The sequence below is a fragment of the Phragmites australis genome, chromosome 1, assembly GCF_958298935.1.
Source record: "Phragmites australis chromosome 1, lpPhrAust1.1, whole genome shotgun sequence".
Taxonomy (NCBI): domain Eukaryota; kingdom Viridiplantae; phylum Streptophyta; class Magnoliopsida; order Poales; family Poaceae; genus Phragmites; species Phragmites australis.
This window is the reverse complement of record NC_084921.1, coordinates 6,596,996-6,669,084: the sequence shown is the minus strand read 5'-3', so window position 1 is coordinate 6,669,084 and position 72,089 is coordinate 6,596,996. Positions and strand designations below refer to the sequence as shown.

Below are 72,089 nucleotides of genomic sequence, written 5' to 3'. Positions count from 1 at the left end.
ATCTTCTTGCCGTCACTCCACATCAATTCAAAGGGTCAACAAGTTACTGACAAGTCCCAAAGACTCCAAGACGCTGGCTTACTGCTCGGTACACGATTGAATCACTCCTTGATCCACTTTCTAGGTTGCAGCACCTAATAACACTTATTTGTAGGCCTATAAGTACTAATTACTCTCTAATGGTGTACTTAATTGCCTCGGACGAACACTTTAAGCATTTTGGTGGCTTGGATACCTTCTCAAGTGTATATGGGATTCTCTGGACTCCAGCACCTTCAAATGGCCGAGTGGGTGGGTATTTATAGCTTCAAACTCGCTAACTAGCCGTTGCTCTAATAGCTCAACTTTACTGTGAACACCGTATGATCTAATGACAACAGTAGTACAAGCACTGGATCATCCGATGTGTACAATCTCAGAAACTAGCCGTTAGAGCCCACTCAACCACTTTTGAACACCGGATTGTCCGGTGTATACTTCATCTACATTACCAGACTATCCAGTGTGTATACTTGAGCCTAACCGAGCCAACTTCTTCATAGTTCAACTGTCCGGTGTATTGATCTTTTGATCACCGGACCTTCAGGTGTGTATAGCTTCATCTTCTCAAGATTTTTCACACACTCTGTTAAATGCTCCGGTGTGAGCCTCTGATGCTCACAACATTGATCACCAAACCATACGGTGAGGTATTTTTCGATCTTTAACTCTTGGAAACGCTTTTGCAAGAAATACTCCGGTGTGAAGCATTCGGCGTGTTCAACACAGGCACCGGACCTTCCGATGTGTTGATCTTCGTTCTTCTGTGCTTGGATTCTTCTCTGCAAGAATTAGTCTGGCGTAATCCTCCGGTGATCACCAGACCATCCGGTGAAGCCATCTGCATTCTCCTCTTTGTCAATAATGCTCTGTTGCTTCTGCCCATTTGACACTGGACCACCCAGTGAGGTAAAGTTGCCTTTGGACACAAATCTCCAGTGCGTACAATTATTCTAACACTAGACCATCCGATGATGTACATTTTTTCTGCGACTTCTTTAATTCAACCAAATTTTGTCCCGGCTACGGTGATGTACTGCATTCATGAGACCTACTAACATATATTCTTGACAAAATGTTAGTCTCATGATTATGTTGTTATTAATCACCAAAATCACAATCATGGCCTAATAGAGCTATTTTTGCTACAATCTCTCCTTTTTTAGTGATTGATGACAATACAACCAAAGCAAGTGATAAATAATAAATGATATCAATTGTAGAGAGCACAAAATCTTACCATGTTGCTTGGATGCATGTTCTTACCACCTAATCCCCTTTTTGTTGTAGCTCCATTATCACTATCTCCCTTGATCGACCCATACAAGAGCTTCTCCATTACATGCTTTTGATACTAAATATAGATAAGTCCCCCTTTGTCAACATTGGCATCTTGCTTGTTCTCCACTAGGCATACCTCTTGCTTTGGTCGTCAAACTTCTCCCCCTTTGTTAACAATCTCGAAAAGGACTGCAAATACATGTTGAACTCGAGGAAGAGCGTTAGAGTATATGGGAGAGAGCTTCATAAATGTTAGTCTCGAAATCACACCGAGCTTCATACACAAATTTTATGTAAGAGTGTGGATGAATTTTTGCATATTTGAATTTGTTTGAAGTCAAATTGAATTAAAAAGAGCATATCACATGAAATGATAAAAATATATGAGCATATCACATGAAATGATAAAAATATATATAAATGGAGCATTGCAAAGGAACATACTATTTCACCAACTAACATAGGGTTGTAAATAATTTTAGAAATTATTACGCCACATCAGAGAAATATTAGTGATTTTTTCTAGATTTTTTATAATTTCTTTGAGGCCTTAAAATTGCTATAACTTCTAAAAGTATCCCTCTTTGGAGCTTTTTATTTTGCGAACCTACATGGGGTATTGAGGCGAATCCTTTTAAATGGATTCATTAAGAATTATAGGAATTACATAATTTTTTTTTATAAATTTTGGAGCACGACAACCCTACTGTCCAAATAGAGAAAAGGGAACGTGAAAAATTCAGAAAACAGGCGAGCACTGTTTATCCGAAGGGTTTTCGCCATACGATTTGGCAAAAACTCTAGTTACTGTGGAAAAATTGTTAAAAATCCAGTCTCTACTTTTTTGCCAAACCGTAGGGTGAAAGTAGAGTTTTCGCCGTACCATACGATTGGACGAATTATTAATATTTTTGGAATTTATTTATTTATTTATTATTTTTGTAATATCTGTAAAAAAACTAATATTAAAAAAGGTCCGAGGGGCGGTAGCTAGGAACATGGTCGTTTTGCGATGTGCTTATAATGTATATGGGGGCAAGCCAGTAGATATGGTGCCTAGATCTCCATCTAACGGTTAAACAAGGATGGAGAAAACCAAAAGTTTTGGGCAACTATCAATTACATGGACACAATAAGCAACGGCATGAGAAAGAGACAATAGATCTTAGTTTAATAGCTCGAAACGGTTAAGTCACAACTATACTAGAATAATGTTGATACCAGCTTCAAAACAACAAACATTATCCGAAGTTCTTCGACTACAATGTGGTAGGGTTAGATGCTGCATCGTGGTCATTGCCACCAAATTGCGTCACATTGACCGACTTTGTCATACGACAACCATATATGTTCCATGCAAAAAAAAAGAAAAGAAAGAGAACCATATATGTTAAGCTACAATTGAGTCAAGCATGTAAAATATCTTAGAGAAAAATGAAAAACTACGATATACATCCTACTATTCTAAATGCAAGTTAGCAAATAAAGGGGCCCAACAGCGAATTAGATTGCATGCCGTTACATTACATTTTTGAAGTTCTGTAGCTATTATATAGGTGGATTGGAGATATAGATAGACGAAACCAGCCCAAAATTCGCAAGATGGCTGAAGGTGTTGGCAGCTTAATCCTAGAAAGAAATTTGTAGACTTCTGAAGGTGGCTTCTTTCCCTCTTTTATGCCTAGTGGATCTTACAAGAGAAATGAGTTTGCCACTTCCTGATGAAAGTATGCAATGTTACAAAATTCACCAGCACGATGGCCTAGAGTTTCGGCTCTTGTCGATGCTTGTGTCAACGATCAGTAAACTGTTGCTCTGACGAATATGTGACAAAAATAGGGATACTCACTTTGGCTGTATTAAACGTTGAAGGTAGAGATTTATACATGTTTAATCCTTCTAGAGGATAATAACATTACGTTATGTGTTCTTGTATTAATTTTTGAGACAAATTATAAGGAGGGTTATGGCTAATCTAGATAGGATCTACTGTAGTTGAAGGCTCCTTGTGCGTTGTCTGGAGAGTTATCGATGTAGATCGTGATTGTGGTTCTAGATATCTATTGTGCTTGCTAGATGGCGATGCCTCCTCCGCAGGGTCCCCTGACTCCATATACAGGGTTTGTCATATAGCATGTGGATTCCTTTTCGAGTAGGATTCTATCATCCTTAAACTTAGAAATAAACTTCATTGCTTAAGAGATATCTTGACACATGCAGAAGGTTTCATACGTTCGGAGATTCCCTTCCTAAAAACGATCGTATACTCCGGGTATCTATGGTACCCTAGGGATTCATATACATATTGTATATAGTAGATTTATCCTTCTCATGATCAAATTGGTAAATCTAATTATACAAATATTTGTATAAAGTAGGGATACTTGCTGGTCTCAACGTACATATTGAAGAGATAGATATACTTTTTTATACAGGTTCATGCCTCCCTTAAGATAATAACTATATGTTATATTTCACCTTGATTGATTTTGGGAAAAGATAATTACAACTGAGATGCATCTAGATCTATTCCTATGGCTTTCTACGAGTTCTCACATGTTCTAAATCCTGAAATCATTGTTGAATGAATTTATCATAGTATGACGTTGTCGTGGATATCAACGGATGTCTCTAGTTCTACCTAAGTAGGCTTGATTTGAATTGTTGGTCCATACTTCTTGTTGGGATTTCAGTCTAGCTCTTTACTCTGGGATCCAATAAGCTCTAATTGGGCTTCGATCTGGTGGATGTTGTCCAAACTACCCTAGAAGTACTCTACTAGTCTCATAGGGTGTTTTGGTACCCTTCATAGTCGAATGCGTCACTGGAGCCTTCGCCGACGGTCTCACCAAGGCGCTGCCGGGAGGCCTCAGCGGTCTGATTGCCATCTTAGCCGATTTGGCGCTGGGATGAAATTTAGCCAATCAACTTTATGTTAAGATCCACAATCAGGTGTTAGACCGTCATTGGGCCGGTCTGACCACCATGCCCTACGATCTGACTGCCCTAGGATTTGGTTTGACCGTCAGGCGCAAAACCTCTCAGCAACCCGGCTGTCTGACAGCCCGACCGTGTAGAAAACCTACCGGCCTGACCGCCAACCCTTCCTCGGTCTGATCACCACTTATTCCCCGATCTGACCGCCATCTTCACAGATCACAATGACCCTAGGTTCTCTTATCCAATGTTTAAACCTTTTATTGCCCAATAGTTCGAGCGCTCCTTTACAAATGTTTTCATAATCGTGCATTATACAAATTGTTTTGTAGCATTTCATCGTGCTTATTGTGATGCATTCTTCTCTTTTAGCGATCATCGAGCCGGAGTATAACGTATTTTCACGGAAAAGGGTTTGACGTTAATCTCGAAAATAAGAAAACAGCAAGACAAGCATCTAAGTATATTGCACCCTTTCATTGAATTGTGGAGTCTAAATTGATAAGTTATGCTTTATGTAAGTTTGCATGTACAGTGAGTTGTTGTCAGGCGTCTATGGATAGAACCTATATTGATGCATTACCCCTACATTGAGTTGTTGATCATCTATATCCTTGTAACCTTGATAACATTATCGATGTCTAACTTAAGAGTCGTTTGAAATGCTTAGCAATGCATAGATCCTCGGTAGAAGTCAAGCAATGGTTCATCTGTTGTTCGTGAGCTTAGAGATTACTTATTGTTCACAAATATTGATTATGATATTGATGGTTGGATGAGTGGTGAGGTTGAGGCGAGATGTGGGCGGTGCTAGGGGTGTCTTCTGCTCCGGAGGAGTTCCTCGGGGTAGTTCAGGAGAGAAGCCTGGGCACTATAGACCGCTTTTATCATTTAAATACCGTTCGTCAGTGCAGTTGGCTTTAGCACTTTTTGTACTAACCACATGCTGATCTAATGGTAAGGTAAGCCGAATATCATACGACGTGCTGACATCTGCCTTGCAGCCCTATGACGCGTAAGAGAAAAAGAAAAGGATAAGCAATGTCGCGGGGAGCCAGAGGTGTCTGGAACACGCTCGCGGTAACCCCGGTGCCATAGGGGTATTGCAAGTGAGTGGTTTCGGGTATGAGAAAGGTTGACACGGGTACCCCTTGGGTGGGCTTGTGTGGTCACTCAAGCCGTATGATCCTTGTGTTGTGTGGGTAAAGTTGTAACCCTGCAGGGTGTAAAAACAATTCGAAATGCCATGCTCTCGGTCATGAGCATGTTTCTGTCTATTTGTATCGGTCGTAGAGTCACGAATATGGGATGATTGGTATAGTTTTGTTAGGCATAGTTGTCGATGGCCGTTGATTACATGAGATAGTTCCATTTATATTTACGTTCATGTGGTTTATCGGTTTGGAAAGATTTGTTTGGTTAAGTATAGGTGCTCACACATATGTCTGTATGTGGCTTACGCATATGAATTTACTTAACTTTAATGGTCTTCTTCTTGCTAATGGCTCAATGCATAATCCTTGGAGTCGGGTTATCTACATATACCTTATATGGATTAAGTCTTGCAAGTAACTTTGTACTCACACTGCTCTTCAGGTACTTCTGGTGAGGAGGAGCTTATTTTTGGCTACTTCACGTCCGCCGATGTTGATGGCGGGCCTGGGTAAGCAACTACTATCGAGTGGCGAAGCTTTTAGGGTGGAGTTTAAGGACATGTGACTCAACTCTTTATTTTTGTCTATAGTTTGTTTTTGCTGCATAATTGATCTAAAATTTTGTGTAAATTGTTGTAAATAGTTGAATACTTAAGAACTCGAAATATAATGTTAATTACTCACTTGTTCTTAAGTTTAATTGTGATGTTATATATTGAAAAAGTATATATCCGATCTTAAACACAAAATACATGTTAGGATTACCGAGTGATATTCTGATTAATCATTGTAGTTATGATTATATAAATAATTAACTTAATAATTAATTAAAATATTATTTAAATGATTCTAAAAAATCCTCTTATCCAGCATCTAAAAGAATATTTTCTTATAAAAACTATCCTACCCTTTCTCCAATTAAATGCCGAAGAAAATAGAATAAGATCATCTTATAAAGACATCTCAACAACCAAATATCATTGAGAACCATCAGAGCCGGAATTCGTTTTTCTTGTTTTTTTTAAGCTCGTCGGATTACTAAATCTGTTTGCGCCGGCTTGAAACATCAAATCAACAAGGTTCACTGCATTTGACGCCGAGCAGAATCGTACTGTCATAATTATTTTTTCCTTTCTTTCCATCAACGGGCCAATGGAAACCTGCCCACAATGCCAGAGAATACAATTGCTAGCTCCAAGATTTGTGACTGGTGCTGGACAAGCAGACGCGTTTAACCGTCTCGGGACTTGAACCACTGGGCTCGCGGACTAATCAAATCAGATCCGTAAAAAAGGGCGTCTTTTATCGTATTGACGTGGTCGCGTTCGGTTGCAAACTGGAGTGAACCAGAGTTGAACCAGAGTTTAGGGAAGGCTTGAAGGGAAGGGAAGGGACGTGTGGTGCAGGCCAGCTTAATTGTGCTAGTACAACAGTATTATACTAGCCTTTTTTTTTTCGGATTACAAGTGATATACACTTACACATCACTATAGAGGCACATCATACTCTACATCTGCAAGTGTATTCTACTCTCTTCGATTATAAATATATGTTGTTTTAGATTTATGCACAGAGATTAAAAAATAGATCAAATGATCTTATTATCTTTTATTTATTCTACATTTGAAAAGATAACTTATTTATTTATGAGAGTGATAGCATTTATTAAACAAAGATAAGAAAGGAACAAAAGAGAAAAAAGTGCATAAAAGTTCGAGAATAACGTATATTTTGAAAATAATTAAGAAGGCTAAAACGACCTATATTTACCATCAAAGTGAGTACCATATACCTACTAATAATATAGTAGAAAATACTTATATATGCGTAAATAGCAAATACTTGAATTTGAACTCTAGTTAGAGTTATACCCTTACCCACCACCACACCAAACAGGAGATTCTCCGGTATTAGAATAGCTTAATGATATGACGTGGCATAAGTTAGGTAGGGCGCACAGAATAATATAGTGACCAGCTGGAGAAAAAGCGAGTCATTCTTGCGTGGCAAAAGCGTACGAGAAGCTGAACTAATTTATCGCGTACGCGCACGACAAGCTATGAGTTCATGCTCCCTTTTTTCAAAGGTGTTTAGGTTTAGGAAATATATGGTTCTATTTGCTAATAAACGCTACTGCTTCTAATTAATCAATTGGTCAACTTATTGGGCGATGCCCGTATTCGAAGGCAGAACGGGAAAAACAAGGGAAAACTGCAAAAACCCCCCCAAAAGTCACTTGGATTTTGACTTTCCCCCCCAAAAGTTGTTTTGTTGCAAAAAAACCCCCCAAAAGTTTGACTTTGTTGAAAAAACCCCTTAAAAATTCAAACAAATAAAAAAATCATTAAAAAAATTCTAAAAAAAACTAGAGACAATTCTAAGACCTTATGTGAAATTTGTTTTCAAAAATAATATCCTTTGCATCATATTTCATGGAGAGGAAGTTTGGAAAAAAAAGAAAAATGTGCAGCTTATTTATTAACTCATGTTATTTTAACTTTGTCATGTCTACCATTATTTTTTCTACACAAATAATTGTTTAAGTAAACTAATAAAAGTGGTTTCACTAATTTTGGGGGTGTTATGGATTAGTTATGAATTAATCTATCTGCAACACATTTACTCAATCCTGCACGTTACAATAACTATTTCAAGATTTCATGTATTTTTACAAGATAGAGGATCATGTAAGAAGACTAAAAAATTTTATTTCATAATTTTTGGATTAGTAAATAATTAACTATGCATTTAACTCGAATTAATAAATGAGTTGCACGTTTTTCTTTTTTTTCAAACTTACTCTCCATGAAATATGATGCAAAGGATATTATTTTTGAAAACAAATTTCACAAAAGGTCTTATAATTGTCTCTAGTTTTCTTTAGAATTTTTTGTGATTTTTTAATAAAAATTTTGAATTTTTGAGGGTGTTTTTGCAACAAAATCAAACCTTTGGGGGGTTTTTTGCAACAAAACAACTTTTGGGGGGGAAAGTCAAAATCCAAGTGACTTTTGGGGGGGGGGGGTTTGCATTTATCCCGAAAAACAATGACATATTGAGCAGACTGACGGAAGTCAATTAAGAAAAAACGTGGGGGGGGGGGGGTAAAGCTAAGGTTCAATGATAGAGCAGATAGTGTATATGTTTCTTGTGCGATTGAATTCTCCGTGAACTCATCTGATGTCGCATTCTAGTTGATGCATGCTTGCACGCATGCACTTACGGATGGTTTCATGTTTTCTATCGATCCGTCGCGTACCCTACGAAGCATTTCTCACGGCAACACAAGGATTCGGAAATGGAATTGGAATTAACCTAAGATGAAAGACAAGTATTTCGAAGAGTAACGCATCGATCGGGCGAGGCATCCGCGCACTGAACGGGCAGGTGAGGTGAGGTCGCGTCCAGCCGGGCCACTGGATGGCGAGCTGCATCGACCCATCAATCCACTCACTTGCACGCACCTGCGTGCGCATTGATCGGTCTCCTTTCCGTTACAGGCGAACACGATCGATCCATCGCCGCCTTTTGCTTCAAGCAAACGCCTCGATCAATCGATCGATCATCCTCTCGCTAGCCGATCGATGCAGCATGACAGATATGCTACTTCCTGGTCATCCAAGATCGCCATCACCTGAAGCCCTTTTCCCGGGTACATCACGACGCTACACGTGCGAGCGGTATAACAACCGGTGCCGTCGAGGGCCGGGCACAGTGACCGGAAGCGCCAGCAGCCATCCAACTGGGCGCCGCGCCCGTGTCCGCGTCCGCGTCCACCTCCAGGGGGAACGTCGCGTTCAGTGAGCGCGCCCGAACCCCCCGCGCCGCCTCGGCGTGACCGCGACGCCCGGTTCTGATCCGCGCGATTACTTGCGTTTCAGAAATCCCCCGTGGCGGTGGCCCGTGCGGCTGGTGGGCGCGGCCGCCGGGTTCTCCTGTGCGCGTCCGCGTGAGCGGGGGCGCGCGACGGCCGCCGTGCCGCGGGTGTGGTTGCGTGGCTGGCGATACGTGTTCTTTCGCGCTGTCCAGATCGCGCCGTCGGAACCGCCGCGGCAATCACGTGACCTGCGCGTGATTCCAGCTCGGTGTCACTCACGCCTCGCTTGCAGTATTGGAAGTAATAGTAGAGAGATAAAGAATTAGAGATTGAAAATTTTGTATTTTTTAGTGAGAATATTTATATGTTTATATATGGTGAATGGATATTAGGAGAAACATGTCTATTGAGAAGATATTTTTTTCTCAATAGACACAACTCTTATAGTTGACACCTAATTGATCATATGTTGTTTATTCTTAACACTTCCCTTTATCTATTATTTTAGTTGTGAACTTCCTGTTAAAAACTCATCTAAAACACTCTAAAAAAATATGAATAGAAAATAATATATTAATATACTATTAAAACTTATTTGAAACTTAATAGGAAATTGCAAGGAGAAAATAATATGACATATATTGATTATTACCTCATTGCAAGATCATACGAGAAACCTAAGTAAGAAACTCATTAGTGAGCTTATAGAATAATAATTATGATCTATACATCATATTAAAACCTCCAAAAATTTCTCGAAGAAATCGGAGAAATAGAGTAGATATTGTCTTATTAAAAATCTTATATGAGAAATTATGGCACGACCTGAGCCAATAATTATTGATCGTGTTTAGCGATTGTTAAAATATTGTCAAAATATTTTCTTGTCTCTTAGCAAGAGTTTGAAAATATTTTGGTTCTCTATAGTATAGAGTTTATGGTACTACTATCCACAAAGCATATTTTCTCTTCCACAGGATTGACTCCCGTAAAAATCTATATATAAAATTGAAGAATTTGGTATGAAATTCTTTATCAGATATATAGAATACATACAAATTTTATTTAATATCATAAGTGCTGATATAATTGTACCCCAACACTTAATGGGGCATAGATAACATGGTCTCTAAGGAATTAGTAGACTAGTTAAGATCTTCAAACATGTCGTGCGAAGCAAATTTGACAAACATGTTTTTCGTGTTTATTGGATCTTCTGGCTGCAGAAGAGTCTGGTTATTACTTGATTCTTGTAGAACTTGTTGTGAACAATTAGCCTCCTTGGTGGAGTTAGTTTGAGGATTAAAGTGTACTTCATATCTTGTTTCTTGAGCAGATTAGTTATGTCACACAGATTGTAAGTATAGATCAATTAAATGTCTCGGGGTGTGGTATTTCTTAGTAGTGTGTTTGTAGCATCCATACTTTCGATAAATAATAGATTTGTTTTTGGGTTTATAAATGTCTTTTTCATGATCTGGTGCATATGACTTCTGCCTTTTGTTGTGTTTGCGTTTACCATTGAAGTTCTTTGGATAGCATCTAAGAGAGCCATCGAACTTGTTGTTATTCTGGACATTAGCATTTACTTCAGATAAAGGAGTTGTGCCAATTGAATGTTGATGATGATTCCTTGGAAGGAGTTCATCATACTTTTCAACTTGAATTATGGATTAAGTTAGAATAAACTCGATATTCTCTTTTTTTTAGAAACGCAACTTGGAACATATTTGATGAATAACATGATTGTAATCTCCGACGGATTTGAAATCCTGGAGTCGGAGATATGACCATTCATGACTTGCATCAGGCATAATGGTTGTCTTCTGCTGTTTAAATATGATTTTAAAAGCTAGTCATAGAATTCTTGGATTTTCTTCCATCAAATACTTATATTTGAGATCCGGATGTATATGATGTCTTATTATGTATAAAGCTCCGTATTTAACTTGATGTGGTAGCAGTGGATCTCCCTGTTGAGGAGGTTGATATGTCGCTACTATTCCATGAGATGCAAGACTGAACTTGACGTCCATTGCCCATGTTGGATAAATGTGACCATCAAGCGTGAGTTTATCGAACTCTTGGCCGGTTATTGTATCCTACATGGATTTGATCATATATTTGATTAATTTACTGTTGATAAATTAAAAATCATCATGGTAATATTGTAATAATGATGCAAAATTTGTAAAGACAAGTTGAGACTTAAATTACATAGTGTAGACCTCAAATTATGTAGCTAATACATTAAAGATAATCACCAAATGTGGTATAGATCTCGCAGTAGTATGAGGTATAATATGATATTTGTCAGTAGATGCCTATATTCCTATTATCTTGTGTTATGCTCAGTAAAATATTTGAAAGAACACGTTGAAGGTAATCATTAAGTAAAAATGACGAAATGTAGACATCGCAGTAATGGTGGATAATCTGCAAATATGTAGAAAATATTATTGTTCCATTACCTTGTATTTCATAAATATTAAATTGAGGTAATTACTTAAAATTTTGGATTAAATTCTACTTTCGATTAAGCGCTTTGTGTGAGCACATTAGGCTTAATTAAATTGAGTGCAAAATGTAAACTTTGCAAGAAAGAAAATTAATTGCAAAATAAACAAAAATTGCTAAGTAAGTTGCATGTTACAGGGATTGCATGAAGCAAATATATGGAATAATGCACAATTCTAGAGAAAAACAAGGTATAGAATGCAAGTTTACAAATGTGTTTTACCACCAAAAATTGCTTGGCGGCGATTACCACACAATAATTTGGTAGAATTCGATAGAAACCGCTCGAATTTCGTCAAATGTTTAACTTTTTTTGAATTTTAAATTTGAGTTTGGTTGGTAACTGCTAAGTTTGTGAATGCGGTTCAAACTGAATCATCCGGTAACCGCGATAACTAAGCGGTTACCGATGATATTTCGAACCCTGCTTGCGACTTGTGAAGGCTGGTCGTGGGATTTCCTTATGTGGTAAGGATCTTGGTCGTGAAAGCGCAGACTGGTCGCGCGGTGGGACCCTGATTCGGGAAAAAAAAATCTTCTGCCAACTGGTATTGGCTGGTATGAGCCCTTAGAACAGGGACCGTCCTATTCTATACTCCGACAGTATCCCTCAAGCTCCCTCGTAGATGTGGTGGTCTGAGAGGTTTGTCGTGTGGTCGCGGGTGGACCTGGTTGTACCACCTGGACCCCAGGCGAACATGATTTTGCACCTGGAGTGGCCATCGACGTAGTCCACTTTCGTGGTGGGCTCATAAAACCACATCCCAAGGGGAGGTTTTAAACTTCGAGACAGAGAGAGAGAGAGAGACATCGTGAGAGATAGAGACATTGATTTCTGTCGAACCTGAGGAAATTTTAGATTCCCCAAGCACGGTCTTTCGAATCACGAGACGGCTAGGGTCCTCACGATGGTTGGGACATCACGTCAACCTTATAAATTGGAAAGCCAAATCTTGCTCACAAATCATTTCGCCACCCCCACAGCTGCTAACCGTTGCGTTCAGAGCCCATCGTCTCCATCTCCACCCGTGCTCCTGCCATAGCTCCTATGACACCGTGCACCGGAAAAGAGCATGACTTCCCCAAGTCCAGGTGCACCACTACAAAGCTGAAGCTGATGTACAAGAGTTGCCTGCTCCCGCACCACCTATCCACTAGGTAGCGCCCTAAGGGGGACATCCCTGCCCCTCGGTAGGGGAGATTGTAATGTCCTCCTCGTTCTTCCTAGCCGGTATTGTTCCTTCCCTCTCCGAATTCTTCACTACCGTCATCTCGTTCTAGGAAATCTGCCACCTCCACCTCAATCCCAATTCCATCATCATACTGAGTGTCTTCGCTCATTTGTGCGAGAATTTCATCAGGGTAGAGCCATGCCTCGACCTTTTTTACGTACTTTTACACAACCTGGTTACATACTGGGCCGGCTACCGGAAGCTGTGGCTTTCATCTCCGCAACGGTGTTGCAGGCTCATACATTGAGATGGGCCTCAAGTAGTCATGGTTGAGCTGGAGGGAGGAACAATTCTACCTCTTGACCGAAGATTTCTTGGACAACCTCTGCATGCCTGACGCATCGGCACGCCTCAATGAGAACTGGGGAACTCCCCTATGTTGACTTCGGAACTGCTAACCCTCACCGCTTGGGTCAAATAGCTTGCGAACGCTGGGCTATCAGGATCAGATGTCATTAGTGACTTCATTAAGCGCCGACTGTGTCCCTTGCGGAGGAGTGCACATCCGGCCTATCAGTACACAGAGAGTGACGATGCCACCTGTGATAACCCCACAGGTAACACCGCAACCATCCTCATGGTGCTCATTGCTGGTCATGCGGTGTCTTAATATTCCTCTCATCTAGATCTCCCTGACTATGTCGTTGATTTGCAGTTCAAATTACTAACGACGGCAACCGCGAGGAAAGGTGGCCTCTACGCGATGCTCCTTTGTTGCGCGATCTCCCTCCGTTAGAGAGGGCTCAGATGAGACTGGTATGCCTGGCAATTTCTTAGGATTTCTATCTCTAAATCTTTCCCTAGGTCAGGGTTTCATAGTTTGTGTCGTTACAGAATCTTGCCAAGGTTGATATCTTACGTTCGGTAATTGACAAAATTACAGAAGTTGCCCGCGATATTGATCTTGCGGCTCGCATGCCCTCTCCGCCACCCAGCGCCACCATGGTCGGCCACCACTCTGTCCGTGACGTTAGCCTGTCTGGTTGCGGATGTGACCAGACTGCACAGAGTAGGGTAGAGACCGCGAGAGGCACCGGTCAACGTTGGTCGGCCAACATTGTCTCGGTCAGACTCCTTCTGACCAGGAGCGCCTTGACCAGAGTCACACCGACTAGACTCGCTCCGACTCGGTGCGCTCCGACCATGCATGCCCCAACCAGACTTAGAGCAGTTAGGCTATCGCTGGCCAAGCGTTCACAGAGAAGAGACCGACGGAGGACATGTCCACCGCAGAGGCGTCCAAAAGTGCTCGTGGGACATCGAGCAACGGAGGCTCAATGACAGGACTATCTTCCTCGACTAGCGGGTCCAACGACTTTGCAAGGTACAGACTCGTGCTCTGGACTCCACTGTCGCAGAAAGTTCTCTAGTTAGGTGTAGGCGCTTCGAGTTTTCTTTTCCTTCCAGATTCCATAATTCTATTGTTGATAAAGTTCCTCGACCACACCTATGGCCCCCGTTGTAACTCCCCCTCGGTGCCTCAGCACGGTGTTCTAGTTCCCCCACCTGCAACAGCATTGACACCGGGAGCATTGGTCATGACTCTCGTGCCTGCGGAGCCAGTCATGGAGCCCTTTCCAACCTCTGACCTGCTCTCGCTGGTTGCCCACTTCCCAGCCTTTGTCCGTAAGCAGATCGAGGACAAGGAAGAGGCGATCAGCCAATGCACCGAACTAGAGGTAGCATCTGGCCAAAGAAAAGGAGGCAGGGCTCCTGCTTCAACAGAAGTATGGCGAGCTCCAACGGAAAAAAAAATTGTGCTTGCCACTAAGCAGTCCCGGTTTAAGGAGCATGAGCGCTCCAACCACGACTTTCTCCAAGAGGCCTTTAAGACGACGAAGGATCCCTTGGAGAGCCTTGGGTTGGGGGCTATCGAGCTGAAGGACCAGCGCACAGCCTAAGCTTAGGCCTATGCTATTAAGGTTCTCTCGAAGAAGTTTTCCAAGCTCCTTGGTATTCTGGCGGCAAGGGGCGCGGTGGATGTGGCGTAAGCGGTGAGGGATGCGGCGAGGTACGTTCTCCGGTGCTACCGCAGTCGCAATCCCAACTTCAACCTTGACCTCATTCGGGAGGGGGCCATGGTCACCAGACCTGAAGCGGAGGAGAGGCTATAGGAGGAGGGCCAAGGGGCAATGGATTACGTGGAGTCTGTCTTTCAGGTGGAGGCCACTGAGGAGTAAAGACTGGACTGTAACTTAGGTTTTGTAATATATCTAAATGATGCTGTTAAGTTCTCTAATGAGACTGTGTCGGTCTTGTGGTCATAGAATCCATGAGTTGACCAAGCCTCCTCCTCGCTTCGAGCCCCCAACCACGCCTGTAGATGGAGTGCAACTAGGACCGACTAGCCCACCTACCCACAGAGAGCCCCCGACCACGTCGACTGATGACTTTATTGACCAGCGTTGGAAGCTGTAGCCGAGTGCGAGCTTGGGTTTATGGTCGAGTGAGAGATCTTGCCGAGTGATCTTAGAGGTGCACCGATCCTACCACTCTTTAGTCATGTGTAATCCTCAGTTGGCCAAGTGAGGCTCGATTAGCTGACTCCTGCATGGCTTGCGACTTGTTTCCTTGACCTGCTTGTTGGGAGGAGCTGTTCGTGGCACAGAGAGACATGGAGTGAATAACTCGAGACAAGGACCAGTGATAGGTACATTTCTACGATCGCCTTAGTCGTGCTTTTGCACCCTTTGACTCACTGCCATGGATCGCCGGTGTTCAGGTTCGCCCCACTCCCGGAGACACCGTGACTGGTCACATCGATTGGTTCTTGGCGGCCTTTGAGGAGACAAGTGGCCTTGAGGACAGGCTACGTGTGACAGTGGACGACCACTTGCTGGATGTTAGAACCACCAACGTCTGTCTTGCCATAGCCTGCGTCTACGAGCACTTTCTGGATATTGACCTTATCCCGACTGTCTCTAAGGATTTTGGTGGATCTATGAAGCCCACAGAGAAGCTTCACGACCACGCTGATTCATATCTGCTCGCAACCTGCTTCCATCTTTTGTTTGTTCGGTTCGAACCATTGCCCCTTATGTTTTTGGATCCCGTGTGTATTGAATAGACTATTTAGAAATAGCCCCAGGGAACTGTCCAGGTGGTAGCTTTGTAATGAAAGGACCAGTCTTCATGTAAATTTCTCCTGTGTTTGAGTGACGAGCAAGTTCGGGGTGCTCATTAGGAAGGTTCCTAATGCTTAGGATGACCCTTAGCACGACAAGCCCTTCGGGGGCAACAACCTCTCAACCTGATCTAGGAGTTGTGGCCTTGTGGTCGTCATCCCTTGGACGCCCATACATTCGACACTGTGCAAGCAACAATTTTGAGTCCCACTCAATTGATATGATCGATCGGGTAGAACAAAACCCGTACGCTGTATAAAAACAAATTACAGATCCTAAAAGCCTATGAATCAGAAAAACTTACAATTTGGTGAAACCGTTCATACCTAGGTTATCCAGCAAAATAGAGTCTGTTTTTGAATTTCAAAAAACTTACAAGCCATGTTCCACGCTCGTTCGAAAGATCCTGCAAAATAGAAAAACAAGCTCGTCTTCGATAGCCTTACACATAGAAATCGTGTTCCGCGAGTTTGTGTAATTTGTGGTCGGCCTCTGCGGCTAAGTCGATCGTGTTATGTCAGGAAATGCATACCACTTTGCAGGACCCCTCCCTCTTGAGGAAGAGTTTGTTACGACCTGCCTTATTCTTAGACTCGTCTGAGGTCGAGGTCACTTACGACCAGTGTCCACTCCCGCACCTTGTCATCGCGGTAGTGCCAGAGGCTCTATTGGTATCGGGCTGCGCAAATTTTGAGCACGCTTATGGGACTCTTCGCTCGGGTTTGTAATGTCCTCTTGTCGCGCCTCCTGGTCATCGCACGAGTAGTTGGTCATTCCAGGCGACTGTCGTGTGTTATCAGATTGGCAAATTGAGTCTCGTTTGTTCGTAATTATGCTGTTTGGATGGCCAAATCGCACTACCACCACTTGTGTGAACTTAATCGCTATTTTGGCAGCGGATTTCCTGACAGGCTTGGCCTTGATCCTCTTAGTGAATTTGTCGAATGCCACGAACATGAATTCAAAACCGCACAAGGCTTTGAGGGAACGGTCCCACGATAATGAGCCCCCAGATAGTGAAAGTACAAGAGAGTGGTATGGTTTGGTGTGCTTGGGCCGATAGTTTGGTATGCCGGCCATGGTTCTGACATGACCCGCACCGTTTCACTAGCTCGCAAATATCCTGCAGGTTTGTGATCAAATAGAATCCTAACCGGAATGCTTCCCTGACCAGAGTGTGGTATGAAACGTGGCTACCACATATATTGTAACACCCTAAATTTCAATTTTCGCAATCGTTCAAATTTGCTAGAATTAAATAGGAGTTGTAGGTTTTGTTCAATTTAGATGGAAATTAATTTCTAAATTTAATTTGCCATAGGTTATATTTATGTTTGATGCATTCATGCTGTAGTAGTTGCAATAGGATTTTATGCGTGAAAAATGGTTGCAAAAGTTTGTTAGAAGGCGCTTGTTTAAAACTCTTTGCAAAAATGGTTTAAAAATAAAATAAAAAGAAATTTCCTAACTTTCTAAAACCTTCGCGGGCCTAATCCTTCCTTTTTTCGGCCCAAAACCCCATCTCCCTCTCTCCTTTTTTTTCCACGCCCCCTCCCTCTCCCGCTTGGGGCCCGACCCGACCACTTTTTCGCACCCCCTCGTTCTTTCCACTAGGCCCGACCCGTTTGCCAGCCAGCCGGCCACTTCTGCCCGCGCCCGAGCCGCCCCCACCCGGTCCTCTTACCGATGTGTGGGACTGACTCAAGCCCAGTCGAGCCGCCTAAGCCACCCCACCTGAGCTCGGCTCCCCTTCTTCCTCCTCCACCCGACTCCGTTCCCCTCCGTCGTCTGCCGAAAATCCCGCGTCTCCCCGCGCCCTCTCTCCCACCCGAAACGGTGGGATTCAATGCATTAACGCACAATCAAGCGCCTCCACCCGTTTCCCCCTCCTTTACCCCTCTCTATCACTGAACCAAAGCGGGAAACCACCAGCCTTAATGGCCATGGCCGTCGGTCGTTCCTCTCTGAGCATTGGCCACTCCACTCCATCTCGTGCCCATATAAGCTACCCTTGTCCTTCTCGGTGAGGTTCCGCACCCTTCACACCCTCTCACACCCCTTTCCTAGCTTGGATTCAACGTCAGCATCACCTTCTTCCCTGTCACCGGTGAGTTGCTCCGCCGTGTCTTTTCTCCGCCGTTGAGCTCTCACATACCAGGCCGATCCCCTCACCGTGTGCGTAGGTTCTTGAGGATCCTGTAGCGCCGGACTTCGGCCTCTCTCCGCCGTCGTAACACTGTCCTCACCAAGCCTGAGCTCCATCGGCCGCCTTTTCTCCATCGACGCCCGCCCACCATACCTCTCCCATCAATACTCCTCGGTATAGACTCCCCGTGTTCACCTCTTCATTTTGCACTTCTCACCGTCGAGTTCCGAGGCTGGACACGCATTTTCGCGTGATTTCGGCGATGCCCTGGCTGTGCGCCGCCATCGGTCGACCGCCATTTCTGTCTAGAGCCACCAGCCTGAGTCCTTTTCCCTCATCAATTTTTGGCCATCCGATCAAGATCTAGCGGCCCAGATCGCATACCCCTTCACCCATTTGTAACCAGTCCACCGTGGACCCTGGACCGGCCTTCAGGCCGTGTCCATGGGTGGATGGACCTATTCCGTTGGTTTTTCAATAGAAAAACAATTCCTTTTCACTTTTTGACATCATAAAAAGGATTTTCAGTATACAAAATTAATTGGTTTATACTCTGAAACTAAGTGAAATTTGCAGAAAAGCCCCTAGAACTTTAAAAGCTCATAACTTTTTGCTTGAAGCTCTGATTTGGGCGATTTTGACGTTCAAATTCTCATAGCGTCGTGTAGAATATTTTTGTAGGGTTTTTACTTTGTTTTAGTACTGTTTGGTGTACTGTTCTTAGTAGTTTCTTTTGTGTGCTTTCTCCGGTATGTCATTTAGGAGGTGAGCAATTCGGGAATATTCAAGATCAAGCTTTCGAGGACTTTGAGCAATCCGCCGCTGAAGGCAAGTGTCCTTGAACATTTTCCCCCTATTATAGGAATCATGTGTAGCTATTTTATTTCTTCTATGCATGCTTGTCTAAATTGGAATTCTATGTTAGGGTTTACTAGCTTTGTATGATCATTCCTTGTCGTCGTTGTTTAACCATGGGTTAAAATAGGTAGTATATGCTAGTGCAGTCATAGTTGGGGAGAATGTTAATCTTGACTAATGCCTATGCAACATAAATCAGGAGTGATAATCTTTTGTAGAAACATGATATAGGAATCCTAATAGGATGGTTGGTTTGAGGTGGTGCTATAGAGCAGGCTTGAGTTTGTTCCTGTGTGGGGTCATAAGGATCGGTTCTTGAACATGTAACCAAGTGAACCCGCACAATCATGAGACCTATATGGGTACGGCCTGACCAACTAATTAGCCACCTCTCTAACTCTGTGGGCACCATTGGACGGTTGAGTGGCACAAGAGGGGGCTTCTACAACGATGTAATCGTCTGTTAGTGGTGAAACCTCAGTGGGAGCCTGCAAATTGGTGGAAGCTTTGTAAAGGCCTTGTAGTGAGACCCCGACTCCACACCCCGGAAGTGTGAAGCAGCACGAGAATTATGACTCGTGGGGAAAGATGTGCAAACTCTACAGAGTATCAATCTGGTCGATCAGCTGTGCTCACGGACAAGAGCGGACTTGGACTTCTTCAGGATTAGGTGGGATCGGGGTTAGTATGGTTGGTTAGGTAACCGGGTAATAAAATTACCTGGTGAGTCTTAGTAGTCGGATGGAATCCGATGAGGCAATCTTTTGGTTACAGTGGTGTCTTTATACTTAGCAAATAGGATGCATGTTGTTGGAGTCATTAGGTTAAAGTTTGCTCAGTGCAGTTAACTGTGTCTAACGTTTCCTTGACTTAAGCCCCATAGCATGTTTTTCCTTCACTTGCGAAATACATTTTTGTTCTCACACCTGTTGTCCCTTCTCTTGCATTCTACCGTTGTTCAGAAGCTGTCAATGAAGCTGCAACCTTTGATGAAGATGACTTCGACCCGGAGTTGTTGTTTTAGGCTGGAGTGCCCCCGGTTGACGCCTGTGGAAGATGGAAGCCCCACTGGCACTGAATATCTTTAGTTTCGCTGTGTTTTCTTTTCAACTCTCAGGTCCTTTTGTATTAAGTTAATTATGTTATTGTAATAATGGCACTGTGATGATACACTGATGATGTAAATGCATGTATAAAGCTTGATCCTAGCATACATATGTTGTGCCCGGTTTTGTTTCTTTAAAACTTGGTGTTACATATGCCTTCGAGGATGTCGGGGAACGCTGTGCTCACCCCTTTTAAGTGATGTATTTAAGTAAAAATTTGTTGCTCCTTTGGCGGTAGAGGCATCCCTCTACCCAGGAGTATTTGTGGTCGTGCCATGTGACCCTTTCTACTGACACATCATTGTCAGGGCTGCTTGATTCTAAAGATAGTCCATGATCTGATCCATCCAGGTTGTACTCGAATTGAGCAGGGCGACCACATGATGGCCACCCGAGGTAGACGGAACAGAAGGAGGTGTTGCCTCCAAAGATGTTGTCTCTGGTGCTCCATTTCCAATCGAAGCATCCCTTCCATGTTGGCCCGACACCATGGTAGGTGGTCATGTGAATCTTTTTTCAAAGACTCTGACCGGAACATGTGTGTAAGAAGAGGCTAGATAGGATAGCTCATCGGCTAGGAAGTTGTCCTTGGGAGGGACATAGTTGACTTCAAAACCGATGAATCGTCGCTCTAGCTTTCTCACTTCAAAGAGGTAAGTCGCCATCATCTCGTCCGAGCACAGAAAACTCTTCGCACTCGGTTTACAGCTAGTAGCGAGTCCCTCAATGCTAGTGGGTACTTTACCCCTCGTGTGGATGCTGCTCGTATTCCAAATAAGAGGCCCTCATACCCCGTAACATTATTTAGTGTTCTAAAAACTTAATTGAAATGTGTACCTGAAAGTGTCGCTAGCTTGTGGGGTTGAGATCTCCTCTAGCCTTCAGTCCATTCAACGTGAATGACCTATCAATATGTGTGGTCCTATTCCTAGTCATCTCTTGTCGTAGAAACCCTCACCGCTCGACGACCAGTACCGCTCCCGTGACCTATGGGGGTAGCTGCAAAAAAGAGTCACTTGTTGGGATCCTGGAAGGCCGCCCCCGTTCCTGGTATCCGCTGGAAGTGGTCGTTTTTTCTATTAGAAACTTGAGGAGGGGAAGACCCTATTTTTTGTCCTCGAGATGACCTTGCCCAAGAGCCACACACCCGATTAGTTTTAGGGTATCCTCTTACCTATTTGGGGATCTTGCCTGGCCGATGGCTCTGGATCATGCTTCCGATGTAGCGTTGGTGAGGAGAAAAAAAAAGACGCAAAGGTCTATGGACGGTCTACCGGACGACACTGTAGTAATTAGGGCAGGCTTCCCCAGGGCACACGGCCTGAAGCCTACCACCAGTACTATGAACATGGGGACCTTCGGCACCCCATACTGCATGGTCGGGCTCTTCTGGGTCATGCTTAACGGCGAATACCTTGTGACAGCCATGGTCCTTGGAGTGGGGTTTAGCGGTTGCCGCGGATCTAGCCACGAGTAGCCCAAACAAACTACCAAAACCTACCAAAACGCAAAAATGCACTCCTACTTAGTGTGCCAAATGTCGAGAGTTAATCCCAAATAATGATTCCAGGGTGTACCGGATGATGGGCGCGTGATCAACGTCTTGAACGGGTGTGTATCTACTAGAACTAAAGAACACCAGGTGTTATCTAGGTTCAGGCTTTCTGAATGATAACAACTCTATGCTCTGTGTATTTTGTTATGAGTGTTTTTTGAACTTGTTACAGATGAGTTACTCTCTTGTTATATACTAGACTAGAGAGAAGGAGAACTTATAAATGGGCCCAAAAGTAGGAGTCCCATGCCTAGTTAATCCTTCCACCCACATGCTATTATAACGGACGGTGTAGGTACCCCTCTTGCCCTGTTGACCCTACCGAACTCGTCCCATCCATTTGACTCCTTGACGCTTACCTCACCTCAGTCAGTCGGTCTGCCCTATCCCATCACTGGTTTTGCATGTGCGCCTGTGAAGCAGCCTGAGACAGCTGCAAGCCCATCCCGTAGCATTTAATGTTATGGGATAGGACACGACATCTCTGCACCGACCATGACCTATCCGTCAGGGAGGAGTACCTGTCCTGCGACCTGTGAAGACTGGTTGCGAGATTTCCTTGTGTGGTAAGGATCCCGGTCGCGAAGGCACAGACTGGCCGCGTGGTGGGACTCTGGTCTAGGAAAAAATCTTCTGCCAACTGGTACTAGCTGGTGTGGACCCTTAAAACAGAGGACCCCCTATTCTATACACCGACAAGACAAATAGTACTATTTATTTTCATCATCTTGCAATTTGTCACGGTATTTGATAAGACACGAGCTTCTTCTGCTATGCAGGTCATCTTTAGAGGCACACATTAGTTTAAATTCTAGTCACTGTTGTAGAGGGAGGAGTATCCTCCTATCATTCAGGGCATGTGCCGACGTCTGTAAACTATCGTTATAGAGGTTTATCCAGCTATGAGTGGCAGTTCAATAATATAATTTGTTTCTAATTTTTTAGACATGGTCTGATCTTTTTTCATTCCCTTTCATATTTGCTTTGTCGAGTTCTTAGATGCTGATAGTTTTGCGTTTCTTCTGGACACATCTTATGGTGTTGTCATATGTATCATACTGTGTAGAGGCTGGAATAAAAGCTATTCGTTTTAAAATAACAATGTTTCTTTTTACTTCTTCGTATATCGAGTTCTTAGATGCTGATAGTTTTACGTTTCTTCCGGATACATCTTATGGTGCTGTCATATGTACCATACTATGTAGAGACTAGAATAAAAACTATTCCTTTTTAAAATAACAATGTTTGTTTTTTCTTCTTCGTATAGATCGAGTAGCTGTCTAATCAGCCCTAGCGCAAGGTCACGGTACGGGGGTCAATGTCTTACTACGTCCGATCGATAATCATGTCCAGCTCGTCCCATGCTACTTCTTTTCAGCACAGAAAGGAAACACACAAAGAGGCTGATACGGTTGTTGAAACGAAGCCGTAGGTTGCACTTTCGAGTTTCTAGTGCAAGCACACTCTGCATAGCTCAGTTTTTTTTTCTTTCCTGGGGTACTATCTGCAAATCACAGTTGCGCTGCTGAAACGTGCATTACATCAGGGACGAAGGCCTATGTTGCTACGTACCGATTCTTGCGGAACTCATGCGTTCCATGCAGGTTTGGCTTGAGAAGCAGTCCTGCCTTACCTGCGTAGTTATAGACAATCCGATCGATGACGTTACTTTTGCAAATAGTACTTCCACGGCCTTCTGCATGCATCAATGTCGATCGAGAGCAATGCTTTTGGTCTTTTTAGGAAAATAAATAAATAAATGAAGAGCAGATGATGGCTACTTGATTATGTCTTAATTTGGCTTGTGACTTTTGGAGCATGCAATCAGCTAGCAACACTGATGTAACAACTCCCTTGTTCTCGCATGAATGCTCAGGCAACTCGTACATCAAAGTCGTCATCTACATATAAACCGAAAAGCATACACGGAAAGTAACTGCGCAACAAAACAAGAAAAAAAATAGAAAAACAGTTAACATATTGGCGTATTCAACTCGTATTCAGTACTCAAATTCTGAACGGGTCCGAAATATATTCGGCACATGAGAGATGCCAAATATGAGTAAACAGTGTCGTATTCAGCACCTTAGATGTCGGAAATTTTCTGTAGGTGCCGAATATGAGTAACAGTGCCGTATTCGGCACCTCAAGTGCCGAATACGGCGATGCTTTTGGTCCCCGTCACCTCTTGTCGCTGCTTTCAGCGCGCGATCAAGTCGTGTCATGTCGCCGTCACTTCATATCGTGAGCCGCAGCACGAGAGTAGAATCGTGAGCAAAGGAGAAGAGGAGAGGAGAAGCAACACCGCAACGCGTGGAGAGGAGAGGTTAATCAGTTTGAGGCGAGAAGGACCAGCTGTGCCAGATACAATAAATACTTAAATTATGCTTTTAATTAGTACTTGCAGCAGTAATAGCAGCTAAAGTGTTTAATCCGTTAATTATATTTGTTCAATTATTTGTTTAGTTTGATTATATGAATCTGATTATTTGCTTAGCTAGTGCAATAGTAATTAGTGTGAATTTGTATAATAGTAATTAGCGTAATGTTGTGTAGTAGTAATTATTTGCTTAGTTTAGTAGATTGTATAATAATAATTAGCACGAATTTGATTAGTAAAAAAACTCGGGTTGGATAGAAATATTTGAATCAAATCACAATGCATCGATAAATTATCAAATTGAATTTTTTTTATTTCATAGTGGTGTGTGTCGATTTAATTAGTTTTTTAATACAATCTATTAAAATAGTGATGCACATATGAACTTCTAGCCTTAGTTAAATAAAAGAAGCAGCTATGAAGTAAAATAGAGAAATATTTTTAGTGTCTTGTACTCACCGCAGACTCCATTACTCCCCTCAGCTCACTCAGTATAAAGAAATCTATGAACAAGTTAATAGTGTAGTGTAAATTTATAATGAGATTGAATATTTTCTCAACATAAGGTTCATGATAGTTTAAATAATATTTTAATTTAATATTGAATTTTAATTATTTCATTTTTATTCAATAATGATGATTTAATTAGTATTGTTAATTACTTAAATATTTAGCATGTGTATCGTACAAATATATAAGTAGTTTCCATATTTATTATGAAGAACGTCCCGCAGTTTTGCACGAGAGGTTTGTAACAATTAAAAACTGACAGCACATAGAGAGTTCGGTTGAGGTACTTAATGACCTAGATGATCTGAAACCACATATTATGAGCCTTTTGCGTGTAAATCAACAATCCCATACTGATGTCCTGAAGAGTGTGTGACTACGAGTTGTTCCAAACAGCTCGATCATTGTTCATACGTTGTTCGAGATGAGAAGGAACAACGTATAGGCTTTGTACTCACGCAAGGCATTGGAGGAGAACTTTGATATGGGGTGTACGTAAACATAGTGCCACAACCGGTGCATGGTGATGCTGTGAGTACCGTGGAAGGATCAGGCCAGCAGGTGATGTATGAAGAGGATAGAGGGCATGTCGGGGAGGGCAGTTCCGGTAGAGATGGAGTTAGAGTGTATCATTCTGATGTAGATGCAGGATGCATGGACGATGAAGTCGGTGGTAGCGGGGATGAAGAAGATGCTAATAATGATGACCTGGTGCCGGCGATCCAGTACTTTTGTGTTGCTGGTTTGCTGGATTGTGCCGTCATTAAGTATAACACCTTATCTAACTGAGGATAACCGAATAGGGACATCCAGATCGGGCAAGAATTTTGTAACAAGGGGAGGTCGTCCACTTTATTAGCAACTATGCTGTGATGACAAGAAGGGACCACAAGTGCACCCGATCTAACCCTATGAAATATGAGGTCAGGTGTTTCAAGCACCCGATTTGTCCTTACTTCGTACGAGCACATAAGCTGAAATATGAGTACGATTTTCTGATCAGTAGATACACCCCACATACATGCAGTGAAGATGCTATTAGGAATGTGAGCCACGCTGTTGATGCGAGATTCATAGCCCAATTCCTCATCACCCTTGTTGGCACGAACATTTGTTTGTCGTCAAAATCTATTATCGAGGAGGTGCAGACTAAGATGGGTATGCTGATCAATTAACACACCGCATGGTGAGCGAAGCAGAAGGCATTGAAGATGCTATTTGGAAGCTTCGAGAAGTCTTACAACTATGCTCTGAGACTACTGCAAAAGATTACCATGACGAATCCAAGGACTCAGTGGACAATGGCGGATGAGCAATCAAGCTAGAGGATGGGTCATACAGCACCACTTACCGATACTTCATTAGGTTATTCTGGTCCTTTGGACAATGCATCGAAGCTTTCTAATATTGCAGGCCAGTTCTATACGTGGATGCCACATTTCTAAGCAGCAAGTACCATAGTACCCTTATGACCGCGATGGTGGCGTATGCAAATAATCAGATTATTCCTTTCACCTTTGCAATGGTTGAGAGTGAGAACAATAATAGCTGGCTGTCGTTGCTCACTTTGTTGAGGACATGTGTCATGGTCAACAGGGAACGAGTTTGCATCATCTCTGACCGCATCAAGGGTCTTCTGCATGCGTTGTATGTGCTGCATGATAGCACAAACTACTCCATTGCATGGCCTGATGTGGAGAGAAGGTGGTGCATGCGCCACTTGGGAGCGAACCTATACACAAGGTACCGCAGCAAGTCTCTTGTAAAGAGATTCAAAGGTATGTGTCTGTAGAACCAGCAGATAAAGTTCAACGAGATATGGAGAGAGTTAAATGAGACCACTCGCGAGATGATGGCAGATCAACAAGAATAGGAGGACCATTTGCAATCGCAAATGGTTGGGGGACAAACTATTGTTAGCCGTTCACGTGCTACGTTTAGCCAGTGGATAGCGGAAAAGCTGGTGGAACATTGGACCCTAATCCATAACACTCACGGTGCTAGATTAGCACTTAGAATTTAAATGATCATATTGAACCCTATCTTACACAAATATGCCTTCTAATTTTTTTTATCCCATATTAAGTACACCATTATGACAAAGAACATAGCAGAAGCGTTCAACAATGCACACATTCATCGGATGAGGATCTACAACATGGCCAACAATGACTTTGAGGTCATGTGCCGCCGTAGGTATGCTTCAGGGTATAGCGCAGGGGACACCGTGCAGCAATATCAACTTGAGCCTCATGAGGCGAGGTGCACATGCAATAAACCAAAATCGCGCCATATCCTATGCTCGCATGTCTTAGTCGTTTGCAGGGACATGGGCGGCAATGACGGATCACAGTACGTAGCACCGTACTTCACGATAGATATATTGAGGAGCACATTGCTTCTAAAGATGCAGTCATTCAACATCGGAAGCAGCTACAAAGCGATCGAGGGGCCTACGTGGGTACCTTATCCTCAAGCACGACGCACGGATCCTGGAAGGCCTAGATCCACGAGGGTGCAAGGTGACACAGATGAAGTAGATGTTGTTAACGGCCTATGCAAGTACAAACTTTGTAAACAACCTGGCCATGACAGGAGGACATGCCCGACCTGGTAGTAAACTATCATGCACTATCGAACTATAGTGTTTTAGAGTTGTTGCATTTTATTAAACCATCAAGCATGTTTTTCACCTATTTATTGAACCATGAAGCTTGTAACATATTCTAATTTGTTATTCACATATTTATTGAACCATGAAGAGTGCAGTATATTCTTTTTTGTTATTCACATACGTATTGGACCATGAAGTTTGTAATATATTTGTATTTGTTGTTCACCTACTTATTGAAATATGTAGCTTAAAATCATTATCATGGCTCATGCTGGTCTTCCAGAGCTTCTTCATAGCGGTACAATGAGAACCATAGAGGACGAATGATTTTCATAGGGCAGCAGATACCACGATTATATGTGGTTTTTAATTGCCAACATAATTTGCTACTAATACAGTACATGTATTGGATACCTTTTACAATTGCTTTCGTTACGAGCCCGGAGTGTTCACACGATTAAGGAGTTGGATCCTCGATTTCACGAGCCACTCGCACGGGCAGGCTTACTACCTTTCGCTCACATGATGACCAGAGCTCTCGTGGCGGGTGGTGGCAGGACATCTCTCGCACCAATTGAGGAACCACTGCTCATAGGTCTCATCAACCGGTGGCGTGCTGAGACGCACACGTTCCACTTTCCTTTTAGCGAGATGACCGTAACATTGAGGGACGTGGCCATTCTAACCGGGCTGCCAATCATGGGCGCCCTGTTAGTATTTTCGCGACCAGCGAAGGAACAGTGGAAGGCATCATGTTCTGCAACACGGCAGGCGATTATGTCGTTTCCCGTATTGTATAGTTAGCGAGTCAGCGTACTTCACATCCTTATGAGCCGACATCTTACAGTTAGGGATCTGCTGTGTTGGCTACCACCTACAGAGGATTGTGTGATGTAACTCAGCAATCAACGAAGAAAGGATCTGTAACAGGCTACCTACACTTCTTACAGCTATGGAGCTGGGAGTACCTCTCGGTTTGTCGGCCTTAGGTGCTCAAGAGCTACTATTCAGTCCTCATCTCTAAGGCATTGCAGATGACATGAGGCCTACGAGGAAATTAGCCAGGATATGGGTTAGCACCCAACCATTAAAAATGACAAGTAAAGTCAAGTTCTGGCGATATTGAAAAGATATGAGGCCTTTTAGCAAGGTTCAACTAGCCAGAGTTGACCTATTTTAATCATTTAAAGTGATCCATTGAACCCTTTGGTGCAACAGGAGTTGTTCCCTGAGAAACCCTTTCATTGTTAATTCCTCATCTGGGCGTTGTTCGCCCCTGGTTTGTTTGTCATTGGGGATTCATTGCTCGTTCTGCGGTTATTAGTCACGTAGCCAGCCTAATTTCTTTCTTTCAATAGTAAGCAGGAAATGCGAATAAGAGAAGGGTAGAAGAAGCAATTCCAAAGACATACAATACAAAAAAATGATTCATACTAACCACGGAAAGAATCCATTTCACTTTACATTATAGAATAGTCTGTGCCTACCGAGCTGGAACAAGTCGGAGCTAAAGGAAGAAGATCAATATTCCCATAACCTGAACAAACAGGAGAGGGCGCCTCGCCTTTTCCTCCCTCATGAAATCTAAATTTCCCACAATGAAATTCGATTTTGTTCATGTTGGCGGTTGGCAAAACGGCCCTAAGATCCGGGACTGGTAAAACATGGACAAGAAGAGATGGAATGTTCCATTCCTGGATGTAAGACTGTGCTGTAGTAAGCTTTCTTTTGCTCAGGAAAGTGGGTCAACAGTTTGGAAAATAATAAGAATTCTCAGAAATCTATCTCTAAAAGGGGAACGGTACGACTATTTTAAGTTAGAGGAAGGTTGAAGAGAGAATCGCTAAAATAGCTAATCGGGTAGGCAAGTGCGGGTGGCTGTAGTCATATTAAATATGTCTTGTTTTGGCTCTCCGGCACCGAAGTAAACTCTTTCTATAGCGGGGCCTATGGAGCTTGGGGACTTAAGAAATTGGAGGGCCTAGTATACGACGATTTCTCTTTTGCTAGGCCCAGCGCTAAAAAACCTACTTTCTTACGATTACAAGGTTTATTCGAAGATGAAATTGCATCCTACCAAATGGGAAGTGAAATTCCTAGATGTAGCGAACCTGAACATTGCTGATGCCACGTTATTGTATCCTTCTTCCCCACCCGAGACACCCCCCTTGGGCGAGGAGATCACTTAGCATTGGCCAATTCCCTCGCTCTAGCCCAGCCTGCTTTGAGCTGCATCACCCTTCCTTTCTTTTCAAATGCTTCCTCAGTCAATCAACAGTTTATTCGATTCCTATTCTTATTGAACATCTGATATAGATGGTGGGAACAATGAAGCAGATCCTTCATCTGTAGAGTTTGATTTGAACTAGTTTCCAAGGAACCACACTGGGCTAACTTGAATCTGTTTACTTGACTTCTATTTGAAACAACTCCTCATCCGAGGTGAAATGAAATGGTGTTGAAAGCGCTCATCCCTTGCTTGTTGACCCGAGGGATCCCTTCGTGACGGCCTCTAGATTGAACTAGGGCTTCGCTTCGCTCACCTACAGATGATAGTCTTCACAACCGACAAGCCCATTCCCATTCATTGAAGGCAGCAAGGGTATCATTGGATGCATGCTAAGATGAGATGGATTCAGCAACAAGACCATGGTAGCTACTCCCAGGTGATCATTGATTTTGACATCCTTAGCGCAGATCTCGTGGAATGGGATCCATGGCGTATGGCACGAGTAGCTAAAATTGCGACTAACAGGCTCATCGCATCATATTGTTGGCGTGACTTAGGCTTATTGATGACTAGATGCTTCTTGTTGTACATGAACAATGTGGAAGTATATTCTTTTGAGCGTGTATAGAGGTAGTTCGGGTACCGACAGGTGGTGCCAGTACCTCTCTCACGAGATGCCGGTCGGGCGCATGAGTAAGTGTGTTACTGTAAGTAGCATTAATATATTATAACTGTGTATGTCACGTACAGGAGGAGCGCACAGGGGGCCGGAGGCATGCGAGATTGGGCATCCGTGAATGTCGAGCACATACAGAGGTGGACGGAGTCAGCCCTTGTTCCTGCTGGACAATACAATGATAGCATCTACTAGGAGTACCTTTCGTGGTACCGTCTATGCACGCATGCTACCTTACTCAGCGAACTTGTGGAGCTGGACCCTAGACCGTTCCTCGAGAATCGTGTCCACCTTCTTCATGTTGTGGTAGGTAATGCGGTACTTATAACGATTTTAATTAGTTAAACCTCCGTATTACTAACATGTCCCTCATCTCATATAGACCAAAGCGGCGTACGTGATGCATACACAGGAGGATCAAGCTTGTGGGGAACCAAGCAGGTCATCAACGCGGAGGAATCGGAACCCTCTCTAGGAGTACATGAGGACGAGAGGATCCCGCTTCATGTCCGCCATACGTGATCTAGGTGGTTGTGACCCATGTTGGAGGGGGTATGACGTACCAGCAATGGACCCGTTCAGTGCCTCCCACAACAGGCGCTCGTCCAGTGCTTGTGATGAACCCGTTCACTTACAGTCGCGAGAGGCACCTTCGGCTTCGAAACATGATGTGTTATGTTCCAGTGCTAAGGCTGAGGAGTGCACGCAGGCGCCTGAGACCGAGTAGTATACACTGGGTTCACAGGCCCCCCAGTGGATACAACCTCATACTACGATGACTCCTCCGCCTGCAGCTTCGATGCATTATGAGGACATCGTTAACTGTATGCAGCAGACGTCTAGCTGGAGAAGTACACATGATTTTAACTAGGCTGTTGCAATGCAGGCCACAAGCTTCACCGATCTCCTTAGCGGATAGTACCCCTAATATCCCAATACACATAGGGATTCACAGTGGTACCAGCAGGCCGAGCCTTCAGGACACCGGACTCCATCGGAGCACGTTCTAGCAGGTCTGGATACATGTTTGGTGGGGTTCACACAGGGCAGGATGATGAAGATGACGGTCAAGATGACATGAGGCAGGGGCCAGCGCAGACAGCTGGGATGAGAGCTACACACCCGCTAGATGCTTACACTCCTGGGGACTGTGGCGTCATTATTGTCGTCGTTGAAGAGGCAGTGCTGTTGTTCGGTATATTTATAATTCTTTATGATATATGTACTATTCACTATAATGTAGTAGTCAGTCATATTATGTCTCATTTATTGTATTGTTGTTGTAATTACTTTTAATTTATCTAATATTTATCAAATAATTTTGGCACATAACTTTATTTAGTAGTTATTTCTTAAGCATGGTTACATTTCAATTATAATATTTAATATTAGTCTAATGTTTCTTAAATAATCAGGGATTCGTACTTTTCGGAGCCAGAACTTTGAAGTCAAGGATCAATAAATCTATGGTGGCTTCAATAAATCACAAGACACTAAAAACATTTCTCTATTTTACTTTATAGTTGCTTCTTTTATTTAACTAAGGCCAGGAGTTCATGTGTACATCTCTATTTTAATGGATTATATTAAAAAAACTAATTAAACTGACGCACACCACTATTAATTAAAAAATTCAATTTGATAATTTATCGATGCATTGTGATTTGAATCGAATATTTCTGTCCAACCCGAGTTTTTTTTTTGACTAATCAAATTCGCGCTAATTACTATTATACAATCTACTTACCTAAACAAATAATTACTATTACACAATATCATACTAATTACTATTATACAAATTCACGCTAATTACTATTACACTAACTAAACAAATAATCAGATTCATATAATCAAGCTAAATAAATAATTGAACAAATGTGATTAAATGGATTAAACACTTTAATTACTATTATTGTTGCAAGTACTAATTAAAAATATAATTTAAATACTTATTGTATCTCGCGTAGCTGCTCCTCCTCGTCTCAGGCTGATTCTCCTCTCCTTGCGCTGCTGCTGCTTCTCACCTCGCGCTGCTTCTCCTCTTCTCTCCACGTGCTGCACCGTTGCTTCTCCTCTCCTCTTCTCTTTTGCTCACATTTCTGCTTTGCTCTTGCGCTGCAGCTCATGCATGTATTGATGCTCTTATTTTATAGTGAAAAGTAGAGAGATATGAAGTAACGACGATATGACATGACTTGATCGCGTGTCGAAAGCAGCGACAAGAGATGATGGGCGTCGAAAGCATCGCCGTATTCGGCACCTGAGATATCGAATATAACACTGTTATGTGCCAAATATGATACTATTACCCATATTTAATATCTATAGGAATTTTTTGATACCTAAGGTACCGAATACGACACTATTTATCGCACCTATATGTCCTAAATCCATGTTTTTCGGAATTTGAGTACCAAATACACGTGAATACGTCCATATGTTGACTATTTTTCTATTTTTTTCCTTGTTTTGTTGCGCGGTTGCTTTTCGTGTATGCTTTTCGCTTTATATGTAGATGACGGCTTCGATGTACGAGTTGCCTGGGCATTCTTGCGAGAACAAGGGAGTTGTTACATCAGCGTTGCTAGCTGATTCCATGCTCCAAAGGTCACAAGCCAAATTAAGACATAAACAAGTAGCCATCATCTGCTGTTCATTTATTTATTTATTTTCCAAAAAGGATCAAAAGCATTGCTCTTGATCGACATGGATGCATGCAGATTGCAGAAGGCCGTGGAAGTACTATTTGCAAAAGTAACGTCATCGATCGGATTGTCTATAACCACGCAGGTAAGGCAGGACTGCTTCTCAAGCCATACCCGCATGGAACGCAAGTATTCCACGGTGGCAACTACGCAGTGGGAAACTGGGAATTGCGTAGCGCATAACGTTTGGAGAACACGCGGGTCAATAGTGATCGTTCGCTTGACCTTTCTGATGAGGAATTTCTGACTGGATTTTTACGCATGATGATGGAGATTGGACACATCGTTGCGAATGACTGAAAAGATGATCACAAATCGAGAGGCAGTGCCATTCCCTACGACGTGGTCGTGCCGTATCAGATTTTCAGATGGCCACAACCGCTCGCCTCGAGTGCCGCGGTCAAAAATCGCTGCTCGATGGATGGATCCATAATTATAGGCCGGGCAGCGGTGGTTGGTCTTCATCCTATGATAGAGAGACGAGACGTGGCTGGGGACTACGACCCGCCACCTGCTTGTTTGTGACTGTCACGCCCGATCGAGTTTTCTTCTCGTGAGCTCAAAACTGCTGCTCTTAACAATCAGGTATACGCATTGGTTTATGCCAGGAAATTACTGTATCACATCACGACGAGTGTAGCGCAGAAATGTCGTTCTGGTCAATGAGATGGGTCTGGAGACTACTCTTTCGACACTCTTCCATATGATGGTATGGACTAGGGATGATAATTTATTTCGAGTACCCGTTTGACTACGGGTAAATACTCAAATAAGATATGTTATAAATAATATTTGATATACATAGGTACATTCGTGAGAAAAAATATTATCTAACGGGTAGATGAGTACAAGTATGAGTAATACGTATCTATACTACGAAACTTGTATATCCGTATAGTGCTCTGATGATGTCACTGTTTAATGTTCACATGCTCATTTGAGCATGTGAAGCGCTCTTCTGTTCAAATATTTATTTAGTAGAAATTGTGTTGTGTTTAGGAATATATGATTATATTGAAGTTCAGTGTACGTCTTGCTAAAATCATACTGAAATAATATGTCTTGCTTAAGTTATTTGAGCTCAAATCATTTATTTATATGCCTTGCTAAAGTTATTATATGTTTGGTTACAACCAATATATTATTCTCATATAGAATAAACGAATGATGCATGAAACTTGTGACAATATTTGCTATATCTGTTGTGGTAAATAGGTAAATAGGTATATCATTGGGCGATAGGTACCCACGGGAGATAGGTTGGGGGCTGCTCTTCACCCATGGGTGTTCGTTGGTATACCCACAGACAAATAAAAATTAGTATGTACAAATATAGATGAGCACTCTTCGTATCTATCATACTTGATTAACATCCCTACTGTGGACTATGCAACATACTATGATAACATTTGTATTTTTATTAGAGGGTATATCATTTGTATTTTATAGTGGACATGGACACTCTAAGGATATGAATAATTCTAGGTGCTTAAGTAAAGTGAGTGGTAAGTATTTATATCAATATTATATTTTTCAATATAAATAAGGACTACAGTTGGTTAAAACTTACAACGACTATATATAATCCACTATCTTATTAACACTAATATAAACTGTAATACTTTAGGAAACAACTTATCTTTTGTCTAAGCATTTGTGCTAATACAGTAAAAAAAAACTCAATTTTTTTATAAACACATACTTTAAACATCCTATTATGCATTCACTAAGTTCTGTCAGAGCCTGTCTGTAACTGCCGTTTCGGACCCCCCCCCCCCCGGGATCAAAAGGACCAAGTGTCCTTTGAGAGAAAAAAAGATAATTCTCTCTGTCATCCCATCTTGTCAATGCTTAGGGTAGTAGCACAAACAACACATTTAATGAGTTTATCATGGTTTTGTAGGACTTGTCTAATTGTAGTTTTATATTTGTGACGGGCAAACATTTACTTAAAAGTTGATCTATTTCCTCCAACTCAGGTAGGAGGAAAAAAGACGAGAAAAAACTAGAGAATATGACGAACAGAGAGCTGTTCACCTGTCGTCTGAATCTACTACCGGAGCTGTTCCATTGAGATTCTTCTGATGAGATGATATGACTCGGTGGTTCATTAGGCCTGGACGCACGATCTTGTAGCCGTTGACTTCTTTTCCATATAATATTTGACATGGATTGGATTCGTTGCTTATTTTTTACATTGAAAGCCAGATGCATACGCCTCCCCTGGACATTTCCATGAGCAGTACGTGGCATTGAGTGGAGGTATTTTAGTAGCCACATTTTGATGTCTCTAAGGTTAGATAGGGTTAACCAATATATTTAGTTTGTAGTTATAGTTATGGTAAGTTTTTTTATTATTGCTACGATTTTACGTGTCAGAGATTTAACAATATATGACAATATTTTGTTAGGTAGCTTAAGGTGTGGTGATGATTTTTTCACCATAAGTGTGATAGTTTAAACAAAAACATTTAGCAAGTTTAGACATTCTTGGCCTGTGAACTAAATAGACCTAAGTGTGCAACTCCTGCTCCCTCTCATCATTGCAGCACAAACCTCTAAAATTTGTCGTAGATGGTAGCGGATCACTTAATCTATAAGCATATAGTATGAACTCTATGGTGTTGAAAATGACATGCTTCTGTTTGGATGTATTGGATGATGAGATAGAGGGACCAAAAAGAAGTCCTTCATGTATAATATACCGTAGTAAGCTATCCTCTGAAGCATCTCCCCTGTGTTGCTACTTTGGTGATGGTGCCTCCATCAGGTCCTTTACGGCTGTGCAGTTGGATGAAAGCCAGATAGATAACCATGGCATATTAACCAGGCCAAAAGCCAGAGTTGAACTATAAAATGGTGACATGAACTAGTGAGTAGTTTAGCTAGATAGTTAATTAGATGTCTGAATTTTTTCTCTAGACTTAGTATAGTGAGATAGTTTAACTACTGTGTTTGTAGTGTTTTTCTATTTTCTATTAATTAATTGTGCAAGTCAGCCTACTAAGTTTTTCTTTTTATTAATACAATAGACAGTTCTTCTACCTATTTGTTTAACGAACAAACAAGTTTTTCTGGGCACCGTCTGTTTGCTTTCGTATAAGACCATCTTTAACTATTTTTCTTTTATTTTGTTTCGTTTCTTATTCATCTCTTTATTCTCATGCTTTTTATTTTATCTTATCTCTAATAGCTTCTATTTAAAGAGATTCGTGAAGAAAAAGTAGAGAGAATTTTAGAATGGAGGAAGTGAGAAAAATCCTTTCGTAAAGATAACTGAAAAAAATCATTAAAATGTTAAAGAATAATTCCTTCATAAAAAAAATAGAACTCGCGAAGACAAACCTAGGAGATAGTTGTAAGCAAGCGAAACAATTACCCTATGCGAAGCAATGATGCAAGGCTGAGGTGGATCGTACCAGGAAGCAGCATATGCCACGGGCCCACCTGGCAACTCGATCAAATCTCCCCGTCTTCTTTGATCTTTACCATCTTGGATTTGGAAACTTGGAAACACTTGAAGTTGATATAGTAAAACTCCTAGAGTCCTAGTAATAAAGAACAGAGTTAGCGAGAGTGAGACAGGCTTTCCACTATGTGCTATGGCTTTTATCTCAGTAAAATTATGCGTCACTTGGCATCTGAACAAAGGTAGAGGGATTGGATCTGATCTATATTGGGTTCTATCTCATTAAGAGTTTTTCTAAACGGTATCATAGGTTTACCTTTTCAGTACAGAAGAGGACTCTGACAGAGAGATCCGCTATCACCAATGTTGTTTGCTATTGCTATAGAAACTCTACACAAATTTTTTAATTTAGCAAAAGAAAGAAATCTATTCACTTCGGTTCATCCCAATTTAAGGATCTTCGAATTTGCGCTATATGCTGATGACGCTGCCCTTATCATATATGTGAGGGCGTAAAATCTAAGGGCAGTAAATAAAATCTTAAAGGTGTTTGGGGGATGCGATAGGTCTGCACATAAATATTCAGAAGAGTGAACTCTTTCGTATCAGGTGCAATGCCATAAATTTTGAAGAGACTTTTCAAGATTTCCTGGTAAAAGTTATGTGTTCTTCGTGCAATATCTGGGCCTCCCGTTGCACCTACGCAAACTACGTAATCGATTACCAACCATTAATTGATACATTGGATGCAAGATTACCTGGCTAAAAAGGAAAATATCTTACAAGGGCAGGGAGGGTGGAGCTGAAAATTTAGTGCTTACTTTAACTGTCATCTACCAAGTCACTATTTTCAAGTTTCCAAAATGACTCATTAAAATAATAGATAAGATCAGGAAGCTACTGTTTTCAAGTTTTCAAAATGCCTCATTAAAATGATAGATAAGATTAGGAAGCGCTTTATTTGGTCTAGAGTGGAAGTTAGTGTGGGCCATGGGTTGTAATTTAGTGAATCGAAAAGTTATGTGAAGACCGAAAAGGCTTCGAGGAGCTGGGGTGCTAGACCTCGATCATTCCTATCATGCACTAAGAATGTGATAGCCTTGGTACTCTTGGACTGATCCAGCTAGACCTTCAACCGGTCTCCAGGTTCAACCGGACGGTTCTGAGAAGAAACTCTTTGCGACATTAACTATCGTTCATATTAGAGATGAAAACAGGACGAAGTTTTGGACGGATATATGGCTTGGCCATTCTAGTCTAGCTAATCTTGCGCCAAGTCTGTTCGGCATAGCCAAACACAAGAACAGATTGATTCTTCAAGAACTAGCAGATCTCGATAGATCTCAAATGTTAAGCACATTGAAAACTCTCTCAACAGCTCAGGGAGTTCGTTGATGTTTGGAGCTTGCTCAAGGGGGATTGTTTTGCAGCTGGGCCAGCAAGATATGGTGACCTAGAAATGGATTCCCGGCGGTACATACATGGCGAAATCTGCATATGAGATTCAATTTAGTGGTGCCAGTCTATCGTTATAGGACATGTTCTTCTGGAAGGCCAATGCTGAGCCTAAGATCCACTTTTTTCACGTGAATTGTCATGCATGGCAAATTACTCACTACTGACAACTTGGAAGCGAGAGGCTTGAAGAACGGAGTGGTATACACTTTGTGTCTCCAGGTGTCTGAAACGACCAAGCATCTGCTCATATATTGTTCCTACGCCAAAGATCTCACCAATCAAGTATAGCTTTGGTGTCACATTGCAGGTAACTATGATGAACTGGTGCCACACGAAACTCTCTCGGAATGGATTTATAGAGTTACGACATCAGGAGCGAGCAAAGAGCGCAAGGTGAAGACCGGAAAAATCTTATATGCTTAGTAGAACATATGGAAGGAACAAAATCGACATGTCTTTGAAGAATACGAAGAGGATTATATGAAGATGAAGTTGAGAGTAAAGGAAAATATCATAACCTAGCGTATGCTACGAGAGGTATGGATCAGAAGAACTAAAGGATCTAATTATATAACAAATTAAACGCTCGGTTGTTCCGTTCTTAGATCCTTTTGTTTTTTTTAAGCAACTTCTAGCTACTTTTTTTTTTCTATCTTAGACTCTTTTATGATCTCGTCCTTCAATAAATAGGCAAAGCACCTACCATTAAACTTTAAAAAAAAGGAGTGAGAGACAGGCAGACGGTGGCGTTGGTACGTGCTGTCGCCGAATAAGGCATCGCGCCGCGTCAGGACCTACGTGTGACACTGTTCGCTCACGACTTATCGTTCAGTCCGCATGCGTAGTGCCGGCGTGTACGCAACGTGGAGTAGGGCCGGAGGAGCCCATGGGAGTTGAATGGATTCTTTTTTGATCTTTTCTTTTTCGGATGGAGTTGAATGACTTCTTGACCTATTGGAACGGAGGAAAGGGAAATATTGGGTGTAAATAAGTTATTTGATGTAAATGTGCGAGTATTAAACTCTTTTTTTTCTTTTCTTTTTCAGATGGAAGTTGAATGACTTCTTGACCTATTGGAACGGAGGAAAGGAAAATATTGGGTGTAAATGAGTTATTTGATTAAATGTGCGAGTATTAAACTCTCGTTGACCTATTTAGATGTAGCTAAGGTTTACCACCGTGTGAGAGGTTTTGTGTAGAAATACTTTATCACACTAGGGAATCCCGTCCATGGAACACGAGCCACCAGATTTGAATTCGACGGTGGTCACCTATTATTTCTACTTTTGCCCTAGATAGCCCATTTACAACTAATATTTGCTCGGGAAGGAGAAAGGACCTCGTCGCACTTGTGCTAAATCCATCTGTTGATTTGTGAATTATTTGAAACCATGTCGGTATTGTCACGTCACCGAAGCGTTAATCAACCACATCAAGAAAACCAAACGAAAATGGCACTCGGTACGTTAGTAGGCTCAGTGGGCCCGAATGTGAGGTGGGCTGGATACCCATCACATCCGCGCTAGCTTCCGGCCCATTCACATCACTATTTTGGGCTTTGGGCTTTGGGCCTTAGCTCCGATCCAAGCCCTGTTCGATCATCTTCATCTGTTCGGACACGCAGCTCGCAACCGCCAGCGGCGGCCAGCCAGCCGGAAGGGGAGCTCGACCATCCCCGCCGGGACCCCCATTGCACCGGAAAAGAAGAATTTAGGGCTCCCGAAGTTTCTCTCCCCTTGTTTCTCGCACTGTCTTCTCCGTTTACTATGGGCAATCGAGTAGTAAAAAGATTCTGGATCTTGCCGACCTTCTCCTCTCATGCTCTCCTCCCGCAGGATATCCTAGGCCAGTCAACTACCATCAGGTGCACCCTTTTTTCTTCTCATTTCCCCCCATATATACTTTTGTTTTGGTGTTCTCTTGGTGGCTTAGCGCAATGTTTGTGTTGATCTTAGGTCCTTAATCATGGCCTCCGATTGTAGTTCTTCTTCTGACTTCTGAGGGTTTCGAGACAGTATATAGTTGCCTCTCCTCTGTAGCTAGCTTAGGTTTTAGGTTGTGCTGCGATTGCAGCTATAGGATCTTCAGTGTGCCTACATTATGGACGCGATTGTTGATTGCTTGGTTCAGTAAGGTTCTCCTGCTTGCGGCTTGACACCGCGTTTGCAGCTGTACTCTTGCTCTGGCCATCTACAGTGCGTGGAGAGATTCAGAGATGATGAGACCAAGGAGCACTGCTGCATTCTGTACAATTTTAGCGTTCTTTGCAAATATCTGCTCCTTACACACTCTAATTGAAATTGATCATAGGGAACAATCCGTGAACCCTCCTTAGGTCACTCTCCCTTTTCACTCCCGACAACTCCTTTTCATTCTTGGACACTTCTATAAGGGCTTGTTTGGACTTCGAATGAGTGAGAATTAGGTCCAATCCCCTCGTAATGGTCGAGCACATTGCGAGCACTAGCTTAATTGGTCTGTGCTTGCATGTGTAATCTAATCAGCCTCTTGCAGTGTGTGTCTGAAACTCTGAATATTGTTGCTTCCGTGACTCTGAATCTGAATAGTGTGCTTTCTGAACCATTGGGGTCATCCGTAACTCTTCAGGATTCAACTGCTATTGCTGTGTTTGAGTCCAAATTTATGTAGATATATTGCTGTGTCATATATAATATATATCCGCTACTTGAAATCATGATACGAAAAGTTCGCTCCAAGAATCGGGATAAGCCTTGTAGACCTCACATATTTGGATTGTTCATATCTAATGAGATGAAGTTGCCTCCTTTAACTTCTTCAAATGAGTCTACCTCATGGTGCAATTTGCCAGTTTGTTCTACATTGAACTGCTGGAAGTAATTTTATATTGGTTTACAACACTGTTTTCTACATGTTGAGGTTGTTTGTGCACTAATTATGTGCCAACAGGACATGATGCGGGAGGTTCAGCTAGGATCGCACACAATTCAGACGCACAGAGCAAGCTTGGCTCGAAAAGCACACACACGATTGGGTTGTTCTTATTCTTCTAGCTGCACTTGTGGTTGCCTTGCGGCAATGATACCTGTTACTCGCTACCCGGCGGGTATTTATTCCATTAGGAGCCGGGCATGGGGTATTTTTTTACCCACAGGTCTGTTAGCAGGCAAAATCCTGACCCATTGAGTACAACGGGTTCAGATACGTTCTTGTAGTACCGAACCAGTTTACCCATGGGTCTGAGGTCCCCCCACCAGGCACTAGGCCATCAGTCCACTACCCACCTCCTTTTGTCCTTCATCCGGTCCAATCCTAAACGGCTAATGCCCACGCTCAGACGCCCATCGCAACCATAACCCTAACCCTGTGACGGTGTGACCCCGTTACCTCGCCCAAAGCCCCAGACGCCCAAAGCCACCCACTCCGCCCACTCGTGATTGCGAGTTCCCTTCGCCCGGCACCCCGGCCGCTGCCCGCCCGCACGGCTGCACCGCAGTGTCGGCGTGTCGCTCACTCGCTCCCGCAGTCCTTGCATTATGCTCCTCCGTTTAGCCGATTTGTTGGGAAGGATATGATGACTGATATTAGGTACCCAGTAAAACAAAGTAGTGTACCAGCATGGGGTGTTCCTGTATGTTTCTGAACATTTCCGATTCTGTTGTCTGAGCTCAAAACTCTTTCATTTCTGATATGGGATGTTTGACCTATTGCCAGATAATCTCTATACTGTGCCCCTGGGTTATCTTCATATCCATGTATGTCGATAGAAGAGATGTGTATGATCTTCATCATGCGGTGCTGGGTGATTTTAGATGTCCCCATTTGCTGAGTTGTGGATTGAATTTTGCTGAGTAATTCGTTCACATATGAATTGTGAAGGTGTTCTTTTCTCCGTGTTGATAACTGCAGCTTTTACTGATGTGATAAAGACTGCAGTAGGGAGACCAAGGCCAGACTTCTTTTGGCGATGCTTTCCAGATGGAAAGCAGGTATATTTCCTTGTACACTTGTGTGTAGATGGCTCTTCTCTATACACAACATTGCTAGTTGGAATTAACATGGCATTGCTGTGGCATGTTTGGCTCAGTTATATGACCAAGTGACTGGCAATGTTATTTGCCGTGGTGAGAAAAGCTTCTTAACAGATGGGCGCAAGAGTTTTCCTAGTGGCCACTTCCTGTAAGTTTGCACCCATAAGCACGTATCTACACTAGCATTTAGATGGATAAGCCTGTTCTTCCAAGTGTAAATCTAATAATTTGAGGTATCAAATACTGGTTGCAGATTGTCAACAAGTGCTGCGTTCCTTAGTAGTAGCTTGGATTTTAATAGTTTATATCTGTTGTAGTGCTGTATGCCTGGACCTTGACCCAGTAGGTTGGATCCTCATACTTTGTGCTTTATTATTTATCTTACATAATTTTTTCCCGACGTATCTCTTGCATAATTTTAGTCATCTCAAGTTGATACCTTGTGATTATCACTAGCATAGAAAACTCAGAATGTAGTAACAACTTCTATAGCTACAGTTTTCCCTTGAATTGTCAGTATTTCACAGAATTTTCATTGCCAGGGTCTTTTGCTGGTCTTGCATTTTTGTCACTCTACTTGTCTTGCAAAATTAAGGCGTTTGATCACCAAGGTCACGTGGCAAAACTTTGCATTGTGATCCTTCCTCTTCTTATTGCATCACTTGATGGGATTTCTAGAATAGATGATTATCGACACCACTGGGAGGATGTGTTCGTTGGTGGCCTTATTGGTTTGTATTTAATCTTCCTCTCTATTGTTCTTCCAAATTTATTAAAAGCTTTGATACCATCAGTAACCGATCTGAATCGATACATTACAGGGTTCCTCCTCCATATCATGATCAAGGTTGTAAAGTCTTTCTCACTAAGGATTCCTAAAAAAACATTGTCACTAAGCAGATTCCTTCAGTGGTTCAAGGGTTTATCCTGTTGTTACTTTTTTTTATAAATATAAATATTTTCTATTATTGATCTTGTTTCAGTATTTTTAATCTCCCTGTTTGAACATGACGGTCTCTTCCTTGTCGCCTTTAGGTTGGGGGCCATATGCATACTTCCAAATGCTGGAGGAACTCCAAGCGGCCAATTCAAACTATGCAGAAAACCAACAATCTACATGTGGGCATCACATTGGACTATCCGGGCAGCAGCATAACAGGACGTCGAGAAACGATTTGGAATCTGGAAGCATGTAACCTGCCTCCTGCGCTTAACTGAAGAAGCAGCCATGTACATTTATACAGTAAGGACTACTAAACCTTCTTTGCATGTACTCACCGTGTAGTAGAACTAGAGACCTGAAGTTTTTGACCTAATGTTACAACGGCTCATCTTGGGTGAATATCACAAGCTCAGTAAAGCCTAAGCTAGACATTCTAGGCCTACCTGTGGCCAAATTAATCGCATGAGTTGCTAGTGGAAGCACTGATTAGGAACTTATTCCACTGCTAGAAAAGAAACAGAATGTAGAGTTGAAAATGACAACCATATAGCCCCTAAACATTCTCCACCTGATTGCACCGTCCAAAGGTTTAGCGTTCCAGGCTCTGTCAGTTCTCAGAACGAAGCGCAAATGCATTTGTTTTGTCTGCCTTTTTGAACGACCAAATGGATTCCCCATTCCTGGTCTTATTCAAAGCTCGGCAGAACAGATCACCACAGATCGAGATCTTAGTTGTTAAGTTAGAGGCAAAAGCACTACTGCTGAATTATCAGCTTTACACTTCACACCATGAGCCCTGCTGCGGTCTTCACTATGTTACGAAAATCTTGTGGAAAAGTATTGTTAGGTGCTACGTCCTCTTTTATATAAGTGCCGGCTCTAACAATTTAAACTAACAAATCTTATCTTTAAAACTAATTAATAGATCTTATCTCTAACTAATCTAATAGGACTCCTAATCAATCAGCCATACAGCCGTGACGCTACAGTACCCGCGGCGAACAGTAATTTCAGCACAGAACAGTTTTATCCCTTCTTGCAAGATAGCTCATCCTCGAGCTGTGATGACGATCATGACGGTGTAGATCCTTCTACTACTGGAGCAATAGAACCATCGCTAGGTTTAGAATCTGACATCTCTGATACTAAATGTTAGGGTAAACATCCGCTAGGAGGATGGCCAGGCGACGTCGGTTGTTAGAGGAAGGATTGAACTATAAATTAGAGAGATAACATATTGAGGGAGACTAGAGAAAAGACTAAGAACTAGATCTATTCTTCTTGCTTAATTACAATAAATAATACTCTCTTTTATATAGGAACCGACTCTAGCAATCTAAACTAACAAATTTTATCTTTAAGACTAAATAATAGGTTGATCCCTAATTAGCTCGGCGATACAGCATCGTGCTACAGTAACGTACTACTGCAGTACCCGGCGAACAGTAATTCCAACGCATAACAAGCATACCTTGGCATTCTTACACACTTCCCACATACAAAAAAATGCTTTGCATTTTGGTGTATCATTCAAGTCTATGCGGTCTTTGCCTTTTTGGCAGAGTTGCACCGGACTTTCCATTCGACGTGTTTAGCCACAAAGTAGTATGGTCATTTCGTTAATCATGATTAACACTTAAAAAGCAGTGAAAGAACTAGCTTGAAGCAATCTTTTCATGTCCGCGATTCCACAAACACATAACAAAGGGGGAGGAAAGATGGCTTTCTTTGATGACTTTTATTTTCCTTGAACACTCTTTGGTCACTTTTTACCCAAGCTATTAAGTTAGTGTGCTGACTATGGCCAAAGATAAAATTGTATTGCGTTCTTAGGTTCATCTTAGTTAATGGTTAAACACGAGGCATGACTGACCGATAACCTGGAAAGAAAAGGGGACTAACTTTTGAGAATTAGAGAATATGCATCTGGCAAATATGCAGCGAAAACTCGTTTATACGATAAATGGATAAACTTGCAGTTGTCCACGAGCAAAGCAGAGAGCAAGAACAAAGAGAATGTGTAAAAAGAAGACATCTATCTTGTACCTCGTTCTGTTTTCTACACAGTAAGTGGATATCTACACCTGTCACAACTTTATCTGCTTGTATCGTTCATTATCGAACTTTGTTTTCCTTTTCTTTTGTTTTTTAGATGGGATAGCAACTTCGGATTAAAGAAATTGCCTATGCTCGGCCTTCCTGTGCATTACTGCGAAATAGCTATTGGGTTTGTTTCTAGTAGTGCGTTCACTATGGATTTGTCTAGATGTAGGGGATTGAGATCCGAAATTTTGAACTAAATCCGTTAAATTCCTGGAGTAATCCTCCCTATATGAAATGCCAGAATGATGTACTGGGAACTGAAATAATGTAATTGATGAAGGATTTAATAGTCTGTCTGACATACACTTGCAGGTGTTACCGGTGTCGGGTGAATATGCTGATTCAGGTAAATATTGTATTTCATCCGAACGGCGGTCAAGTTTTAGTTATTGCCAATCAGCAGCGTCCTCTTTTCTGCTTCCAAGGAAATACGATATCAAAGCGTTTGTGAGAACAGCCGATGGATTTCAGGATGCAGGTAGTCTGAACCGGAGTTCACAATGCTTTCTGGAGCACCAGCTTCCAAACTTGCCCTGTACGAGACTGCACTGGCATTTTGCACTTAATCCAAGCCTGAGCAATTTGGAAACTGACAAGAAAAAAGACACAGGAACCACATCCATAGCACAAAAGCAGAAATAGGGACTAGTTTAGTTTATCGGACAGTACAAGCACAAGGATGGATACACAAGCCAACTACAATAGCCTTTACTAACTAAAGTTCCCTGGACCTTCTTCCATGTCCACTCTGTTCAAAATCTGCATCCTCCACTTCCTCTGTCCCTGTCTCACTTCCAGACTGTTTCAGCAGCTTGGCAGACTGACCAAAAAGAAAAGCAACAAGATAAAACTAGGAAAAGAAAGCAAGCAAAGGCAGTGCCTGGGGAGGTGAAGGGATTGGTGAACTGCCATGCTTGTTGCACTCACTCACTTATCTGTTTTTACAGTGGCTATAATCCCAAGTCGAACTGTGTGGCCTAATACCTTTCGTGATCGGTAGTGGCGGCTGTAGCAGTTGGGTAGTGGTAATCCACGGTGTCCTCCTTGTTGGCAGGTCCTCCTGTGTACGCGTACGCCTTCTCCCGCGCGCCGGCAGCATACCCATGGGCACCCCAGGCTCCGGCGGCTCCCGCAACAGCCGCAGGCGCAGGGGCTCCTCTCTTCGCGTCGTTGGAGGCCTTGCGATCCGCCTCGTCGGCGGCGGCAGCCGTCTGGTGGTGGGAGGCCCTGTGACCGGCGCCGTGGTGGACGCCCTGCTGGTGCTGGCCGTGGCCGTTGTGCTGCGCCGGTGGCGGCTGGTGAGGCGCCTTCGCGGTGGTGGCGTGGCCCTTGGCCCACGGGGCGCGGTAGTCGTCGTCGTCGTGGTCGCTCCCCACGCCGAAACACGAGTCGAACCTGAGGCACATCCTTACCGGCGGCGAGTGTTGAGCAGTCGATCACTCGACCCTTGCGACCGTTCTGCTGCTTCTTTTCGTTTGCTCTTGCTTGTTTGTACCGGACTACAAGTGTAGCAGTACAGGAGGGGTCTTGAGTTGTGTGAACTAGCTGCTTGATGTTAGTTGGGTGCCCTGATACGGCATATATACTAGCTACCCCGGCCGAGCTCGTGTCGGGGCGCAACTTGTACGTGAAGCTGTGAGGCAGGGTGTGAAAATACACTAGGCAGTTAGGCCCGGTCCGGTGACTCGGGTCAGGTCGTCTGCTTCAGGTTCAAGCGCGTCCCCTGCAGCTTGGTCGTGGTGTGCCATCGGCGCGCTGCGGGCGAATCGATGCTTGCCGGCAGCCGCTGCGCGCGGGGCGGTGAGGTGTATCTTCGCCGAGCGCGACGTCGCGTGCCGGGCCGGCCTCATTGCGTGATGCCGCGGAGGGTTCGGTGGGGGCGGTGGCACTGTCACGTCGCGTTTTCTCTCCTCTTTCTCGGGGCCGTATTCTCCACAAGTCCAGGTTGCTGCAGCTCGAACGGCAGCACCTGGCTCTGCTAATTCATTTCGCGAGTCAACTCCGTAATTTATCGGAGTGTATCAGACTAGCTTCGGGAGGATGATCGGCCATGCAAAATAAGCCAGGACCATCACGGATTGTGCCCGTCAGAACAAGTCCATCCTCGTGTTTCACGGAGAATATGTTCCCTCCTCATGTGAATCTGTGATTTTACTTAACAGGCTCTGGCTCTTCTTTAACAAGGGTTGACTGGTCGTATCAACAAAGTTTTCTAATGTCTAGACATGGACCATTTGACCATTGACAGAGCTAAGTTGAACAGCATGCGTCTAAGATGTCTACAGCAATACAGTGAGAGTGAGACCGTGTTGTACAATGCCTTTTAGCTTTCCCTTCTTTTTCCTCCTTCCCAGCTCACCGGGTTAACTTTGGTGGGAACAATGACGTCATCGATTTCCAAAAACAGTAACACAAATGACGCTGAAAATGTCCGAGCCATTGGGCAGGAAAAATAAATCGCATTATTTGTCACGAGGACGTATCCAAGAGCATGGCATATGTTGCTTCCTGCCCCTTTATTCCCACGGAACCTAGGAACCTGCAGCCCACTGGGCGCAATGAAATGAGTGATCAGGACGGCACAAGGTGCTTAAACAAGACGAAACTACACTGAAAGCAGGAAAGGAAGAACACTTGGATCGGAGACGAATCCTATGGCGCCAACAAGGATGGATACGCACCGAAATGGAGCCCGGCCAATCTGCGGAGGTGACTGTCCACCGAAAGGCGTGACTATTTTAACTGCTTCCTAGAGTTTAGGTGCTGAAAACTCTTTTCAGAAGATCGTGTGAACACGTCGACTGTAGCATCTATATTTTTAGTTAAGTGATAAGTGTTTTGATGATTAATGAAAATTGTATTATTATGACTAATAAATTTGTTTTGAAGGGTATAAAAATTTTTAGTTCATAATGATGATTGAGTATTCTTAGTCTCTAAGTTGATTATATGGACAAATAGATATGCATTAAGATTAAGGATATTCTTAGTTTTAAGTGGCACAAAGAGATGAATAACACTTAGAGTAGTATATATTTTTTTTAATCTTTTGATTGTACTATAAAGAGTGGCTAAGAGTAGTACTTTGATCTTTGAGTCTAGATTTAGTTTGATGCACAATTGTGAAAATCTAGTACTAGATAGCTCAGAGAAGCCCATGGTATCGATATCGAGAAGTTAGAGCTCAAAGAAGTTTGAATTGGACGAGCTCGGATATGTTTACATCACCGGATAGTCTGATCATGTGAAAGGTGAACTCACCGGATAAATGTTGTTTCTCAACTCAGGAAGGCATTGAGTTCACCAAATGATCCGGTGACAAAGAAGGTCTTCTCACCGAAGCATTTTCTTGGTGACACATGTCTTAAAATTTTTGAAGTGTTTCATCGGATAGTCTGACGTTACACCGGTGAGAGCACCAGAGCTTTTTTAACCGAGTTGAACTCACCGGATTATACTGTGATGGAAAGAGGGGATCATCGGACTATTTCTTGCATAGAAAATTTAAAGTGTAAAAAAATAAAGTTCTACTTACCGAATAGTCCGGTGTTTACGTTGTGCTCACCGGACAAATACACCGGATCAATGTTGTAGAGAGGTTAAGAAGGATGGTCCAGTGCATGCATAGAGTGATCACCGGACTAATTCTTGGTGGTTGACAACACCTAGTCAGTTTTGGTGATTGATGGTGTTCTCGGTGAGCTCTTAGAGTTTTTGTGGGAGCCCCGGAGAGAGCTTTGTACCTGATTTGATGCTCGCCAATTCGGAGATGGAGAAGTGGCAATCATAAGGGAACACTTGAGTCTTGGTGACTTAAGGGGGAGCGATATCCTTGTTGGATGCTCCAAAGAGGACTAGAGGGAGTGTCAACTTCTCGATACCTCGAAAAAAAATCCGGTGTCCTCCTGTCCATCTCTTCACTGTACCGCAATAATTTGAGCATTTATATTCTTGCAAGCTTTAAATTTCACATTTTCTTAGTGTCTTTTGAAAGGATCTAATTACCCTACAGTGGGTGAATAGGGCACTAAACAAAAACTAAACCAATTATCAATTTCTAGAACAAAGAACAACTTTAGCCTTGAAATAATAAAAGCAACTAGACGACCTAGAAAGCTAGAATGATAAGCACAAACATGCAAGCATATAGAATATAAGTAAAGTGCAGAATTGAAACTTGCATGAAGAAATGCTAGAAGCAAAATGCAGAATGTAACAAGAGTAGGGAAAAAGAACACCGAGTTTTTCTCAAGGTATCGAAGAGTTAGCACTCTTCATTAATCCTCGTTGGAGCATCCACACAAGGATGTCGCTCCTCCTTGAGTCACCAAGACTCAAGTGCTCATTAGTGATTGACACTTTTCCATCTCCGGATTAGCGAGCATCAAAACAAGTACACGAGCTTTCCGAAGCTCCCACAAGACCTCCAAGAGCTCACCGAGAACACCTCCAATCTCCATGACTGGCTAGGTGTTGCCAACCACCAAGAGTAACAAGCTAACTGATTCACTTGATCCCTATCAAGCCTAAACAATAGTTAGATGCACACTCACTACTCTTGAAGCACTAATGGAGTCCTTAATCTTCAATTAAGTACTTGCAAATCACCTCAAGTACTCTCCCTTGCCTCTAGATGATACACATTGTGTATGAATGCTTCTGGGTTGCAAGAGAGACGAATGAAACCAAGTGATGAGGGTATATATAGGCTAGAGGTCCAAATCTAGCCATTGCCCAACCACTCATTTTTTCTGTGAACACTGGATGGTTCGGTGCACATACCTCTGTTAACACTGGACAATTCTGTTTGTTTACTTTTTCCATACGTTGATTTGACTATTGTCAATAGCCGTTGCAAAATACTTCGGTGTTCTTCCACATAGCATTACCGGATAGTCCAGTGAGTTATAATCCAAATCCTCGAAAATACCAAGCTTATATTAAATAGTCCGGTGATAACTCTTTTAAGTCACCGAACAATCCGGTCAGTTCAACTATGATTTTCTCTGAAAAATAGTCCTTCTGTTAAATAGTCCGATGTATACCTCCTCCAGATCACCGAACAATCCGGTGCATGTAACTTCAAATTTCTCTGAAAAATGACTCTTCTGTTAAATGCTCTGGTGCAAAATTCCTTCCATCACCGGACAATCCGGTGAGTTCATTTGAAATCTTCACAGAGAAGACAAATAGTCCTGTGAGTATAATCCTTCTCACACCGGACAATCCGGCGAGAACAAACTTTCTGGAACTTGTCCAATTCAATTGACTTTGAGTTATAACATCTCAACTTCTCACACATGGGCTTGTTTGAGTTACCTATGCTAGATTTTCGTAAATGTGCATCCAACTATGTCTAGACTCAACTAAGTCAATCTACAATACTTAGCTCCCCTTTATAGTATGGTCAAAAGACAAAAAGAGACCTATGTATACTCTGAGTGTCCTTCATCACCTTGTGACACTTAGAACTAGAAGATCGTTAATCTTAACATAAATGTCCTTTGATTGACCAATAGAATTTTATGAGGGACCAAGAAAACCCATTCAATCATTGTAAACTAAAGAATTTTGATTCCTTCAAAACATACGCATTTGTCACAATGATACGGTTGTCATTAATCACCGAAACACTTGCCACCTACCTAAGGACCTAGATGCTACATCTTTGCTTGCTTGTTTAGTTGTCTTCTCCTAGCTTGTTCGTGTAGCCGCATTTCCTTTCTTCCAAGCTTAGGTTGCTTTTGTTCTAGTTTTTGGTATAAGGTTTTTAATTACCTAATTCACCCCCCCTCTTGGGCCATTCGATCCTTTCATCAGTGCTGGCAACGGCGGCAGCACTGGCACCGCGGGCAATGAGAGCTATGAAAACGAAGCAGTTAGCGTAACGACAGGAGCGGATCTGGCGGTGGGGGAGCCGCTGGAGATGAAGGCGAGTGGGTAGGGCAGGGGAACAAGCAATGCGACGAGGAAGAGTGAGTGTGATTGTTTGGCTGGAGGTAGAAGAAACAATCCGGTGCATTGGATGGAGATCAGATGGATGATGTTGATCAACTGAAGAATAGAAAATTTTCAGGCAGTTGAAATGTAGCATCATCCTTATTTTAGATGCCCTTTGAGAAACCAAGTGGAGAAGTATCTTGGCTTTCATATGATGAGGCATTGATAACAATTGATGTATTTTAAACTTGGTCAACAAGTATTTGTGGATGCTTGTTCTTGTTCATATCTAACTCGAGTTGGTGGTGTTTGAAATTGACGAAATTTTCTCTGTACATAGAAAAAATTACACACACCGAAAGTTTCGATGTGAACATCGGATGTTCCGGTGTTCACCAGAAGTTCTGGTGTGGGTAATGTATGCTCATCAGACTATTTCTTACAGAGAGCAATTTTTCGGACGAAATTAGAGATCAATGCACCGGAAGATCCTTTGAGTGTGGGCTACACTGGAGGGTATCACTGAAGCATTTTCAGTGATGAAGCAGATATGAAAGTACACAGCGGATTATCCGGTGATGGATATGAGATCACCGGAAGCTTTCATCAGACTTTTTCTTGTAGAGAGCAAAGTTTTTCTGGAACAGATAGTGTTACACCCACCGGATGGTCTAGTGTTCAGGAGCAGAACACACCGGAACATCTGGTGTTCACTTTTTCTGCATGATGTGCTCTGAGTTGAAGTTTTTGATTTAATGCTAACCTGGAGATGATATGGAGTGTGGAGGAATTGTTTCAAGGTGTGCAGGTGACAGATGCAACTTGGCGGTCAACGACGGATGATCGGGGCTAAGTGGGTGCTTGTTGCCAGATGATCAAGGAGGGCCAGACGGAGTTAAGGGTGATCCTAGTTGGACACATGAAAATCAAATAAAGCATGAAATAGATGATGAAGTTAACAAAGTCAAGTGAAGGGGATGCCGGTACAAGTGACAAGGTGGTCCAAGGGGTTGGGAGTGGGAGAAACTTGTCGGTGGTCAAGATCGTAAGACGGAGGACACGTGTTATCATCGGAGCGCTAGCTTCAGGTGGAATCAAGTGGTGGCTAGTCATGCTTTAAGAAGCATGCTAGGGTTTCGTAGTTTGGCCTCAAAACTATGCGAGGATTGGAGGAGTACGTGGCACCATCACGAAGCTTACGTCGAGGTGAAGCTAAATCGTAAAGATGTCACAACCTTCCGATGAATGGATAAAAAAAAGGCTAAAATGCCCTCAGTGATAGGTAGAAGTGTACTACAAGAGAGGGGTATTTTGGGAAAAATCCTAGAAATAGAGGAGTAAGGATGTGGGAAAGGATGAACTATCCATTTGAACTCCTTATGCCACCCATATGAGAGCATTGTGCTAGGGTTTTAGTAGGGAGGAGGATGAATGCTTGGTCTATGTAATAGGTGAGAGTTTTGAGAGAAAAATCTTTGTAATCCACCTAAAATAAGACTGATCTCTTTGAGTAATAAAGTTTATTTTGTTTCATATACTTGAATTCCGCTCTTTCTAGTTTTCCTCTCTTGGTTCTCTTGCCTTGCGTGTAAGGTTTTCCTTTCCGCTTTTGATTTTTGTGTTTGTTTTTGGGTTAAAATTTTAGCACCTTGTGAGATCGTTCTTCTTGTTGCTAGAGTCATAAAATTCGCATACACATGCTTATGTGATGGAGTCTTGAATTTCTTTAAGTTTCGTTGCTCGGTGTTCATCTTTTCTTATTTCTTTGCTAGTTGTGATCTTTCGAGTGCTAAGACACATGGATTGATCTTAAATGTAACATATGGTTAGTATAACATCCGTAGAGTCATGTTGCCTCAATTTTTTTGTTAAAACTTCTCTCGATTTTTGCTTTTGCTTGAGTTTCGAAATGTGTTGGGTGATTCAAATAGGAGAAGACCATCGATCTCGCAAGAAAATTATTGAGATGTCTATTCACCCCCCTAGTTGCTAATCTCGTTCCTAAAATTAGTATCAAAGCCAATTTGATCACTTGTTGACCTTAACCGGCTTTGTGATCCATATGCGACATGAAGAGAACTAGGAAGATTTCACTATTTGATGGCCGTGATTTTTCATACTAGAAGGTGCGTATGGAGGCTTATCTTCTAAGTCAAGAAAGTGCAATATATGAAGTAGCTGATTCCAACTACGAGATCCCTGCTGCTCACATGACTCAGGTTCAAATCAAACAGTATGAGGTCAATAACAAGGCCAGAAATATTTTATTCACTAGTCTGAGTCGGAATGAGTTTGACACGGTCCAGCACCTCCATACTGTTCGAGAGATCTAGAATACTCTGAGTGTCTTTCATGAAGGAACCAATTAGATTAAGGCCAGACACCAAAGCACATACAACCAAGAATACAAAATATTTGTACAAGGCCCCGGAGAGTCTTTGGATGCGATGTTTGCTTGCTTTGATGGGATTGTTAGCAATCTTCGATCAACTGGTGTTTTCTCCTATTCTGACCATAAGAAAGCGATCAAGCTTTTATATGCTCTTGATCGTATCATATGGGAATTGAAGATCTCGAGCATTAAAAAGTCAAGATGGCCAAGAAGGCAACAAAGGTGGCTTCTAGGACATTTGTGGCAGCTTTCAGCGACATCAACACTTCTTCTAGCGATGAGGAGAGCTGATAGGAGGATGAACCACAAGCAAAGAACAAGAAGAAGGCTAATGACTTCACTGGTCTCTACTTCATAGCAGATGACAACAACGATGACAACAACCCCAAGCTAGATCCTTTTGAGGTATTGCCTTCATACGACCAGCTTTCTATCCAAGTTGATACCTTGAATGATGCTCTCGTTAGCCAGGATAGGTTACTTAAGAAAGTTATGTGTGAGTTGAAGGATCTTAGATCTAAGTATGAGTCTGTCTCTACTGAACTTGCATTGCTTAAGTCTAAGATCGATGTTGAGGAGTGTGAGAGTTGTCTGATTTTCATGGCTGAACTTGTTGAGCTTCATAATGTGCATGCTCAAGTCGCTAGTCGACTTGAGAGTGCCGAGAAGAAGCTCCTTGAGGAGGAGTATAGGTATACTCTCTTAGGTACTTGTAAGAATTGCTCTTTGCTTGCAAAGGAGGTTGAACTGAAATACAAGCGTATGAAGCAGCTAGAGTCTAGACTGGAGAGTGCTGAGAGTTCTAAGGATGTGTAACCAAATTGTTCCATTTGCACCATATTTTAGGACTTTAGGACAAACTCAGCTAGGTTAGAGGGTAAGTTCAAATGCTTTTAACTGAGAATGGGTATATGCTTTCTCTGGTGGATAAGTGCTCAAAGGGCAAAGGGAAAATGAATTTGAGCTTGGCCAAGACCAAGATGTGTGCTAATAAGGCGGATTTGGCTCTTGGATTAGGTTTTGAGAGGGTGGCTTACGGTGGAGAGAGTAAGACTGTGCTCACCACACCTATTACCCTAGAAGCTGAGAAGTCCAAAATCAATACCACACCACAACCCATCAAGAAATATATTCCTCAACCCACAGAGAAGAACTTGTACCACAACCCAAGAGATCTCCATAGCCTAAGATGAGAGAGCCTGTGAGAGAGCCCCGAGTGACCGACAAATGAGTTCTCAAGAGATGCTACCACTGCACCTATTGCCAGAGGGATGGTCACTTGGTTGGGTTTTGCTTTCATCGTAGGAGAGATAAGCGGTGTGAGTGGGAGTGGAGCACTCGAGATATGTACCACCTGTCTGTTGGTGTACATGAGCCTTTTCCTCACTTCCACTCATGAGTCCCTAGCGCTTTTCAGTTTCTTCCTAGAGGCGTTGTTCGGGGTGGATTTTGCTATGACTCATATGGTTTTGGTCCATGTGTAGGAGGCTTTGAGTCTCAGTGCTTTGGCAGACCACATTTTCCTCATTGTGGTACTCGGCCTCAGCGTACTAGAACTGTTTTACCTGCACCTGTTTTTACCACTTCATGACGGATGGCCCAGTACTAGATTCCCAAGAGGCTTTTGACCAATCCCAGTACTGAGCCATCTAACTAATATTCTTTTCATATGTAGATGGCAGGTGGAGACCTAAATAACAAGTGGCTCATTGACTCCAGTTATTCACGCCATATGACCGGAGATTCATCATGGTTCTCCAATCTCACCCCCGTGAAGCGACATGAGTATATCACATTCGAGGATGATCGGAAAGAAAGGGTGAAAGCCAAAGGTATGGTAAGGGTGAATGAGAGCTTCACTCTCAAGAATCTAGCTTTGGTGGAGCAACTGGGATACAATCTTCTCTCTGTATCTCAACTGCTAGATGAGGACTTGGAAGTACGTTTCAAACATGATACTTCTCACATTCTTGATTCTTCTGGCGCTTTAATTTGCAAGATTTCTCGAGTTAGGAGAGTTTTTGGAGCTGATTTTTCTGAGTCCCATAATTCTTCTCATTGCTTAATTGCTCAACCTTCTTCTGAGCTTTAGATGTGGCATAGGAGACTAGAGCACATGAGCTTTGATTTTCTTACTCGTTTGAGTGCTCTAGGCTTGATCCGAGGATTGCTCAAGCTCAAGTTTGAGAAGAATCTTGTTTGAACTCCTTGTCGGTATGGCAAGATGGTTGTTGCCTCCCACCCACCAGTCAATCTGGTGACAACTGAACGATCGGGAGAACTTCTCCATATGGATACTGTTGGTTTTTCTCGAGTTCGTTCAGCGGGGGGGGGGGCGTGGTATGTTCTTGTCATTGTTGATGACTTCTCTCGCTACTCTTGGGTCTTCTTTCTTGTGAGTAAGGATGAAGTGTTCTCACACTTTCAGAGCTTATCTTTGAGATTGTTCAAGGAACTCCCTGGTGCATTGAAAGAAATTCACAGTGATAATGTCACTGAGTTTAAGAACTATCTCTTTGATGCTTTCTATCTTGATCATGATATTGAGCATCAATTTTCTGCCCCATGCGTTCCTCAGGAGAATGGTGTGGTTGAGAGGAAGAATCGTACTTTGGTGGAGATGGCTAAGACGATGCTCGATGAGCATAAGACTCCTAGGAGGTTTTGGGCTAAGGCCTTTAGCACAGCATGCTACATCTTCAATCGGATTTTCTTGTGCTAGATCTTGAATTTGATTTCTTATGAGTTGCACTTTGGGAGGAAGCTGAAGTTTCTCATTTGAGAGTTTTCGATTGTCGTTGCTTCATCCTAAAGCGTGGCAACCTTGACAAGTTTGAGTCACGTCCTTTCGATGGCATTTTCTTAGTGTATTCTCTTCATGGTCATTGTTACAGGGTCTTTAATCTTGACACTAAAACCATCATGGAGTCCTGTAATATGACCTTTGATGAATGAACCCTCTATGCTAGTTCTGTCTTTGAGTGTGCAAATGATCAGGAGATGAGAGAGAGCATCTTTGTAGATAATGATCTTCTATCTCTTGTTGATGACGAGAATGATCCACTACTTCCCTCCACCACACTTGCTCCAGAGCTGCTCCTGCTTCCTCTACTCTAGTAGAGGGTCTTACAGCTACTTTCACTTCAGCTGTTCTTGAGCCTGCACCAGCACAGGTTGAGGGGGAGTTCACCTCTAAGCGTGAGGCCCCTCAACACATTCAGCGATGACACCCTCCACACATAATGATCGAAGATCTTGATGAGAGGGTAACGAGGTCCAAGACCGCTTCTCATGCTCATTTTACTGATTTTGCATTCGTTGCTTCTTTTGAGCCCCATGATGTTGGACATGCTTTATTTGGTTCAAGTTAGGTCAATGCTATGCATTAAGAGCTTTAAAATTTTGAGAGAAACCAACTTTGGGTCCTTGTAGAGCCACCCCTAATGTTCACACTATAAGCACAAAATGGGTTTTCAAAAACAAATGAGGGGAGGATGGATCTGTAATGAGAAACAAGACTAGACTAGTGGCTTAGGGTTTCACTCAGGTTGAGGGGATCAACTTTGAAGAGACCTTTGCACCTGTAGCTAGGCTAGAAGCCATTAGGATCATTCTTACATTCGCGATATCTAAGGGTTTCAAGTTGTATCAAATGGATGTCAAGAATGTTTTCCTAAATGGTTTCATTCAAGAAGAGATCCATGTTAGGCAACCTCAGGCTTTGAGCACTTCAAATACTCACATAGAGTTTACAAGTTTAGAAAGGCTTTGTATGAGCTTAAGTAGACACCTAGAGCTTGGTATGATAAGCTTATGTCTTTCTTGCTAGAGCATGGGTATGTGATGGGGTCAACTGATAAAACTTTGTTCGCTCTCAGGAATGGTAATGATTTCTTACTTGTTTAGATATATGTGGATGATATCATTTTTTGTGACTCTTCTCATACACTTGTGGTCAAATTTGCAGAAACTATGAGCAGGGAGTTTGAGATGTCGATGATGGGCTTTAACTTATTCCTTGGGCTACAAATCAAGCAATGCAAGCAAGTTACATTTGTCCACTAAACGAAGTGCACCAATGATTTGCTGAAGAAGTTCGACATGAGGGATGCGTAGCCCTTGGAAACATCGATGGCTACCTCGACCGTGTTTAATCCAGATGAAGATGGCGAGGAGGTGGACCAGCGGGAGTACAAGAGCATGATCGGCTCTCTCCTGTACTTGACGGTGATAAGACCTAACATCCACTTCGATGTCTGCTTATGTGTTCGCTTCCAGGCTTCACCAAGGATACCTCACCGCCACGTGGTGAAATGCATTCTGAGGTACCTCAAGCACACTCTCGAGTATAGGCTTTGGTTTTTTGCTTCCTTGTTGCTTTCTCTTCTAGGTTTTTCAAATGGAGATTTTGTTGGTTTTAGAATTGACAGGAAAAATATCTCTGGTACTTGTCACTTCTTGGTTAGTTCTCTTGTGTGTTGGTGTTCTTGTAAATAGTATAGCGTTGTGCAGTCTACTGCTGAAGTTGAATATGTAGCTGTTGCTCATAAAATTTGTGGATGGTTGCTACTTTGAGGGATTTTAGGTTGAATTTCAGGAATGTGCCTCTTCTGTGTGACAACACTAGTGCCATAGGCTTAGCCAACAACTCAGTTCAATACTCCAAAACCAAACACATAGATGTGAGATTTCACTTTCTAAGAGACCACAATGAGAAGGTAGACATTAAGTTGAGCTACGTAGATACCCAACACCAACTAGTCGATATATTCACCAAGCCTCTAGATACTACAAGATTTGTCTGTTTGAGAGGAGAGCTTAGTGTGCGCCATCCCTATAATATTGTGTGAGGGTGAGTTGTCCTTTGTACATACTCTATCTTATTTTTGTTGCATTTATATTACATTTCATTATGTAATATAATCATAATAGTTGCACTTTGACTTATATGTCTTTAGCATTTTCGATTGCTAGACTTGAATTTGAACTAAGTTGAGTAGTTGTGTAGAGCAAGCTCTTAATGTTAGGCTCTATTTGATACTTTGACATGATATATTTCAAGCAAGCTAGCTTTTTTTAAGATGAAATTTGGCAATTTTATGAATCATGTAGACTATGAAATGATATATTCTTAATCACCAAGTTCGTAATTACTTTAGCTTAGTCAATACTTGTGTTAAGGATAGCTTGATGGATATCTTGCTCTAGGCTTCTTGATTCAAGATTGTAGATTGGGGAATATTGCGCTATATTTTCTGACTTTGTCAAATATTTAGCTCATGGTAGAAACTTGGGGGAACATGTGTTCCTTGTGTTGCAAAGGTACTACTGAACTTAATCTTATGACCATCTTGATAACTTGTGCAAATCGAATAATCATGAAAAATCAAATCTCTTATGCTAAAATGTGATCTAATACGGTTGTCTTGAGGCCTCAAGGTGTTTGTCGTACACAGTCGTGCGATACTTTGCTTGGATAAGAGGCAACTTGAGCATAAAATGAAATTCAAAGAAATGTGCCTAACTAGTTAATTCTTTTTAATCACTTGATCAATCTAAGTCTTGATTTCATATATGAGCGTTTGCAAAGCCTATTGTCATGAATGCTTGTTTGCCTAGTTTGATATCGAAGTTAGCTAATTCTTAATGTTTGTATTGACTCGGTACGAGTGAATGCTTATGTGGTGGTCACTTTTAACATGATTTGGATATGTGAACTTCAATGCGTTAATCAATTCATCGGGTTTAACTTGTAAAGCTTCATGTTCTTGTGTCACTCTCTTTTTGAGTCTCTATGCAATTTTGAGCTCCGCTTTCTATTCTTTGGAGCCCTTTGACGTTTCTAGCTTTTACAAATACTTTGTGGTATACTTGTGAAAGCTCACTAGGTTTGCATGTTCATGCATTGCATAATTTTTTATCCTTGATGTTTGTATTGCCAAAGGGGGAGAACATGTGCACAAAGATGAGAATATGCGTAAATATGCTTCAAGGAAGAGAAATGAGAATATTTGTAAGAAACTTCAAAGAAAGATGAAAAATGTGCATTCATCAATGGGATCAATTTTTTTTTTTGAGTTCTTTGGGTTTTTCTTGCTCTTTTGAGGTTTTGACTGATCTTTGCCTATCTTTGGTTTTGCAATTTGTCTTATGCTAAGTGATTTATGTTTTTCTCTCGAGTTTTTGATCACTTAGATGTGCTTCACTTCTTCTATCTCAAATCTTTGTGCCTTGAGGGTTGTCAATACACTCATCAAGGGGGAGATTGAGAAACCAAGTGGAGAAGTGTTTTGGTTTTCATGCGATGAGACATTGACAATAGTTGATATATCTTGAACTTGGTTAGCATGTATTCGCGGATTCTTGTTTTTGTTTATGTCTAACTCGAGTTGGCGGTGTTTGTAATTAGCGAATTTGTCTTTGTACGCAAAAAAAACTACATACACCGAATGTTCCGGTGTGAACATTGGATGTTCTGGTGTTCACCGGAAGTTCCGGTGTGGGCAGTGTATACTCGTCGGACTATTTTTTACAGAGAGTAATTTTTTAGGCGAAATTGGAGATCAATGCACCGGAAGATCTGGTGAGTGTGGTAGTTACACCAGAGGGTATCACCAGAGCATTTTCAGTGCTGAAGCAGAAATAAAAGCACACACCAGATTATCTGGTGATGGACATGAGATCACTGGACCCTTTCTTGTAGAGAGGAAAGTTTTTCTAGAACAGACAGTATTACACTCATCTAATGGTCCGGAGTTCAGAAGTAGAACACACCGGAACATCTGGTGTTCATATTTTCTGCAGGATGTGCTATGAGCTGAAGTTTTTGATTTAATGCTAACCTGAAGATGTTTTGGTGTGCCGATAAATATATTTGCTTGTTTCAAGATGTGCAGGTAACATATGCAACTTGGCGGTCGACGATGGATAAAGGGACTAAGCGGGTGCTTGGTGTCGGACAATTAAGGAGGATCAGGCGGAGTCAAGGGTGATCTAAGTTGCACACATGAAGGTCAAGGAAAGCATGAAATGGAGGATAAATACAGCGTGTTGACAAAGTTAAGCGAAGGGGATGTCGGTGCAAGTGACAAGACGGCCCGAGAGATCGGGAGCGAGAGAGACTTGCCGGTAGTCAAGATCGTAAGACGGAGGACATGCGTTATTATTGGAGCACTAGCTTCACGTGGAAGCAAGTGGCGGCTTGTCACGCTTTGAGAAGCGTGCCAGGATTTTGCGGTTTGACCTTAAAACCGTGGAAGGACTGGAGGAGTATGTGGCACCATCGCGAAGCTTGCGTTAAGACGAAGCTAAGTCGTAAAGGCGACGTGGCCATCCGATGAATGGAGAAGAAAATAGACTAGAATGTCCTCGGTGGTAGGTAAAAGTGTACTACAACAGAGGAGTATTTTTGGAAAAAAAAGCTAAGAAACTTAGGGTCAAGTTTCTTAGACCTATAAATAGAGGAGTAGAGCTATAAGAGAGGATGAACCAGCCATTTGAACGACTTGTGCCACCCATATGAGAGCATTGTGTTAGAGTTTTAGTGAATAGTAGGATGGGTGCTTAGCATACGTAATAGGTGAGAGTTTTAAGAAGAAAATCTTTGTAATCCGTTAAAATAGGGTTGACTTCTTTGAGTAATGAAGTTTATTTTGTTTCATATGCTTGAATTCCCCTCCTTTTAGTTTTTCTCTCTTGGTTTACTTGCCTTATGTGCAAGTTTTTTCTTTTCAATTTTGATTTTCGTTTTTGTTTTTGGCTGAAATGTTAGTATCTTATGAGATCATTCTTCTTGTTGCTAGAGGCATAAAATTCGTATACACACGCTTATGTGATGGGGTCTTGAATTTTCTTGCCTCTGAACAATCAATTTGGAGAGTTTCGTTGCTCGATGTTCATATTTTCTTGTTTCTTTGCTAGTTATAATCTTTCGAGTGTTAAAACATATGGATTGATCTTAAATGTAACATATGGTTCGTATAACATCCGTAGAGTCATGTTATCTCAATTTTTTTGTTAAACATTCTCCCGATTTTTGCTTCCGTTTGAGTTTTGATGTGTGTTCGGTGATCCAAATAGGAGAAAATCATCGATTTTATAAAAAATTTGTTAAGACGCATATTCATTCCCACTCTAATCGTCAATCTCATTCCTATACCATTGCTTAGCATTGAACTGGTTAATTCTGATTAGGTTGAGCCGTTGGAATTGTTAGCATAGATCGACAGTTGCTTTGTAGTATCAATACGAGCTGCGTTAGTGGAACTTAATTTAAATCGGAGATCACCCTGGTTTAATAAACTGAGAAATGGCTGTATTCCCAGGAGGAGAAGTTGGTTTCCTGAATTTGTTAGTTAGTCTCTTTAGAGAACAGAGAGTGCAGATGGTGTCTTGCTCTGTGAGATAGCACATGCCCGAACTCCATGAGGCTGCAGTGCACCATCTCCACAATTTCTTGGAATTTTTTGTTTATATTTTTTATTTTTAATATTTTCAAATTTACATATTTGTTTAAAAAAATTACAACAATAGACTATCGCTGCTCGTTCATCGGGTGAGATCTTGATCTCACTCGATGAATAGGTGACACCTTATAGATCTCGCATGTCAGGTAATAAAAAATCGATGGACAGACAGGGTCCGCATGATGTCGCTCGTTCAGCTGGCAAGACTTTACTCTCGTCCGCTCAGGCAAGAGTTTGCGCAAGCGGCCCACCAAAAGGTATCGCCCACTGATTAGGTGATTCCTTTTGGCATGCACTATTCCCCACTATCATATCCATACAAGTATGTGTGTTCACATGTTTTTCATTTAATTCTTAATTTTATTTGAAAGTATAAGAGTAGTCTAAAAATTATAAAGGTTTTATGAGCAAACTAGAACTCACCGGAATCCATTTTAATTAATTTGATTAAAAAACCTAAGCTAATATTTAATTAAAATTCTCCGAAGCAACCTATTTTTTAACTTATAGAAATTTTTTATTACATGACAGGCAGAGCTGATAAGGTGTCACTCGTTTATCGGGTGAGATCTTGATCTCATCCGATGAACGAGCGACGATTATCTAGTGTTATAACCTTTTTAAAACAACATGTAAATTTGAAAATATGGAAAATAAAAATATATAAACAGAAAATTTCCAAGTTTTTGTAGCGTGGCACCCGTGTCGAGTAGGCTGTGGCTACTGGATTTCGGGCCCAGTTTGGGCTCTAGGAACGACTATGAGCTAGGGCCTTGTTTGGAACACGAGAGGTTTTCTCAATTCTTGCAGGAATTGAACTATTTCACGGTATGATTTTTGTTTGTAAAATCAATATGTTACAAAACAGGCCCTGGGTGGGGTTCACTTCGTTTCTCGGGATTTTGTTTATGTGATCTTTCATTTGTTAAATAGCATGATGCTTCTGTAACCAAAGGCAACTTTTTGAATGGAAACTAGTTTTGCGCAGTTATTCTCGGAAGAATATCGGGATAAAAGCTCGCTCACTGAATATATCACCTGTATCACCTAAGGCATCTAAACAGCTATGGGCAAATATTTAAAGAGGTCCTTCTAAATCTGTGATCTCTTCCTGTAGGGAATATATCACCTGCATAAAAAAGTCTGGAGGAACAAAATATGAGATGGGGGCATGATACTATATGATCTGTGGTACGATGTTTTTGTTTGAAAATTTGTGATATGATTGTTAGTGCCGCATAAGTTTGTAAATTCTTACTTTCAGTCAAGTTTCCGCATCCATTTCTTAAGCAAGTGCTATCCTACAAGTGCAATCACTTAAATACATGAGGCATATCTGGTGAAAATTAACAAAGTATCGAGAATAATGCTAGGTTCTCAAGTGCTAAGCGTAACAGGAAGTTAGGCGCCCGGATTAGCCTGGTGGATGGAACGCTCGATAACATTCACTATAAATGAGGCAGAGATCGTTTCCTCGATACTTACATAATATCACGTATATAGCACCCTATCCTATCAGTATTAGTTTTTAAACTCCCGTACGTAAATAACAGCTCAGAGATAAGAATCAATGCTAATAGTGACTGTACCAGTACCGGTTCTAAACACAAACCGGTACTGATAATTAGTATCAGTGCTGATGCTACTTACGAACCGCCACTGATAATTATTATTATCATAGTTCATCTTAAAAAATTCATAATTTTTTCACACGAAGTCGGATGGTGAAAAATTTTATATAAAAATTATAGCTCTCGATGAGATCTATAACTTTGTAGTTGAAAACTTTTTAATTTGAGGCCATTTAAATGTCCAAATAATTATAATAAAGTTGCAGAAGTGGTCTATGACAGCTCAAATTAAAAAATTCATAACTTTTTCACACGAAGTCGGATGTGTAAAAACTTTATATGAAGATTGTAGCTCTCGATGAGATCTAAAATTTTGTAGTTGATCACTTTTTTAGTTGAGATCATTTAGATATCCAAATAGCTATTCAAACATTTGATCATAAGATGTCAAAATGATTTATTTTGCTACTATACTCACGAATGTACAATAGCTGAGATGGTTAGAGGGGTCATGCATACGTACAGGCTGTGAGATCTTGAGATCGAGTATTTGTTGCCGCATGTGAGCGAATATCACGTGACTTTGCGAATATTGAGCATGGTCGGGTGGACAGTCTCTGGTCGCAAAAAAAAATTTGAAACTTTTTTCGACCTGAAAATCGTTGAATCGAAACCGACTATCAGTACCGATTCAAACCACCAACCGACATTGATAGTAATTTTTAATATCGGTTTTATACCCGACATGATAGTCAATGACTATCTGTATCGAGTAATCAGTATCGATTCAAAACTCGTCACTGATAACGATTTTGAACCGACACTGATAAGATATTTTAGTGTAATGTCTTTTGGCATCCCAGTGCTTAAAAAGAGAAAATACAGTCACATCAACAGACAACCATATTAAAATACTCTCAAACTCAAACATCTTGTAGCAATCCATTAGTTGGTGATAGTAACATGTGCAATCACTTGTTAACCATCGATGCCTGGTCAAGCACTAATTTTACATGATAAGCACTCTACCAATCCTACGTTACAAGAAAGGCCGTTTTATTTTACTAAGCATCACTACAACTTGGAGATGGCCTTTAAAATCTTCAGGCTCTAGATATAACAGGTGGCACGCGCGCTCCGGATCTTGTCCTAGCGTGTTTTTTTTCCTTTGTGCAGCGTGATCATAATATTCTTGTGACAGAAAATTACTATGGATATCACTTTGGATTATGCAAGATCTCATGGAAAGCTCGACCATTGGGATAAAGCTGATTATTAGGATGGAACCTGGCGTAGAGATCAAACACGCGAAACCAAACTAAAAAAAGTGGCAATATTCTAAAAACAAAAGAACGTGGTAGTTTCTTTAATTAGTTATAATGATAGTGTTTGTAAAATTGTTTTTAGAATTATTATTATACCTCCAGAGATGGTCTCTAAGAGTAACTTCAATAGATCATCTATAATATAATATCCATATCCTCATATGAATTGTTATCTATAAAGATTCCTCCTCTATTTTACTTCGCCACATCAACAACATATTTATATTTCACCATCTATATTCTCTCTCCCATTTTTTTATAGTATTCTATAACTAACAATATACTACTGTTACTCTAACAGCACATCCGTTCTCTCACCCCACCTTAACCCAGCTGGGTCGTCCTTTGCCGTTGTGGCAACGGTGGCCCAACCGCGCAACAGGACCATGCGCGAGGCGGCGGACCATGCGTGGGCACACGCGCTGGAGCCGCACAATCCTCGCCTCCCGCCACCTTCAGCTCCAGACAGCGCGCCATGCGCACCTCCGCGCCCCCACCTCCCCATCTTCTCCGCAAGGTCCTCTTCATTCCGTGGGTCGAGACCAACTTCAGGACCGGTGAGGACCCATGGTGGAAAACATGAGGGGCTCTAGCAGCGATGCTCGCTTCTATGATCAGCTCATAGCCTTACATTCCTGTGTTCTCAGAGGGAATTATTGCTATAACTTCACTTGCTCCTTGCTTCCAAATTATATATGTACACAAACTGTATGAAAGAAGAATACATGTTTCTCTGCATATATAAACCCTTTGAGGACTCTAAAATCTGCTGGAATAGAGACCTTTTTGACATCTGAATGATTAGGACATATCCTGAATCTGGGCATCTACATTACATTCTGAACAATTCAAGATTGTAGATGGCACATTGACAGTTTTTTCTGCTGGAACAATTACATAATTGGTATGTTACTATAAATGATACAAGTTCATGATCTTCTGTCCATACCAACACAAACAAATGAAGTCATCAAATTGATGATGCAAACATGCTAAATGTAACATCGTGAGTTAGGCATGTGGTTTATTACGAAGTTAGCTCAAAATTAAAACTTTTTAGGATTAGATAAGTTCACTAAGATGGGTACGTGGATGTGTGCATATGTCGGTATATGCACACTCATATGTGTTGGAGTTGTTGAGTTGAGTAGGTATTCCAAAATGTACTAGAAGAAGTTCCAATATAGTCGCTACATCAAGTTGATTTATATGCGTTCCTGGAGATTTTCATGGATCTTTGTGTGGAGGATTGAAATTGAATGTCTCTCAATTTCAATCTTACTCTTAGTCTCTGCTCAGTTCAAATCTAATTAGAATTCAAATCTATGGATTCAAACCATCTTCAAAGTTTCAAGATCCAAGTCCAAATATTTCAAAGAAACTTGATCTTAATCCAAATTCAAATTTCCAAATTGAATTATCCCAAAAATTCCAATTAATTCTCTCTTTCTTTTTCTCCTTCAAATTCCAAGTGGGCCGTCTTCTCTCCTTCTTCTCCCTTGCGCAGCCCAGCCGACCCCTTTTCTTTTTCTTTTCTTTCTACCTTGCGCAGCCCAACTTCCCGGCCCATTCGGCCATTACCTTCTCCCCCGCACTGGGCCGCAAGCGCGTTGCCCCAGCCCACTTCACCGTCCGCTCGGCCTCGGCCCACTACCTCGCGCCCACGCTGGAAGACGTCGTCCGAGCCGTCCATTCATGCCACGGGTTAGCCATCGCCGCTGCCTGTGCGTCTCCTTCCTCCCCCTTCTCTTTTCACCAGCATGGCGCGCCAGCTCACGCCGGCCGTCGCTCACTCTCCTCTCTCTTCCCCCTCTCTCAGCCCCTTCCGCGCCCATGCCTAGCAGTTGCACCGCCGTACATGCGCGCTGGCAGCCTCTTGCCACGCGTCGCCCGACCATAGACCGGAGCCGCCACGCCGCTGCCACGCTGCCGTCCTCACGCCGCCACCGCCGCTCGCTGAGGACAGCGCGATGCGCCTCGTGCCCGTGCCCCTCTCGCCGCGCTACCCCCTCTCTCTCGCTAATAAATAGCATGGTCGCGCCCCTATTTGCCCCCTTTCACCAAACTCACCTCCGCCACCTCTGTTTCACGCCACCGCCACTCACCGCTGACAACCCGCCGCCGAAGTGTTGTCAAGGAGGACCAGGGGTCAGATGTTGTCCCCGTGCCGCTGCCTGATCGCCAGAGGCCATACGCGGGCCGCCCGCGCAGTGAAGCCGAGCCGCTCCGCCGTCATCCTTCCACCAAACACCGACCACCATGACCCGCTGCCATCCACCCTTCTGGTGAGTCCCCTCGCCCTCCTAGAGCCGCATAGTTAGCATGTAGGTGACCCCCGTAGCAATTCCATGCGCGCAGCCATGCTCCGCCGTGTGATTGAGTCCGCCGCTGGCGATTTCTCACCGTCGGCTTGCGTTTGTGCTACATGTGTCTGCCGGCCTTCGAGCAGTGTTGCACGGGGCCTTAGGCCCCGTTTTCTTGTAGGTGGATCACCTCCCCGTGCAGGGGAGGTGCTACCCGATTTGTGCCGTGCCACTTTTACCTTCCGGTCGCCGCCTGGCGCTGCGTCTGTAGCCAGCTGCCGTCGACGGACCCCCAGACGAGTTCGCCGCATCGTGTAGAGGCCCGACGTGCTATCGTCGTCGCGGAATTCCGGCTAGAGCGCACCGGCGGCGAGGTTACCGGCGCTACGCTGCCGCAGCCACTCGCCACCGTCGCCTAATCCCCTTCCTTCCACCGTACGCCAACGCGCGCGCGCCGTCGAGCCGTGCGCCCGTGCCGAAACAGCCTCGGGCCATAGGCTCGGCCTAGCCGGCTTAACCACTAATGGGCCATGCCCAAGTAGGCTGGCCCAGCTCCCCGAGCCCATTAGCCACCAACCCAGAGACTGTGCGGGCCCGGTATTGTGCGGCCCAGCCTGTTCAAAGCCCGAATCCGGCCCATCCAGGCCCGGGTTGAACCCAAGTGGGTCCCACTGGTACTGTTCACATGGGCCCCACCTATGAATAGTGTATTTTAGTATTTTTCGGAATTAATTTAGATTTAATCTTCCAAGAGTCGTAACTTCTCCGTTCTGGCTCCGATTTCGACGATTCTCTCGCCGAAATTCATCTAAAATCGAGATCTACTCATTGGTCACGTTGTGATATCCTTTATGACTTATTTGGCTTTCCATTTGGTGTTAATTGGTTTTTCTCTATTATAGCTCGTAGTTTATCGTAGTTATAATTGCAGGAGAGCAAGAGCACTTGTTCTGCGAGTTCTGCGCCAGGAGTGTCAGAACTAAGGAGGATCCTGACTTCAACCAAGACCTCAAGGAAACTTCTAGAGAAGGCAAATCCTATCTTCTTGATCATATTGAACATATGTTTTGCAATAATCTACATGATCAATTAAAACTGGATTTAGTATTGCATGTGCTATGTATTACGCCTTTACAAACTGCTTGTAATAGTTAATCCTATCAAACACTTGCCATGCTTTAACTACCTTCAACCAGAATACATATCACCCTAGGAATACTTGTTGTTAAATATATTAACAATAGACAATGTCTGGATATCTAGCATGCTTAGGATGGAATACGTCTCATCGGAGATATCGCTTTTAAAACACTTCTCTTAGGAGACAAAATTTACTATTATCAATGTTAACTCATATACCATGAGTCCTTGATGGTTATGAATTCCGTGATGGATGTGAAATCCTTGATATTGTGTGGGATATGGTGGGAGATGTGTAAAAATGGGTGAAAACCGTTTTGGCGAGAGTAGGTGGAGTAGTACTCTGGACGAGGATGCTCCTAAGGGCTTGAGTCACCTTTATGGTGTTCATTGCCAGAAGATACCTGCTCTGGCCGATTAAGCACCGAGTCATTGCGCCGTCATGCTTAGCCACCCCCGTGCAACCATGCATCATGTATGGGTAGGACTTGACTTTTCTTTCACCAAACTGAGTTGGGCATAATACCAGGAGGCTGAGAGCAGGGCTTAAGCTAAGTTACCAGTTGTCCCGCTGTTTGGAGGTTGCTAGCCGGCTTAGGCTTAAAATGGGACTGGCCTTCGGAACATGGCCTCTAGTACTTGATGGATCACGTAGAAAAGCCCGACAGGAAAGGTGTTATGGAGGGTCTCGGTATGATTCGCTCCTCCGCAGCTACGGTGGAGGATAAGCATATCGTGTGGGTAAAGCTGTACAACCTCTGTAGAGTGTAAACCTATTTGAATAGCCGTGTCCACGGTTATGGACATGCGACAGCAGTTACCGTTTTGACTAGACTCTGGGTGAGTGGGTCTTGATGAGTGAGTGTGTGGACTAGAAGTCCATGTGATGAAGTTCCTGGCCCGAGCCGCCAGAAGCTGTGTGGTACTAGAGGTACACCAGAGGTGAAAGTAAGGGACTGCGGAGAGAGGCGTAGCCCCTCCCAGGACCGGAAACCCCCAGATATAGCTGGTTACTGGTTTTTGAACTATTGAAATTGTTTTAAAGTCAGTAGCTGATGATATAATGAAATACCTGCATAAAACGGCTTTACGTTAAAGCTATAACTGTAAAACCCTATCCTTGAATTACACCATTATGCATCTATCAACCCCTTGAAAGTAGTATAGGGCTTGCTGAGTACTTTCCGAAGAAGTTGATGCCGACTTCACCACAGGTGAAGCCGGGGACGAAGAGTAGTCAAGAGTGTCGTGTTCGCACCCTCGCTGCTTGTGGCTTGGGCTTTTGTTTCTGTTGTGTATTTTGATGGCCGCTAGGCCAGGTTTGTAATGTGTAGTGCGGTTTGTAAACCTTTATTACTCAGTACCTTAAGTTTATGTACAAAGTTCGACTGTGATACTACAATTGTTATACTGTGCGTATCAGCTACGTAATCTAGGGACTGATACAGGAGGCACAGGAGATCCCAGCAACGTAGGTCTTACACTAAACATTATCTCTATGATCAAAGATAGAGACAATTCAACGATTCAGCACACCACACAATACAAGCTAGGAAGTCAAGTTGTCTAAAGTTACAAGAGACAATTCCCGAATTTCATTACCATGGAAACGAAATTACAAGTTAGGTCCAGTTCAAGTGTGTGAGAATTAAACGAAACTAGATAACCTGAACTACTAAAAACTAAAAGTGACAACCCAACCAGGGATTCGATAGCATGGAGGGCTATCCATTGCAATCTATAGAAACAACCATATGCTAAATGAACCAGTGCAAAAAATAGTTGCGAGAGACAGAGATAAACATAATAGTCTCAACTCAATGCATTGTATCATCGAGCGATGATCTCACCTTGCAAGCACATGTAGTACTGTTGTTGGGGCCCAGTCATACCACTAATATCCATGCTCATAATCCTCTCTTCATCATGCTTTCTCCGTTGATCTAGCTTTTGTCTTCTACTGCTACATTCTTTCTTTCTATTTTGTGCTTACTTTCTTCAAGTGCAATCAACTTTTCTTCCATTGCAAGTGCTCGCTCATAGTGAGCATCTTTCTTGGCCTCTTTCTTGTCTTCGCTCTCAATCTTCTTTGACCACACTTTATCTAATGCTAACATGACAGCACTACCATCTGAAGAGGCAGAACTTTTACCTCGCCATTTTCGTTCTTTCTCGGCCTTCTTATTAGTTGGTCTTACCAATGGATCATATTCATGAGTACAAGCCTCAACTTCATCATCGTTGGAGGTCCTACCAAGAGATGAAGTACCCGAACTTGCATGGGAGGTCATCTTTTTGTTTTTTCTGAGATGATCTAGAAGACCACTTTGGATCGTGCTCTAAGATTCTCCAGCATATGCAATAATCCAAATGATCTCCCTTTAGTATCTTCCGCCTGGTACAAAGTACATGCCTGAACAATCTATAAGTGAAGATGTCTTATTAAACTTCACAACATATGAAGCTACAATATATAAAGCTGGAAGAAAATTAAAGAGATAGGTGCATACCCTATCTTGTGTTGTCATGCCGCTTTATCATCTATTCTGAATCTGATCATAACATCCATAAAACTTGTTAACCTGTTCTTAAATAGTACCCCAACAGTTGGTAAGAGATTTTTGATTGCGCACTGATACAAATTGCTTGTTCTGGTGATAGTAATGATAAATCCTAGCCCAGTAAGATTCACGACTTTGTTTGTTGCATCCAAAGTGGAATTTAGCCATGCTTTTACCAACAAGTCATCTTCTTGCTCGGTGAAATTTTTGGATCTCTTGCTGGTGGGTCTCGGGGAGACGATAGGTTCTTCAATTTGTGATGGTTCCTCTCTAATTGGCCTAAAATTCTGACTATCCTCCCAACTTGCACCATCAATTCAACCACTCAACAAGTTACAATAAAATTCATCCACCACTGAAGCACCCTGCTTTAACATTAGAGAGAAAGTATGCATATTTATTACATCACATTCATAAGGAAAAATAAGCAAAGATCAGCCTATGCAGAAACAATGTACAAGTATATATGCATATACCAAAGTAAATTTGTTTGTATATAATCTTATTTCTCAAATAATATACAAAGGGGGGAAGAACACCAGACCTTCCAGCAATCAATAATAACAACAATAGTCATCAAGAACCAGAACACATACATACATACATAATCATGTAAGAATTATCACTCTAATAGTTGATGGTGTAAAAATTTTCTCATAAATCACCAATCAAATGGAGATAACAATTACCAGTAATATAGTGCTAATATGACCATGTGTCTAACTACAAAAATACTAGTTCTACGATTAACAGTACCACAAATTGAAGGATCCCCTGATTCCAATTCCAAGAAGACATCTCCGAGACCATTAACACGATAGTTCAATCCCTTGAAAAATTTGGAAAATAAATCAAGCCACTGGTATTAAGCAATCAAGTGAAGCACAGTTCTTTCCCTGGGTAATTTCATCTAGCACCTAGCTTGCATCTCTTATGTATCTGCCTCCTCCTATTGCAGGGTCGATCTGTAAGTACAACAATGGTTGTAGGGTCGACGAATGCGATGGCGCAGAACAGGAACTCGAGGTACTCGGCCAACGGCTGCACAACCACTAAAGATGTAAGATAAATCTATGCAAGCATGACAAGAATCAATTTTATTGGGCCCATAGAGAACAGTTTGAGCTACAAGAATCGGTATGAGCGAGAGAAATCAAAGAAAATGGATCATGCACTTGTCAAGCTAGAATCCATTGTGCAGGAAACAAACCAAATCCACAACAAGTGCAGATGGACCTCCACTCTACGCGAGTGGCATCTAGCGGCGAATGAGAATGACCGGACGGTGACAGGAGAATGAAGAGAGGATGCCCGGTTGCGGCAGGAGGAAGAAAGGAGTACCGAGATCTAGATTGAGGCTTGGTCAGCCAGCTGATACGGAGGGCAGTGGGGGGACACTGCAGGGTTTAGGGCATAGGGGACGGTGGCCCTTGGATGGAACGAGAGACAACGGGTTCCGGTGAACGATGCTCGGGAGGAGCCATGGAGGCCGGATGGTGGCAGGAGCGCACTGGAGCGAACGACGGTTGGAGGATAGCATGGGAGGAGAGATACTCCAGACTTGGCGTGCGGAAGGACCGGGATAGC

At 42.5% G+C, this 72,089-nt stretch overlaps 1 protein-coding gene across 1 annotated transcript; it reads left to right on the top strand.

Annotated features, from left to right (window-relative positions):
* Positions 1-39,342: 39,342 nt before the first annotated feature.
* On the top strand, positions 39,343-43,249 carry LOC133896170 (uncharacterized). The gene is made up of 6 exons (XM_062336754.1): positions 39,343-39,613; positions 41,638-41,717; positions 41,816-41,907; positions 42,302-42,490; positions 42,581-42,606; positions 42,795-43,249. The coding sequence occupies exons 3-6, from the start codon at positions 41,874-41,876 to the stop codon at positions 42,975-42,977; spliced, it is 432 nt and encodes a 143-aa protein (XP_062192738.1). The 5' UTR covers positions 39,343-39,613; positions 41,638-41,717; positions 41,816-41,873; the 3' UTR covers positions 42,978-43,249.
* The last annotated feature ends 28,840 nt before the right edge of the window (positions 43,250-72,089 follow it).

Coding starts and splice junctions, on each gene's coding strand:
- LOC133896170 (XM_062336754.1), top strand. CDS start 41,874: ATGGGCGCAAGAGTTTTCCTAGTGGCCACTTCCT. Junction 42,491..42,580: donor GTTCGTTGGTGGCCTTATTG/GTTTGTATTTAA, acceptor GATACATTACAG/GGTTCCTCCTCCATATCATG. Junction 42,607..42,794: donor TCCTCCATATCATGATCAAG/GTTGTAAAGTCT, acceptor TGTCGCCTTTAG/GTTGGGGGCCATATGCATAC.